The sequence below is a fragment of the Pararge aegeria genome, chromosome Z (assembly GCF_905163445.1).
Source record: "Pararge aegeria chromosome Z, ilParAegt1.1, whole genome shotgun sequence".
Lineage (NCBI taxonomy): Eukaryota > Metazoa > Arthropoda > Insecta > Lepidoptera > Nymphalidae > Pararge > Pararge aegeria.
The window spans coordinates 25087067-25159155 of NC_053208.1; the positions used below are offsets into that span (position 1 = coordinate 25087067).

Genomic DNA, 72089 nt, shown 5'->3' on the forward strand with positions numbered 1-72089 from the left:
TATGTAGCCTAGTAAACTGTACATTTTCTTTTTAAATTTTGTTATATTTTTATGGGCATAAATTAAATTTTTAAAATACTATGCACCGTCATTATTTTAGCTTCTTTAAATGTAAACCTTTAAATGTTTTATATATGGCACGAAAAGCCCAAAACAAGCCAGGACGAAAATAGAATCTATATCTGCAGCATTTCCCCATAATAAAATGGCGTAGGACATAATGCTGCGATCACTTACAGGAGTCTTATGTGATACTCGTATGCCTATGCAAACCAAAGGAAAGAACGAAACTGACGAAACTCTACAGACAGATTTTCCTGGCGCCAGAAAATTAGGAGACCCGTCCCCATCCGGCGGGTCTATCCGTTTTTTTTGTGGTTATGGCGAATCCGAAGGCTTCTACTCTATTTATGTAATTAAATTACTCATGTATTATACAATACAAATTATATTTTAATATTAGATGGAACTAAAAATTAAGTTTGCTCAGGAAAACAAAAACCCCTGTGTAATGTATACAAAAAGGTAAAATTTTTAGCCGTAATATGTCAAAGTTTTCTTGTTGTCAGGCCTTGAAGACCGAAGAATACACAGCCGTATAATAAAGTAAACGTTTAAAAAAATTTTGTTGAAGGTAGTAGTCTCTTTGTAATGTAAATAGGTATTTATATCAGACTAAAGACATGGCTTTACACCGTACAATGAGATTGAATGTGAATATTAAACATAAAGACATGAATTTATGCCTTCATCATCATCATCATCATCATCATCATCTCAACCAATTGACGTCCACTGCTGGATATAGGTCTTTTGTAGGGAGTTCCACAATGCACGGTCCTGGGCCGCTTGCCTCCAGCGGCTCCCAGCTACTCGCCTGATGTCATCTTTCCACCTCGTTGGGGGCCGACCTACGCTGCGTTTACCGGTGCGGGGTCGCCATTCCAGCACTTTAAGACCCCAACGTCCATCGGTTCTCCGAGCTATGTGCCCCGCCCACTGCCACTTCAGCTTCGCGACTCACTGAGCTATTTCGGTAACTCTAGTTCTTCTACGGATCTCCTCATTTCTGATTTGATCACGTAGCATCTCTACGTGATCAAATAAGACTACTCTCCTAACAAAGCTCTCTCCATAGTGACCCTGAGCCTTCTTATGAGGCCCATAGTTAGCGACCATGTCTCTGATCCGTAAGTCATCACTGGCAACACGCACTGTTCGAAGACTTTAGTCTTCAGCCACTGGGGGATTTTGGACGAGAAGATGTCACGAAGTTTCCCGAACGCTGCCCATCCAAGTTGGATTCGGCGGTTTACCTCTTTCTCGAAATTGACCCTACCTAACTGGATCGTGTGTCCTAGGTATATATACTCGTCTACAATTTCGAGTGTAGAGCTCCCAACAATTATTGGGTGGAGCGATACATGAGCGTTAGACATAATTTTCGTCTTGCTCATGTTCATACGAAGGCCCACATGTTGAGAAACTCTGCTGAGGTCATTGAGCATCGCATTAAGGTCTTCCAGAGTCTCTGCCATTATGACTACATCGTCGGCAAACCGAAATTGAGTGATGTACTCGCTGTTAATATTGAAGCCAAGCCCGTTTCAATCAAGAAGCTTAAAAACGTCCTTAAACAGTAGACCTGTCGCACTCCTCGCTGCAGTTGGATTGGTTTCGTAGTCTGGTCCTGTATACGGACTGACATAGTGGCGTTTTTGTACAAACACTTATAAACTTCGATGAACCGAAGTCAATTCGGCATCTCTGCAGTGACCTTCACACAGCGCAGGTTTTCACCGAATCAAAGGCTTTATCATAATCCACAAACGCTAAGCAAAGTGGCCGGTTATACTTTTGAGTCTTCTGTATAACCTGCCGGAAACAGGCTTGTTCGGGAGGCTGGAAGTCGTCGAACCTATTCGCGAGACGATTCGTAATGACTCTCGAGAACAACTTGTAGACATGGCACAACAGCGAGATAGATCTGTAGTTCTTCAGCAAGGTATTGACACCTTTTTTGAAGAACAGAACCACCACGCTCCTGTGCCATGCCTCTGGCGTTGTGCATTGGTGAATGACGGAATTGAACAACCGCTGAAGGACTTTAAGTATCGGTTTTCCACTCGCTTTCAAGAGTTCTGCTGTGATTCCTTTATCACCCGGTGCCTTGCTGTTCTTAAGCCTGTTGAATTTATGCCTCACAATAAAATAAAATATGAATATTAAAACACTGTAGACGTGGCTGTACGGTGATATACCTTTGCATATAAATAATTAAAAAAAACTACCTTAGGTAATGAAAATGACAGTACATAATTGTTTAGTTTCTCAATAGTTTCTCAGTTTACTTTAAGTACAGTGTTGCTGTAGATTGAATGGGAATTTCAATCTCTTTGTTTAATTTAAAGGCATATCATTTCCTCGCAGATTTCAATTCATTGCAATTCCAATATTATAATCTTCGAACGTTGTTTTAAACAGCAGTTAAAGGAAATAAAATAACAAGTAAGTATGTAAAATGCTTACTTTATTATATTTAAGATAGAATTACACGTAGGTACTTACACGTATTGAAATGATGAAGAAAGCCCTTTTTTCTTTTTAAACTATACTATGTTACTATCTTTTTACTTACTAACTGTTTACATAGGTATGCACTGGCAAAAACAAAAGAACGAGTTCAACGACCGTCTTGAACATTTTCATTTGAAAGTACGTACGTAGTTGTCAAAAAATGAAATGATTTTTATTGTTTTAATTCCCAATAATTCTTAATAATGCATTTATTGTTACATGAATTTCCAGCAAACTGAAAATGTGTAAAACAAATTCTTCATTAATACCTATATCATTTACATACCTCAGTTACTTATTCAATGTGCTCAGTAAATTCTTGAAATACAAGAAACAGTTGAAGCTTTGTTGACCTTTATAAGGCATCACCCATGCACCATTCTATTTTTTTTTTAATATTTACAAAATTATTAAGTAGTGAATGATGATGATTTATCCGTCCATAGTGTAAAACAAAATCACTCTTGCTGTTTGTAAGCTTATATTGTTTATGAAACAGATATTAATTTAGTTGTCTGCAATACTTAAGGGTGATTCATGAGGCAGGGTTAAAGGTAGTTAACATGCATATTATAGTAGAGAAAAGGGCTTAGTTAAATAATCAAAATTCCTCACTTCCATATTTACATAGTTAGCCCACCGGGAGGGCTTGCTACTCATAACTATTAATGTTGCTATTCAACACTAATAAATAAAGAAATAAAAAAACTACAACAACACACATCACAATCTAGCTCCAAAAGTAAGTGTAGCTTGTGTTATGGGTACTAAAATAACTGACAAATATTTTCATTAATAAGATACATAAATAGTTATACCAATAAAGATAAATACCCATATACCAAATATGGTCATCATATATATTCCACCTTGGAAACTGACTCAGAAAGCAGTGTAGCTGCCTTTTGCACCAATTGGCTGTCAAATTGATGTCAATTATATTTGTATTCTTATCTATGTTTAACAAAAGAGTTTTACATGTCACACAAACCACGCACAAACCATCACCACCAAACAGCATTTAAAGCATGGGTTTAGAGAAAGAAGAAGCATAAATATAACAATAACAATATATTTTTTTAATAAGGTCTCTAACTTCTTTTGTACTTTACATTTAGAATGGCGTGGACAAAGTACCAAAAGTTCCTGGCACTCATGATGGTGGTGACAGGTTCCATCAACTCACTTAGTACAAAATGGGCTGATAAAATGGAGTCAAAAAACTCAGTTGGTGAAGTAAAAAAGTTTGTACATCCATTCTTGCAGGTAAGATCCAATTATTATATTATAAAAGAAAACTTAGCTAGATGAATAATTTAATTTTTTAAGAGGCAGCTTTCATACTATTTCTCTAATGTGCAGCTAGTTTTAGGTTAAAAACCTAAAAGAAACCATTCCATGCAATGAATCCAGGATAGAGGCAAATTTAGTCAAGATTGATTTAGCTGCTAACAAAGGATAAATCAAAAGGATTATTCTATGTTACCCTGTGTGCTTTTCAGCAATATTAGGTATGCTCAAAGATACACGCTTATCGTGAGATTGGTGCTGTATTTGTCTCAAGCATCAGAAACAAATTAATAAACAGACACACTCTCATTAGTGTTAGATTTGAGTTTTTTTTAGCAGTAGTGGAGCTTGTTGTTATTGTTGCCTTCTCCGGGGAAGTACTGTCACCATGCTTTCTACTGCTAAGCAGCATTGTTGCAATGTTATGTTCCAGTTTGAAGGACATGGTTGCCGGTGTAATTACAGGCACATGAGGATTAACACCGTCTTGAAACGGACAAGGAGAGCCGACCCCAGATGATGGGAAAAGGCGCAGACAGATGATGAGGCTTAACACCTAGATCTCAATTTGAAGGACACATGGTGGCATATTAGAGGATGTGCAGTGTTTCTCTGTTTATAGGCAGTCATTTTCTACTTACAATCAGGTGGGCCATCTGTTTGGTCCAACAATTATTACTATAAAGAAAATTAAATTGTATTCTCATCTCTTATCATAATTTAATATAGTCAGTATGTAAATTCACTCTTATTAGTTGTAACCATAGAAATTGGCCCACGTTTTTCAGGCATCCGCTATGTTCCTTGGTGAGATGCTATGTCTGCTGACATTCAAAATAGTCTACTGGATAAATCGGAATGAAGATAACCCACAGAACACGCTGATCCAAGGAAACCAGAACTTCAACCCTTTTATACTAATGCCAGCGGCCATGTTTGATTTGGTATGCATTTTTTGTTACTCATTTAGTTACTAGCTCTTGCCATGCCTGTTATTTATCCATGTTACTGTAGGCAGTGAAGCCACTTAGATGCTAAAAGGATGTAACATAAAAGCTTCATAGAAATACTACATTGTTGTAAAAATTTTAATGCTATCCATCTTCTAGTTTACATACTAGACAAGTTAAAAAAGGGATACTAAGCCAATGTATCCCTTTAATAACTCGTTGTGGGTGTTATAGATTTTATTGTAACAAGATCTTTTCCAGAGTTCAATACTTTTAGAGAACTGCACAACTCATAACATAGTACAACCATTGCATTACATTTCTTTATGCTCAAAGTCAAATGGTGTCACAGAATTACTATGGTAACGGCTATTATGCTATGGTTGTCAATGTTATTAAAACAATTCATATATACACTTCATTTGACGACCTGATTGGTCCTAGGTTTAATTCCAATTTGGCGATTTATATTGGGCTAGTTACCACCCTACCTTAGTGTAGATACCTATTGAAGGTATGGGTTTAATATAACTGTCCGTATCCCCTAATAGGGTTAGCACGGGCCGGAGATAAAAATTATATCCCCCGATTACATCCCATAACGAGGGATATAATTAACATATCCACCTCCTCCAGCCTCCTCCTCCACCTCCACCAGTTTACCTCCGGTTATTATTACACATTATTAAAGTTAGAGTCCACTTTAGAATGCCAAAAGTGTATATGAGTAAGGGCATGACCCAGCTATTAAAGGCACGTACCTTATTACCACCTGATAAAAGACTCTTTAGTACTTTTTTCAGGCGGCTAAAGAAGCGTTCCTGCACTACCCGTTTCATGTGCTTCTGACATTCCAAGATATTTATAGGTTTATACTTCACAAAGTGATTTGAGAATAATAGTTTCTGAAAGAACTACATTCTCAGAGCTCACAACTCTACCTCGCTCTACATTGATTACCGCACAGTTGTCTACACCAAATTCCATCCCTATGTCAATGCTAAAGCTCTGAGTTATCTTTAACAATGCCATAAGGTCTGATCGTTTTGATGCATACAGCTTGAGGTCATCCATATACAGTAAGTGAGATATGAGCTAACCACCCCTGCGAAGGCGAAATCCTAGTCCTGAGTCCATCAGCAAGGTACTGAGAGGATTAAGGGCTAGGCAAAACCATAGAGGACTCAAACTATCGCCCTGGAAAATACGAAAAACGAGAATCTACACACATTATTATTAGGATATTATTTCGACTTGTTCACCAGTGCTCAAAGATTTGATAAAGCTGTGGGAGATTCCCCGGGGATATAATTGTCCCCTGCACATGCTAGCCGAGCCGGGCGAACTTGTAGTTGAATGAGAAATAAAAATAAACACGTGTTCACATGCACGCAGATGCAATTTCAATTCACTACAATTAAATAGATGTAGTGTGAAATAATGAATGTTCTGTCCACAGGTTGCAACATCAATAATGTACATTGGGCTTAACTTGACATACGTGAGCAGTTTCCAAATGTTTCGCGGCTCCGTCATAGTATTTGTTGCATTGCTCTCTTCAACTGTCCTCGGTAGAATTATCTCAAGGCGACAAGTACTTGGAATTGGTAAGCTATCCATTTCTTGCATCGATTATAATGTAATTTTAATATTATATATATTACACTAGCGTACAATAAACTTACATCATTAAATTTTTAGTTTAAGTCTCATAATATAATGTCATTTATTTCTCTCCGTATTCATTCTCTTCTATTCTCTTCTCGAGAGGGTGAAGATCATTATCTACACCCATGTACTCCCAACAATATAATATCATCATAGTAAATAAAAGCTGTATTTGACAGTTTGACAGTTCAAAAATAGGAGTGCTCCGATCGTCACCAAACTTTACAGGATTACTCGCCAGGTCAATCCGGAGATTCCCTGAAAGTCCAGCAGTTTCGGAGCCTATACGTAACATAGCCACACACTTTCTCTTTTGTATATATAAATATATATAGAAGATGGATACAGTTGCCCGCGGCCGCGGTGTTTTGGTTTTCATGAATCCTGCGGGTACCATAAGTTAAGTTAAGATACGTTGTATACACGTTGGCCTCCTAATAAATAAATAATAAAATAATAATAAATAAATATTACATCTGATTTCTAAAAGCGACGTTTTAAAAAATATTGTCAAAAACTCTACATATAAAAAAGGATATCAGTAGTGTGAACCTCGGGGTGTAAGCGGATTCCCGCGACTCCGTCTGTGCAACTGCTACCATCTATTGCAATCACCAACCTGCAGTGGCGTGCACTTCATACATGCACAAAAACACTGCTTACCCTATAATTTATATGTAGCTCGTATAGGAGGAGGATTTTTGCCGTTTTATGCAATTTTCCTGCTGTGTGCATACCCTGGTATGAAACCTAGTGCACGCCACTGCTAACCTGTCCTGCAAATCTGCCTCTTCGAAGCTAGTAGTGAACTATTACAGGCTATCGATTAAACACATTTGTATATATTATATACAACGTGTAAATGAAAACCGAAATAATACTTCAGTCTTTTTGGAGGTACATTATATACTGTATCTGAGACTTATCTGTGAAACCGAGACGCTGATAGTTTCCCGAGTAAACCATTGCCATAGTTTTTACTGAAAGAAATCAGATACAGACCTAACATCGTTTTTGTGATTACCTATATCTCTTGAGTAAATATAAAAGAGTTTCTCCTTCCCACGCCCTTTTTGCCTGGTATCATTAACTTATCACCAGGTGAGATTGCGACCAAGGACTAACTATTAGTGGAATAAAAAAAAGATTACAGCTATAAATTAATGTAAAACAGTGATAACATTAATGTGGACAATTACACGGGCTAGCGCAACCTTAATATGCAAAGCGTGCAAAATGTGATCCGCTCCCAGAGGCAGCGTAAACATGATACTTGTTATGATAACATTGAGTGGTAGAATGCGAGACAAATCTATTCATCGTTGCGCTAAGCAACTACTAAACATATCCCGTGACTTTGTTTGCATACCCAACCACGATACATAGCATAAAACGTGTAGCGGAATTATAAAATACTGTGAAAGCATAAGTATATTTCATAAGGACCCTGTAAAGATTTATATTTATTTTTCCATACAAACTAATTCAAAAAATTCTTAGTGTTTACTTATAACAACTATACTATCCACTTGTCAGGCTTTTATTTTCAATAGCTGAAGTTAAAATACCGACACGCGCATAGCACCCACTCTACGCGACGCGTACCTACATAATTAAGTGACAGGAGTCATTTGATTTTTCACAAATAAGTCACAAAGACAGTAAATAATGTACCTACCTCTAATGCTTCAACTACAGCACAATACAATATAATGTTACGTTTATAATACAATATTTAAAATAAATTTATTTATATAATGTAACGTACCTATGTACAGTGGAGTGCATAGAGGATATGCACAGGATATGCAGATGATATAGAATGAAGAAAATCTCCAGTAAGAGTTTAAAAAAACTTAAGGATATGCATTGGAAGTGTTATGAAAAGCAATTATAACTCGTACTGGTGATTTTCTTCAATTTATATCATCGGAATACCCTGTGCATACCCTCTATGCACGCCACTGCGTATGTAAACCCTATTCGACGCAACCATTAAACATAAGTAAGACATCGTATAGTAACAGTAAGGAAACCGATTTTATTGGAGACGCTCAAAATGAAAAAAAAACATTTACGGAATAAAAGCATTGCTCTCTGAGGTATTTTTTTAAATATTTAAAATTTTAAAATCTTTTAAAATCTGAAGTATTATTTCGTTTCCGGAGCACCCTCAGGAGATGTTGTCAATGAATAATTGTTAACAACACATTTTAATGTGTTCTTATTATATCGGAGCGAAACTTGCGTAGAGGGTGCATTGGTGTGGAATAAAATAATTGAAGAAATCATGAATAGCACCATACAGATTCTCCTGCTTTTCGCGGAGTATGGCAAATTAAGCTAAATTTTAATAATGCAAAGAATTAATTCGGCAACGCCCTAAGTCGACGGTAATGCCTTGACATTATAAAAATGCTTTATCGAAGAAGCCAAAGTCCTATACCAAGTTTACGCACATAGTTTGATCAGACGATGACGTCATTTCCCTCGCCACATGTACTTGCATAACCCAGGCGGAGATATTTAGGTATAATCAAACAGTGTAATAAATAATCAGCATGTTGACATGACTCATGGTTCAAATAGTTTGTTGGCTCCGATTTCATTATACAATGTATTGGCTTTGATAAGTGATTTGAACCAGCGGGTTCACAGATTACTTACCTATTATGCAACTGTGCTATTGAAATTATGGCATCGAAATGTGTTAGCTAACGATGGGTCTCATATGAAAGTTCAGAGAAACTTAGCGAGCTATAGAAAGAACTATGCTCGGAGTATATCTCAGTGATCAAATAAGGAATGTTCACTTCCCTGAGCTTTGTTTTTGTAAGTAGGAGGCACCGGATTTGATCTGGGTCGGATTTCATGAAATCAACCGATTGACGTCCCCTGTCGGCCATAGGTCATTTGTAGGGCGTTCAAAACTCCACGATTCTGGGCCGCTTTGTATCCAGCGGTTCCCCGTGACTCGCTTGATGTCGTCTGTCGACTTGGTTGGGGGTCGTCCAACGCTGCGTTTCCCGGTGCGGGGTTTCCACTCCAACACCTTGGAACCCCAACGTCCATCGGTTCTCCGAGCTATGTGCCCCGCCCATTGCCATTTCAGCTTCGCGACCCCTTGAGTTATGTCTGTAACTTTCTTCAACGGATCTCCTCATTTCTGATTTGTTCACGTAGAGATACTCCTAACATACCTCTTTCCATCGCTTGCTGAGTGATTCTGAGCCTGCTTATGAGGCAATTTAGGAATTTATAATTTCTGAAAATTGTCTGATTTCGTGGGAGCTTAGGAGGTTACCAACTTACTGACAAAGACGTGCCGCTAAGCGATCTAGCGTTCCGGTATGATGACGCGTCAAACCGATTAGGAGTATAGAGTTAGCCCGCTACCATCTTAGGCTGCCTTATTACACATCAGGTGAGTTTGCAGTCAAGGGCTAACTTGTAGTTGAATAAAAAATAAAATAATTCTAAAATAGAAACTATACATTCATGGCAACTAAAATAGGAAATAAGTAAATTTGATTCCAAGTTATTTAAATATCTCGTGAATACCGCATCAATTTCACTTATATATTTTTATATTGCAATACTGTTTTTTATTATTTTGTTATTTAATTTATCTTTTTATATTTTAATAACTGGGTTCATACCTTACCTTTCAATAAATATTATACAATTCGTTGTGCTAATATTGCGTTGAATGGACATAGTAAAATCAAATTCTCTATTCAAAAATTAGCTGCCTGCGTGTTGTAAAGATGTTCTCACTTAAAAAAAAACAAACTGTTTTTCAGTTAACGTGATCATCGGCCTCGCGATTGTTGGCGTGACGGACGCCCTCTACCAGTCGGACGAGGCGAAAGGCAGAAATAGTCTCATCACGGGAGACCTCCTCATCATACTCGCCCAGGTCATCACCGCTTGCCAGATGGTCTACGAAGAGAAATATGTCTCCGGTAACTATATTTGTATCTATCTATATTTGACGCCTGATTAGTATCTGGGTCCAAGGCTGTGGGTTTGAGTCCCACAACAAGTTTATTAAGTTTAAGTTAAATTGTATTTATTACTTTTAAGACATCAATATTAATTATTTTAATCCGATTTAATTCATTTTTGTTTTGTCTCCTAATAATTGATTAAGTTATATTTTTTATTATAATTTAGCTTTAAATATTTATACTTTTAAAGGTTTATATTAACTGACTAATAATTAATTGTAAATAATTTATAAGAATGACTTTTTTACATTTTAATGCTGTGATAACCAAAAACAAAAAAAAAGCAAGTTTTAATGTATCTGCTGTTGGTTGTCCTTTATAAATAAATAAATAAATAACTGTAGTTATGTATATATATAAAATATTCAGCAGTCATCTTAGTACCCATAGCTAAAGCTACGCTTACTTTGGGGCTAGACGGCGATGTGTATTATTTATATTGTTAAACATATTGGGTTAGGCTCACATAAATAAAATACAGTGCACACAATACTTTGTACCTCGAGATTTATTTGAGTTACCTACTAGGTAAACATTTTCATACGAATACTTTACTTTCGATTTATTTAAAGCAGGTACTTATAATTTATCATAATACCTGCCGACTTAATAGGTTTGAATAGTTTTACAAAGTTTAATTATCATGTCTCAACTTTAACCGTTCTTATTGTTTGGTCAGAATGGTGCTTCTAGCAACTAGGTTTAATGTAATTGTAATACATAAAACCATCTTCAATGTCATTTGCAACTTCTGGTTTGTAAGAAAGTACTTATCAACGACTCCCGTCAATAAAACTGGTTGTTCGTTTTACTTTTCTTTATAGACAATTACTTCTTCCCATAATTAGGTGTAATAGTACAGCATCACCTTTTAACCTTCTACCAACTGTACTTTTTAGTTCACTATTCTCCGTTTTCCCACCATCACCGGTTAATTCCCCTTTTCCCCTTATTCTTCCCACTGACATTTACATTCCTCCTACCAAGACCTACAGTCTTCGTTCAGAAATCGGGACTACTCAACAACTGCTGTCGTATCGATATAATTTCCTTGATCCTAACTGATTATTAGTTCTGTTTATTACAATTTGTTTGTTTGGATACTTTATTTATTTATTTTTATTCCAAATGTAAGACCATATTATATTAATTTGTTTATTTAATGCTGCTTCGCGGCAGAAGTAAGCATGGTACTATTCCGGACGAGGTCCGTCACAAAAAGGTTCTACTTCTAAAACACTTTTCCGTAGCCGCAGGTTTTGCCCGAATAACAGATAGGACCGTATCTGTACATTTGCTCACGGAAGTCTTTATTTGCAGGGTTGAACATTCCGGCTTTACAAGCTGTGGGGTGGGAAGGGGTGTTTGGGTTCTCAGTTCTATCGTCGCTGCTGGTCGTGTTCTACTGGATACCCGCGCCTCCCCACTTCGACTCTAACCCGAGGGGCACGGTGGAAGACGTCATAGACGGCCTTGTTCAGATCGGTACGTATACCTATTTAGTGTTACAGTTGCGGTTATAGATTATAGATGAATGAATGAATGATCACACTTTTATTGTACACAACATAAACATATAGAATAATTGAAAATAAAAACATAACAGAACGTATACAATTTGGCATATTATGTATTCCAATTAATACCTCATACGGGGTCCATGCAAGAAGTAATCTAGAATTAGATTCGTTTAATGTTCACACGGTAGTAGGTACACACAGAAGTCAGTTTTCAGTTAGAAGAAGATAAACTATATCTAGTAAAGAAGCAGAAAGAGTATTGAGAGACAGTGACAAACGTATGGCAGAGCGATAATGACAAGCGTCAAGCGACACATGGTTGCGTGCGTGCGTGTGCGTGTGCGTATGAGAAACGAGTTAAAGAGTTGGCCGCGCGTTTTTAATGCTGTAAAATATGGATGACGTTATGACGGATACGACTATCGTGTTTATTATTTGTAATGATAATTAGTTTAATGTTTAATTTTTATTTAAATGTTGAGTCGACCGTTGTTGTTCCGATCGTCGTTTCAGTCAATGGTCTTCTCGCGAAAAGCTTCGACCAACATCTAAAGAAGCTTTCGCTTGGTTGTTGGATCAAGGGTCGGATACAGAAGGCAGTAGTCCTTGAAACGGCGCGTATTGTGAGGAGGTTCCTCACTCTGGAGCCCTGACCACCGGTTGCTTGGGCATTCAAAAGCCCCGCAAGCGGAGGGTGGAAGTTTTTTTTTTATAAATTTTTAATAGTGTTTTTTAATTTATTCTTAAGCATTGTTAATAATTTATAAAAAAAGAAAAATAATAAATGATAGTTAAATAATAGTAGTAAAAATTAGTTTAATATATTTATAAAATAAATAATAGAAAATAATTAATATCACATATAAGTGTTGTTTGTGTGTATTTGTATATATTTTAGTGTGAGGATGTAGGCTAAAGTATTGACGTCCTCCTTTTGCTTAGCGGTTTGGGGTTTTAAGAGGTCTCTGGTACGCTCGTCGGCAGGGTCAATTTAGAATTTTATGATATCTGAATTTTCGTACGTATTGCGTATTTTCTATTGACGAATTTTCAACACCAGCTCCAAGCAGTTAGGAAATTGGCGGTGTAAACCTCCGGGCCTCGGAGAGCACTAGCCGCCGTCACTAGCGACCATGTTTCGGAGCAATAGGTCATCACTGAACCTGAACATTATGAACGTTGTGATCCTAGTAATAAGGTACTTTGTAACAATACTGAAACAGGTACTCCGTATGTATTTCCAGGTAACAACCCTCTGTTGCTGGTCGCCATACTAGGAACTGTAGTATCGATCGCGTTCTTCAACTTCGCCGGCATCAGTGTCACTAAGGAGATGTCTGCTACCACCAGAATGGTTCTGGATTCCGTCAGGTAATTTTTGGGCTGGCCTCACACAGCCGGAATGTCTCTCTAAATTTATAATCTTAAATATCCGCACTTTGCCTCCACACATATCTTAAAAATTCTGATTGATCAGTATTGTGATGACCGACACATTTTTTTCCTTTCATAAATTTCCAGGTACTAAAAATTACAATATAACCTTAAGACTAATTAATAACATGTTAACATCAGTGGCGGTACTACCATACAAGCCGAAAAGCCGGGCTTGCGTTACAATAAATATCTCTTTTAAATTTTTCTCGACTATTCCGAAATCATCATCACATCAACCGATAGACGTCCACTGCTGGACATAGGTCTTTTGTAGGGAGTTCCAAGTTCCACGATTCTGAGCCGCTTGGATCCAACGGCTACCTGCGACGCGCTTAATGTCGTCTGTCCACCTCGTTGGGGGTCGACCAACGCTGCGCTTACCAGTACGGGGCTGCCATTCCAGCACCTTGGGACCCCAACGTCCATCCTTTCTCCGAACTATGTGCCCGGCCCATTGCCACTTAAGCTTCGCGACTCGTTGAGCTATGTCGGTAACTTTGGTTCTTCTACGAATCTCCACATTTCTGATTCGATCGCGTAGAGATACTCCGAGCATAGCTCTCTCCATCGCCCGCTGAGTGACTCTAAGCCTTCTTATGAGGCCCACAGTTAACGACCATGTTTCAGAGCCATAGGTCATCACTGGCAACACGCACTGTTCGAAGACTTTCGTCTTCAGGCACTGAGGGATTTTTGACGAAAAGATGGCACGAAGTTTCCCGAACGCTGCCCATCCGAGTTGGATTCGGCGGTTCACCTCCTTCTCGAAATTGGACCTACCTAACTGGATCGTGTGTCCTAGGTATACTTATTCGTCAACAATTTCGAGTGCAGTGTTCTCAACGATTACTGGTTGAAGCGGAACATGAGCATTAGACATAATCTTCGTCTTGCTCATGTTCATTCGTAGGCCAACCTGTTGAGAAGCTCTGCTGAGGCCATTGAGCATCGTATTTAGGTCTCCCAGAGTCTCTGCCATTATGACCACATCGTCGGCAAACCAAAGTTGAGTGATGTACTCGCCGTTAATGTTGATGCCAAGTCCGTTCCAATCCAGAAGCTTAAAGACGTCCTCCAACGCAGCGGTAAATAACTCCCTGTCGCACGCCTCGCTGCAATTGGATTGGTCTCGTAGTCTGATCCTGTATACGAACTGACATAGTGGCGTTTTTGTACAAACACTGCAACACTTGGATATACCGGTAGTCAATTCGGCATCTCTGCAGTGACCTAAACACAGCCCAAGTTTCCACCGAATCAAAGGCTTTTTCATAGTCCACACACGCTAAGCAAAGTGGCCGGTTATACTCTTCAGTCTTCTGTATAACCTGCCGCAGCGTATGAATGTGGTCTATGGTACTAAAGCCCTTACGGAAACCGGCTTGTTCGGGAGGCTGGAAGTCATCAAACCTACGAGCGAGACGATTCGTAACGACTCTCGAAAACAGCTTGTAGATATGACTCAGCAGCGAGATGGGTCTGTAATTCTTCAACAAGGTATTATCACCTTTTTTGAAGAACAGAACCACCACACTCCTGTGCCATGCCTCTGGCGTTGTGCCTTGGTGAATAACGGAATCAAACAATCGCTGAAGGACTTTCAGTATCGGTTTTCCACCTGCCTTCAGGAGTTCTGCCGTTATTCCGTCATCACCCGGCGCCTTGCCATTTTTAAGCTGCTTGAGAGCCACACTAATCTCGTATAGGCTGACGTCTGGGATATCTTCGGTATAGTGTCGAGTTAATTTGGCTCTAGGATCCTTAGCCAAATCTTCAACAGGCGTCTGTACTGTGGTGTACAACTGTCCATAAAAGTTCTCAACCTCACCCAAGATCTCAGGTTTGGAAGAGACAAGACTACCATTATTGGTCTTCAGTCGCATCAACTGGCTCTGACCGATAGACAGATCTCTAGCGAACACTTTAGAGCCTCTGTTTTGCTCGATGGCATTTTTAATACGCTCTGTATTGAAGTGCCGCATATCACGAGTCTGTGATTTAGAGATCTGCCTATTAATCCGCCGGTAAGCGGACGCGTCTGCTATAGACTGTAGTCTCATCTCTTGCCTCTCCGTCATAAGCTTGAGTGTATTGGTTGAGAACCTATTGGCCTTGTTTCTACGGTGGGTCTTGTAGAATTTGGACCCGACTGTTTGGACAGTTTCCACCAGCCTGTTGTTCAAATCGTTCACAGTGTCGCAATCTGCTAGGCAACCGAACCGGTTCTGTAGTTCTAGTTGAAAGCTCTCGGGGTTTTGAATATGGGCACGAGTAGGCCGGAGTGTAGACTTCACCAGTCTGACTCTTTCAAGTTGAACGTTTATACTCAATGTGCCTCTTACCATACGGTGATCGCTTCCGGTTTTAACCCTGTTGATCACAGAGACATCATTGAATACATGCCGTTTGGTCGACATGATGAAGTCGATTTCGTTTCTCGTGGAACCATCGGGGCTTATCCAGGTCCATTTCCTGTGTGGCCGCTTCTTGAAGAAGGAGTTCATCATATAAAGGCCCTCCTTCTCCATGAAGTCAGCCAACATTTGACCCCTGTGGTTCCGTTGCCCATACCCAAATTGCCCCACCCTCAACTCTGAACCAGTTCGCTCGCCAAGCTTCGCGTTGAAATCCCCCATCACAATATTGTAGTAGGTGTTCGAGGCATGTATGGCTTTTGAAATGTCCTCATACAAAACCTCTACATCCTCGTCTGGGTCCGAAGTCGGCGCGTATACCTGTATGACCTTCAACGAATACCGTTTGGTAATTCTGAGTATAAGGTATGCTACCCTGCTCGACACACTTTCGACTTTTACAACATTGTTGACGAGAGACTTGTGGACGATAAACCCGACACCACCCTGTGACTGTTGGTCACCCTCCCGGTAGTAAAACAAGTTGCCGGATTCCAAGATTATCGAGTCCTCCCCCTCTCGCCGGACTTCAGACAATCCTATAATATCCCAGCGCAACTTGCTCACCACTTCTTCCAGCTCAATCACCTTTCCATCGGTCCTCAACGTGCGTGCGTTGTATGTTGCCAGGTCAAGTCGTCGGGGTTGGCAGCAGAATCTCTGCCGGAGATTCTTAACACCCCTTGCCCCGCCGTTACCATAACCGCTGCCAGAGCCAGGAATAGCGGGGCCGCCGGGAACTAGGGGCTGTGGTTTTTTCCTCCTTCCCATTAAAGATATGCCCGATAATGACCACGCTGGGCAGGCGGGTTGGTCATCGCAGGGCTAGACTGATCGCCCCGGCGTCGCTGCTGCCCGACACCGGTCTGTGCCATTTGTTCAGCCTAGCCAATTCGAAGTGGTTATACCGCCACTTGTCGGTCGCCAGAGCCTCGTCGGTTAAACGGCAGGGTGCACCACGTGCAGGTGAGGTTGGCAATCTGGGAGGCTGACTGGTACTAGCCACGCCCACTTACACCCATTCCGAAATGAAATTAACAAAATAATTAAAACTTGATAGCAATGATGATATAAATACATTTTTTAACTTTTGCTCACTAATGTATATACTCTTTGTCTACTTTACTTGTCTCGCTCACACTCATTTGCTTTTATGGAGCTTTTATTTTACTGCTCTCTCTCATAGAAATTTCAATGTATTTAGCAGAGACAATCTAGATTATTGAATAATTTAGTATGGAGATCAAATGCCTGATTGCGAGTTGAAGTTAGTGAAGATGACCAGCGAGCGAATTGAAACAACTTCACGCGTGTTATTATTTGCGTTACAACTAGTTGACACTTGACAGATTCATTATTATTGATTAGTAACTAGTTAGGAGTTTATTATTGTTCTTTTTTGAGTTGAATAGTGGTTTTTACTGGTTTGTTTTCTTACAAATTATAGTAAATATTGTTAAATATGAGCTCCAATTGTGTGCAAATTATTTCTGTGGCGAAATCAAAAAATAATTGGCGAACAACAGGTAAATTTTTGCATATTTTGTTTCTAATGAAAAGAATGGTTGGAACGCGGCTGGTTACGACATAAATTACCAGGCATCATAAGAATTAAAGAGAGCAGAACTCAAAGAAACACTTTTTAATTTTGGCAAACAATGCATAGAAACTTCTTTATCATAATTCGCGTGCTGACCCTAACCGTAGTGTTTTTCAAAGATTTGTTGATATGGTTTGTCATTTAGCACAACAAGAATGGTGACTTAGAGATCATGACGAGTTAAATTTGTCCTTTAGGTAACTGGGCTTGCTCAAACTCAAAACCCTAGGCACGCCACTGGTTAACATTAGTTTATATCTAAGAACTAGGTCTAATGACTTATCTCAGAAAGGCTATCATGGACAGGAGACAATTACCTCCCGGGCGAAAGGATAAAAATGTATCTTCTCCCATAGCTGTAACAACTCTCAGAGCAATGGCGGACAATTGGAAACAATATCCTAATAATACATGTGTTATAACAAACGAGGGTGAACTTCTCCTATTCCACGAGGCCGTGCTTTAGCAGTTGGTCACGTTAATAATTATATTCCCCGTCAGGGGATATAATTGTTGGATCCTACCTGTGCTAGCCAGCAGGTGTTCATAATATGGGAGACACTTTGTTATTGTAATCTTTAAATTGCACTAGCACTCTACACTAGCTCAAAAGGCTTAGTCCTTTTGAGTCTTCTCACTATGTCGAGGAGGTGGATGGTCTTGACATATGCATGATGATGAAGCCTTTGTTCATGGGCGTCAGCATATTTTTTAATAAATTTGTCTATAAAGTCCATTTCCTACATACCAGAGAGCATCAACGATTCGCCACGCTGGTTAATTAATTTATTAGTTTGTAAACTAATATAATATGGACTAACATTTGGAATAAATATAAATAAATAAAACATCCAAACAAACAAATTGTAATAAACAGCACTAAGAATCAGTTAGGATTCTCGATTCCTGAACGAAAGCTGTAGGTCTTGGTAGGCGGAATGTCAATGTCAGTAGGAAAAAAGGGGGAATTAACCGGTGATGGTGGAAAAACAAGCATGGTTAAAACTAAAAAGTACAGTTGATAGAAGTTTAAAAGGTCATTCTGCTCTCTTACACCTAATTATGAGAAGAAGTAATTGTTAATAAAGGAAAGTAAAATGAACAACCACTTTAATTGCGAGTCATTGAAACGTACTTTCTTACAAACCACAAGTTGCTGACGAGATTGGAGATGAGTATTAACACATTTACATTAAACTTAGTTGCTAGAATCCGTTATAAGCACCATTGTGACAAAATAATAATCGGTTATAGTTTAGGCATGATAATTAAACTTTATAAAACTATTCAAACCTATCATTTTTCATACTAATACTTTGCTTTCGCTTTAAATAAAGCAAAAGCAAAGTATTAGTATGAAAAATGTTTACCTAGTAGGTAACTAAAATAAATCTCGAAGTACAAAGTAAATAAATAACTGTATTTTATTTATGAGAGCCTAACCCAATATTTCTAACAATATATAACTAATGTATTAATAATCCACTGTTTTCAAAATAAAGTACTCAGAGGAATGTATGAGGTTGTACCAAAGTACAAACCCCATAGCTGTATGTCATAGGTCCATACTGGCGTCAAGACTTGTTTGTATAAGAGCATCTAATTTTCAGTTGAAAACCTTTCTACTAATGAGACATTTTTTTGTATCTAATTTCTAACTTCTTCTCTCTTTTTGTTGACATGCGCTAGGTTTGTCAAGCGTCATTCCAAGATATTTTGTCGTATTGGCATGAGGTATTTTTGTGTCTTTGTCTTGTTTAGCTTTATTCGCCATTTTTCATCCATTTGATAAGTTGATATCTGCTATGATGGCGGTGTCGTCGGCCAAAGTGGCGATAGTATTGTGTTCGAGTACTTGATCATCACAAGTATATAAAAGGTGTAAGAGAGGTCCTAAGACACTTCCTTGTGGAACTCCAGCTTATTTTTCTTAAAGTTCAGAGTAAGCTTTATCTTGCCTTATCCTAAATGCTCTGTTAGATAAATACGATTCTACGTCCGAGTATTATTGTGGCAGTAATGCTTTGAATTGGTATAGAAGACCCTCAAGGCTGACCCATTTTCGCATTTATAATATTAATATGGATTCATATCCCACTGCTGCATCTTAAGAGTATAGACCTACAACTACAAGGAAGGATTTCTAGTATCCTTTTCCTCCTCTACCATCAGCAGTGATCAGACGTACGGCGATAGGTATTAGCCATTAGCGTACTATTGTTTAAATCATATCTTCTACTTGAGAAGAATGATTTTCCAAAAAAAAACTTTTTACAATAAATAAATATACGACCTCCAGCTTGAACACGCTATATAAGGGTTTCTAGAGAACCAAACGATAGCGCGATATACTTCTGCACGATATACTTGTGCCGCCATCTATCGCCGCCTCCAGCAACTCATACGTGCGAATGTAAAAATTTTAAACAAAATGGTTTAAACAGTAGGTTTAAAAATGTTTTCCGAGTACCTAGCTTATTTAAAAAAATTTAGCTGATCCACTTTTTATATATTAAGATATATGGTAGCTTAGCGAACAATACTCTGCATGACAAATTAGTACAGCTTTAAACAGTTCTATATATATGTGACGCGTGCCCACTTCACTGGGAGTTTAACATTTATATGTGTCCGTGTTCGTTTAATACTGAGTGCTACAATTTATTTCCCGACTTCCTGGCTGATATTTTTACTACATATGTGCGTATGTAAACACGTGCCAATCTGGCTATATTATCAGTAGTTACAAATGAGTGAATGAAATGATAATGATTGAATAAATGTTAATTTTTATTGTTCAAAATTTATCTGTATACTGTATTAGATGATATGATATTTGGGTAGTTCTACTCACGGTAGAATTTAATAACATTAAGTGACCCTCCATTTTTTGTAACTAATTTGTATAAAAAGTGAGAGACCGAGAATTCACTACATTATATCTAATATTAGTGCTGCTACATCTAGTAGTGCTGTTAGGCAATTTTTTTTCTTCTAACGTTTTTATAAATATAGCTGTTATTCTATGCACCTGATCTATTGTAGAATGCATCTCTCTAAAACCGAACTGACATAAAATTCTTTTTATTTAAAAAAGGAGCAATAGTTTTTAAAAAAGGTTTGATATAATCGTATCAGAGAGATTGGTCTATATGACGCAACATAATTTGGTGTCTTTCCTGGTTTGGCAATCATAATTACCACTACAACTTTCCACATTTTAATCTAAATTCCGCATTTATCAGAGTTGTGAATATTATGATTTCTTTACTTTGGACCGATTGGCGCAGTGGGCAGCGACCCTGCTTTTCGAGTCCAAGGCCGTGGCTTCGATTCTCACAACTGGAAAATGTTTCTGTGATGAACATGACTGTTTATCAGTGTCTGGGTGTTTATATGTCTATTATAAGTATTTATGTATATATTATTCATTAAAAATATTCATCAGTGATCTTAGTACCCATAACACAAGCTACGCTTACTTTTTTTGGGGCGATGTGTGTATTGTCGTATTATATTTATTTATTATTATTATATCCAGGTGATTTATTGAGACTTAGTTTATTTATTTCTCTAATTATTTCTTTCGGTGTTACTTGATAGATGGGCGTGTTTTCTTGATTTATTTCTACTCTAGTAAGTTCAATATTAAATGATCATTAGGTTGAAATATCTGTTGCCATTGCCATGCCATTTCCCCCTTGTTTCCTCTTCTCGGTGTATTCTTGAATATATTTTGGGTAGACTGGAAATAGTTCCTTTGGGTTTTTTTAGTTCCGGGGTATTGTTTCAGACTTATTGTTTAATATTAACTAAAAACTAGAATTTTCTATAGTATCCTTATATACTCGATATACGAGTATATAAGGATACTATAGAAAATTCGTATGTTGTAGTCCTTACCTTTACTGCCACAGCTTGAATTTTCTGCACTTCCTATTTTATATCTTGATAGCGATACAAGTTTTCTTCGATTTCTATATTCGTTAAATTTTATATATTGTATAGCTTTGTAAAATGTATGCCGAATATTACACATTTGTCACCTTTTTGAGTATCTAGGACTAGTTGTAGTTCATGTTTATTCCACTCAGTAAGCACTTATTTGCAATTATGAAATGCAAATGGATAAATATTTGAATTATTATTAATTATGTTGTCGAGTTAAGCAGATTTTCTGGTAAATTATTGGGAAGCGAATTTAGTTTGACAATGACGATGAGAAGGGCTTAGTCCACTACGCTGGCCCACTATGCAGAACTCTCAGACATGCAGGTTTCCTGACCGTGTTTCCCTTCTAAGTTAAAGCAAGTTACAAGTCGACGGCCGATTTGCGCAGTGGGCAGCGACCCTGCTTTCCGAGTTCAAGGCCGTGGGCTCGATTTCCACAACTGGACAATATTTGTGTGATGAACATGAATGTTTTCCAGTGTCTGGGTGTTTATCTATATATTATAAGTATTTATGTATATTATTCATAAAAATTATTCATCAGTTACCTTAGTACCCATAACACAAGCTACGCTTACTTTGGGACTAGATGGCGATGTGTGTATTGTCGTAGTGTATTTATTTATTTATAGTCCACCAAGGCCAGCCAATTCTAATAGACTGTAGTAAGAGGCTATAATCGGCTTATCTATTTCTAGGACCATAGTGATTTGGTCGGTGTCGCTCGCGGTGGCGTGGCAGGCCTTCCACTGGCAACACCTCATCGGGTTCGCGATACTGATATGCGGACTGTGCGCTTACAACGGTATACTGCCGAGACCGTGTTGGCGCAAGACACAAACCGCCGAGGATGAAGACAGAATTATCGACACCGAAGCGGTTGGACACGAGGAGCTCGCATAGACCGTATCATATTTTTCACTTTTAATAGTCTTTTTAATAGTTACGATCGTTTTTTATCATAATTCTTATCGGTTTGTACTGATTTTAGGATTGTGCGCGTAAAATTGTATACCGCAAAGATCGATCGCGGTAAGACACAACCTGTCAGGCTTGTCGACACCGAAGTGGTTGGACATGAACTCGCATCGAACGTATAATATTTCTCACAGAGTCCGTTTTGTCACTTTTAATAGTTACGTTCCTTTTTGTCATACTTCTCATCGGTTTTTTTTTTATTTTAAGATTGTGCGCGTAAAATTGTATACCGCAAAGATCGTGCTTCGGTAAGACACAACCTGTCAGGCTTGTCGACACCGAAGTGGTTGGACATGAACTCGCATCGAACGTATAATATTTCTCACACAGTCCGTTTTGTCACTTTTAATAGTTACGTTCCTTTTTGTAATACATCGGTTTTTTTTTTATTTTAAGATTGTGCGCGTAAAATTGTATACCGCAAAGATCGTGCTTCGGTAAGACACAACCTGTCAGGCTTGTCGACACCGAAGTGGTTGGACATGAACTCGCATCGAACGTATAATATTTCTCACACAGTCCGTTTTGTCACTTTTAATAGTTACGTTCCTTTTTGTCATACTTCTCATCGGTTTTTTTTTTATTTTAAGATTGTGCGCGTAAAATTGTATACCGCAAAGATCGTGCTTCGGTAAGACACAACCTGTCAGGCTTGTCGACACCGAAGTGGTTGGACATGAACTCGCATCGAACGTATAATATTTCTCACACAGTCCGTTTTGTCACTTTTAAAAGTTCCGTTACTTTTTTTTTTATATTTCTTCGTCGGCTTTTTACTGATTTGAGGATTGTGTGCGAGCAACGATATTTTGAAAAAACTGTGCTTCGGTAAGACACTACCTGTAAGGATTCTCGACACAGAATCCGTTGGACACGAGGATCTCGCATAGACCGTATCATATTACTCACAAGTCTTAAAATTAAAAGTCATTGTTTTTACCTAATTAGTCTTGGGAATGAAATTACCATGTCGATTGGTCGCGGACTTTACTTCGCTCGAATATCACATTTGCAAAATGTGTCGCAACTGAGGCGAGTGGACTCAATTTATCCGTCATTACTGTCACGCAACAAATGGGTGTTTTGTCTAAATGCGTCACAGAAATTACGGATAAATGATGACACGAGTTCTATTTTTCTTCAAAAAGCCGAACTATTCATACGCTTCTAGCGGATTACGCACGTGGCTTTATTGTACCTGTGAAGTGTCACGTTTTACGTAATTTTATGTATTTTGCGGGTAGTTCAATCTTATTAATTTATAATCTTGATATGGGTTGGAACAGACTTATCAGGACCATAAAACTAGCAATATTAACCAAACGGTGCCTTAGACTGTAGTTGTTTTCCATGTACTAACGGACTGACTAAATAGACGGACAGAAACCCACTAAGGGTAGCAGTCAAATAAACTGCACGTCTCTCAGTGATCAGGTGAAATAGAAGTCAAGCGTAAGTTAGCCTCTGAATTAGAAAAGTTGTTTAAACTTATCATATTATATAACTTCCATTCATTATAATGACCAACCGTTTAATTTGACGAGTATTTCTCCTTTGACAATGCTGTTTCGGCTGTACACAGATCTAGTTTTGTGAACACAACGTTACATTTTTTTACTTTATTCCCACGCATGAGACAAATTTAATAATACGCTTTGAAATTTGTATTCCTACCCATTTAAACTGTATCCAAATAGTGGAGGAAACTAAGGGTTGAAAATATTTATTATCGTTTCGTTTTCGTTCATATAAATTTATTTGAAAACGGTATGTCAAATCTTTCACTGGTTTTTGGATGAACGCACGGGTTGAGAGTTCGCTACCTGGCAAGTATCGAAATGGAATAAATGAGGTCAATCAACCCAGTTAACTGGCACACAAGGAAACTGGTTGCATTAACCAGTTTCCTTGTGTGCCTTGCATGATCTCAATTATTAGCAGGTCAAAACAACCTTATTTTCCAAACTCAATCCGCTAATATGAATTGCTATATTTAGCTGAAGAGTTTGTTTTTGGTTAGAATAAGCTAATTTCTAGAAATAGGCCTAATTAGAAAACATGTTTTGCATTTTATAACCCTATTCTTGAGGGAAAATATAAGATTTTAAAACAGTGGGATGGATTGGCGACGCGGCGCGTTCTGTCGGGGTTATTGTGTTAAATTACGTGTGAAAGTTTGTATGGTAAAAAAATTACTTATTAGAAACTGTAAAACTTAGAACAGTCTTTCAAGAGATTTCTGTACGACCGAAATAGCACCACTAAGTTGGGTCATTATTTATTATAAGACAAATTATTGTGATATTTAAATGAATTTCTATTAATAAATAAATATATGTACCAATATAATTAAATTTCGATTTAAGTGATTGAAAAGATAACGATTAATGAACATTCTTATTTTAATAAATGGATTATAATATGTAAGTTTTTTTTTTTGATTCGTAGTACATTCCCAAAAAAGCCTTGTGTATAAGCACTTTTGTTCTAGAGAATCCGGAGTGGAGAAACTGAGTAGTTGCTCTTTTTCAACATCTTATGAGACATGAAAGTGGAGTTGCCTGCTACCTGCCTTGTGAACCTTGTCCATGTAACCCTTTATCCAAGGATAATAATAAAAAAATAAACTTTTTAAGACTGTTAAATAAGGAATACCAACTAATGTAAACGTAGGCTTCCAAAGGTATTTGGTTTAAAAGTTTTCTGTCATTGATTTAGATGGCGCTGTACGATTTACGTTACTACTTTACGTTCTCTAGTACTTAAAAAATGGCCTTACCAGGTTCTTGTGGAAAATAATTAGCCAAACCTAGAGAACTTTATGTAACTTAAATATAGCCTTAACGCCTTTGACGTAAGTGTCGGTAGTTTCAAAGTTCGCGCGATACCCGATGAACAGATCGTGCGTTTTAAATATTTAGGCAAAACTATTGGGTTATAAAATGAAATCTCCAGTATGAGTTGTAAAAAACCTAAATATAGACATTGTAAGAGCTATAAAAAGCCTACCCTTAAGTATTTATAACTCTTACTGGATATTTTATTCATTTTATATCATCTGCATACCCTGTGCATACCCTATATGCACGCCACTGTGCTTTATCATGAATAAAAACCTACTTAAAAGATAGAATTCAATGTGTTGAAATATCAAGTATAAAAAGGAATTTTATAGCCAGACACTTTAGATCATCTAATAGACGTAACGAATATGGAATACCACAGGGTAGCATTCTTGGACCACTATTATTCATATTGTCTATTAATGATCTCCCTGATGCAAGTACCTGACAAATGTATCCTTTACGCCGATGACATGTCTATTATTAAAACGTGTACTGAAAACATAAATAATAAAAAAAAAATACAATTAAATTGACAGTACAATGGCTTCTTGACAATAATCTAAACGTAAATTTGACTAAAACAAACACACACACAAACAAACAAACACATACACAAACACATACACTCACACTCACACACAAAAGACATCCTACATACATCCATCCTCAGAAACTTATAATATAAGTAGGATGGTACGAATGCATTCGATCGTTGCCCCATTGCGACTTTCTGGTATGTGTGAAGAGTTATGCATCTCCGACAATATTTATCAGATCTTGATTAAAATTAGACAATACATTTTTGTTTTTTTTTTATTTTTTATTATGAGTCGGTATTGTGTAATGTTACAAAATACAGACTCATAATACTCATAATAATCAATCATTCAAAGGTCATTGAATTAACCTAGCTAGAAATGGTTACCTGTGTTTTTTATAATACAAAAAATTTCATCAATAATACAATCATCATTATTTTAGAAGATGTGATAGCCTTACTTTTCGGACTTAACTGTGTTATTCATTTTAGCAATATAACTTCATCAACTTGCCCTAACAGTGAAGTAAGTAAAGCAAGTAATCGTGAGAAAACCTGAGAGACGCTTTCTAACGTTCTCAAAATGCTTGTGAAGTCTTAAATATCCGCACTAAGCCTTGTAATGGGCCGTTTATATTTGTTTTTTTTTATCGAAACTATTATTTTACTTTTTCATTGGTTCTTTTAATTGCAAATGCTAATATGATCTAATTTTTGTCACTTCTGCCAAGCTTCTTGGCATGTCTTTATGAAGTTACTAGCTGTTGCCCGCGACTTCGTCTGCGTTTGGTTTTTTTTTGATGTGGCATTAAAATTAGTTGTAGATCTAAAAAAAATTAAAGTATTCAGTATCGCTAAGCCGAGGGGTTTGCTGCTGTCCGCTGAGGAGTCCTGTCCTCTATCTCCAACCACAGTTTGGGCAAAATTAAACACATAACCTCTATAGTACAAAAATAATTATTTAAATCGGTTATGATTTGTCAGAGTAATGGTTTAAAATCGTCAAACACCCATCCCCTCTCCCAAAGGAACCTAGCTTAATGTAGAGATAAAAAGTATCCTATATTACTTCTAACACTTCCAAGAATATGTGTACAGTTTCACGAGGATCGGTTAAGTAGTTTTTGCATGAAAGCGTAACAAACTTACATTGACATTTATAATATTAGTAGGGAATAGGGATTTTTTCCATTTCGTTCTATGTAATTGTAAAAGGGAAAATTGCAATAAATTTAAAGGAAAATACGGAAACAACTGTTACATCTAGTTTAATGATGTACTTATTTATAATTATGTCTTCTGTTTATCAATCATCTTTGGCTTTTCGCCGGCAGCTGAAAAAAAATAATGAATATAAGAACTATAAGAAGTTATCGGTTCCTCGGATTTTTTGTATTGGCTTATTTTGTGGTACTACCTAACTACTCTTGCTCGAATTAAAAATAAATAAATAAATAGGATTTCTACATCTCAGCGCTCACCAGAGAGGTTAAATTATGATGTACCTATATTATCGCGAAGTATCGGTCTCAGAGGTATAGGACAAACTTGGCATAAGAGATAAGAGATATACTCTCAACTCTTATCTAATAGCAAAATAAAAATAAATAAATTTATGGTACAAATTTTTAAAGCTTCTCATAATACCTACAGCTGGTATTCTTACAGGATGTATTATAAAACTAAGCTTAACTTACTATGAACCGCGAAAAGCAAAATCTGTATGGTGTAGTTTCGAATTCCGCAATTAACGCCTGTTTCTATCCAATATTCTTACAGGAAATATATGAAACTTAATAAATATCAAGAATTGGGTGAAATATTCTCCTACGGAGTCCCATTACTATAAATCGTAGAGGCATAGTGCCACAAATTAATATGTTCAACACCTTGGGGCCTTGGAAGAGCCGTTAAATAAAAAGCCAGCGAAAATAATAATTATACACGAGCTGTCCTGGAGCTGGACATAATTTTATAAGTAGAACTGTTTTTATAGCTTAGCAATAAAAGCTATTCCAGATAATTACCCCACTTGGGTTTAAACATTTATTACATACAGCGAGGTTAATAAACAATTGATGAATTTCTTAATGACAAAGTTGCTTGGAAACATCCGGCTCCGCTTTCATCTCTCACAAGAAAAAATAATGAATGTTAAAATGTAAAAAAATTATGTTGGAAAAGAGCAACTGCTGAGTTTCTTGCCGGCTTCTTCTGGGTAGAAGCTGCCTTCCGAACCGGTGGCAGAGTCACTACAAACAGACAGACTTAACGTTTCAAAAGCGGTTATATTATATTATTGAAATAAATGAATTTTGAATTTTATACTAATGCTGCAATAGCTTACTTTATCAAGATATAAGTAATAATTACTTTTAAAATCATCTTAAAAAAACAGATCCGCCGGCCACTTTTGTTGTCCGCGCCGTTGTACTGCTACTGTATACTTAGTAATCCGGGTGGCAGCAAAATTTACCTTAACCACAGCTTATGTGGTTGTCTTTGCGTAAGTATTTATAACATTTTGTGCATTTATTTCCCTAAAAGTATTTTACTCAGATAATTGTCAACGAACAAAATTTCTCTATTAAATATTATAAACACTATAATGATCCATTATACTAAGTACCTGTCACGTTTAAAACAAGTCATGTAGATTGTGAAATTATTTCACAAATAGGTACAAGAAAAATAAGATTGCCTCAATAGTTAGCAAAATTTTTCTAACAAAGAATAACGTTGGTATTGTTTTTTTTCCAAGGGTAAAAGTTTTATTGACTTGTCGAGGTTTCACCTCGCGTTCCTTTGTGTTACTTTGAAATTTCAAACTGTTTCCAAGTAAACAAAGAAACGTCCACTGAAACCCCGAAAAGTCCATAAAACTTTTACCCTTCAAACGAAATAATTATTTAAATTAAAAATTTCAAACTGTTCCCAAGTAAACAAAAGAACTGCCAATGAAACCCCTAAAAGGTCATAAAACTAACGAAATAAATATTGCAATTAAATCGGGAGGAACGTTTCACAGCGCGTGAGAGGGCGATTTCGACATCGGATTTTTATTTTGAAGTACCTACAAACGCAATGTAACAAAAACAAAAGAGTACTAAGAACACTACCGTTGGCAAATTATTTCAGAAGTTTTATTTTTGTATAGTAATAAGATGCGGTGATAGCAATGGGTAGGAGCTCGAATTCGCTTCCGGGGTAAAGAGTTCGAATCGCAGCTCGCAGCTCTTTTTTAAGTGTGCGATTGTGCGTTTTAAGTGATTGAAATGTCACTTGCTGTTTTCCTTCACCTCAACGGTTAAGGAGTGAGGAAACGTGAGGAAACCTGCATGCCGGGGTGTTCAACATAATGTTCTCAAAGGTGTGTTGCGTTCACTAAGCCGCACCGCGCCGGCGTGGTGGACTGCGGCCTTAACCCCTTCTCGTTGTACGAGGAGACCCGTGCTCTGTACTGGGTAATGTTGATGTGATGAACAGAGCAACACTTCGCATGGGATACGAGGAACACGTCCTACGTTCTCGTGCCGCCATAACGCGTAGGTGTTGGGCCGCAGCCTGTTTCGAAACGATACATTGTTTTTTTTTTAATATAGCGGGCAAACGAGCAAGTGGGTCACCTGATGATAAGTGATCACCGCCGCCCATAAACATCTGCAGCACCAGAGGAGCCACCGGCTTTTAAGGAATTTGTTTATCCGCCCCTTGAATAACCCTAGATTGTATTTTTGAGGAAACACATCAGATGGGAGGATGGGATCCATAATTTGCGAGTGCGCAGTAGAAATAATCTGGTATTTCGAACAGTAGAAGAATACCAGGCATCCAGATGATGAGGGTGGAATTTATTTCTACGGCGTGAGGTGCGGTTCGAGAACAGGGAAGAAGGTATCAACGCAAACAACTCTTCGGAACATGCATCTGTTATAGCTTGTAACAGTCCACTGCTGGACTGGAGAGTTTGCCATTGTCGGATTAACCACGTAGCAAGAGTAGCAATTGATACAGGCCCCGCGCGAAAGGGGGCCCCGCATATTTAATACCGCTCATCTCTGCCTGACTGACTGACAGACTGACGCACACGCACACAGACATCGCCTATAGTAATTTACTACACTATTAATTACCCACAAAATTGGAACCTATAGATAGCAAATACGTATTGTATTTAAGATTGAAATTACGTGAGGTGTTTTGTTAAATTTTCTGTCCCTCCCTCCCACTCTTGGAGGGATGTCGTGAGATTACATTCAACCCAACCACCAATCTTACAAAATCAACAATTTCAAAATGTGGGTTTCTTACGTTAACGCGTCGGTAATTGTAAAAAGACCATGGACCAAAATAGCATAATTGTTTTTTGTTTCAATCAGGAAAAAAAATTGCGTGATATTTGCCGAGACCGCCCCCCTCTCTCCAACGTAAGATTATATGAGATTTGACTCGACCCCCTCCCCCTTAAACATCTCACGTTTTTTATGAACGCCCACGAAGAACCCGTAGCAGATCAAGGGCGCCTTTAATGAATTAGCTACGGGCCTCGCGCTTGCTTAATCAGGCACTGGAGTTTGCCCTTAATTACCACGCTGGGCAAACAATTTGGTGATCTCAGTAGACGGTAGTAGAAGCCCAAAGGACGCTGCCCGCTCTCCGTTGTACTCCCTTTGTCGTCTTATACAAAAAACGGCCGCGAGAAGAGTGGGGATGTTTAATAAACTCACCGAAAATTGATTCAAATAACTTAGATTTTTTTATTTATGCTAATTTATTTTACGTTTCAAGGTACCTTCAGTGCGCGTGTATATTGGCTTGGCATTAGCAAGGCTTCATACTTTGAAAGTACGTTGCGAAAGTGCCAGGCCGGGGATAGTTTTTTTGCGTGAGTTATTGTGAAACCGCTTTGTCAAGTTTGAATAGCTTTTCGTTTGACGCAAAAGCTCACATTTGGCAGCCATAAAAATTAACTAAACTTTGCTGAAAGCATTGAGCAACGTTTTATTTACCTTCAACTTATTTATTTGATTACATTCTATATATCTTTATGTAAGGTATACTAGTATTTTTCACAACATAAATTTTCTGTAAGTGTACAGCACTAGCGATGTGGTGGGAAAGCAACATATGCGAGAGTTGGAGGTGGAGGCGAGGCGGAGAGCGACATCGTGGGAAGTTTTCTTACTGGAAACGATTCGAACTATTGTATTTTTTTCGATTATTTACTAAATCATCAAAACATCACAATCACAATCAGAAAGTATCTTTGTATGACGTAGGTAAGCGTGAGCACCATGTTTATGAGGATAGTTTTTTAAATTCCATTTCAAATTCCGATTTTATAAAAACAGTTGCATAAACAAATATCCAGTAGGGCTAGCATGCATGCCAGAACAAAATTATGTCTACCCATTATCGCGTCTATCTCTATAGATAAAATACGAGTAACGGCCAGAGATAATTATCTCGTGGCACACTTGCTAGACCTACAGGCCAGCTATAAAAGAAAACAGGATTTTTTTACATGAAGCCATTTTTTTGTTATATGGTCTTTTTTGATGGTTTATCAAAGGCCGTCACGGAGTGTTGAATATCCAAAAAAAACTGACAAGTTAGTAATCAGGCTTGTTTTTTTTATCAAAGATTTTAGTATGGAAAAAAAATACTTTGGGAGTTCCGGAATGTACGGAACTCGACCGGAAATCAATTTGATGCTTACCAAGCTGGATTCCATTGGCCCAATAAAAGTATTTTATAAAGGATTGATCCCTACGCGACGCCTCGTCCTTTAATTTGGATTTGAGAGATTTTCTTAAAGTTCTCGCGGCTATGTTGGAGTAATTAACGTAACTAGAAAGTAAGAATAATACAAATTAATTTAATAGAACAGAGTTTAAGAACCTGGAAATAATGTTGATAAGATTTTTTTTAAATAAAGCTGTACCATGCGGTTTTATATGTACATTTAACGTTCACTATTGTGTTGATGCCTTTATAGCGTCTAAGATGGTAGCGGGAACCCATCCGGGAGTGTGGTAGTCATACTCCCGAACGGTCCCGAATCCCTACCAGACATCGCACCGCAACACAATAGTGCTTTGCCGTATTGCCGTATTTGTCGGCTCCTATTGGAGAACACCTCTGTCAGTTATTGTTAAAATATTTTGAAATAATTACTTTAATCCAGCCATTCTCCACGAGCTCATGTTTTCTAGGTTTCACCGCAGACACCAATCCTCCGTCTAAAATCGAAAGATAAACTTAAATCACCTTTTCTCAGAACTCTATCGACCGATCAAACCCTTGTTGAAGTTTACATTCAATGGTACCAATGTCAATCAAAAAGTTTTTTTTTGTTTATGAAGATAATGAGGTCCTAATCGTATTATCCTTATATTGCCTGACAGGTGATACAATTAACGTGCCCACCTGCTAAAACTACACAAATATTATTTGGATATTATTACCACTTGTGTGCCAGTGCTCTGAGAGTTGATAAAGGTGTGGGAGAAGATACATTTTTATCCTTTCCCCGGGGTTATGATTGTCTCCTGTCCATGCTAACCGTGCTGAAGTTGGAAATGGGGTAATATTCATCCCGGAAAATCTATTTGTGCGCTTGTAACAATAGTGAGATTTTCCTCACAACGAATGTTCGCCATCAGGGACCGAGGTCTGACCATTCATCTTTGGAAGATGTATTTATTGACATTATTTTTGAAAAGATTATGTGAAGATGGTGGGCTAACCTTAATGGGTTTCTACGCGACATCGTACCGGAACGCTAAATCGGCGGCCGCTATCCAACTAATTTAGTAAAAGTAGGTTTCCTAACGATTTATTTCACTGGTCTGTTAACGTAAGTGATCATGCAGTCGAAGATGGTAGCGGCCAGCGGGCTAGCCCTAATCGGTTTCTACGTGTCATCGTACCGGAACGCTAAATCGGCGGCCGCTATCCAACTAATTTAGAAAAAATTTGGAAAATCCAAAAGTGCACGCCTCATAATCTCATTTTTTTCACAATAAAATTGAATTTTTTTTAACTGAAACTTTCAATGCTCATTACAATTTTTTTGTAAACAAGACACGGGAATGTCATAATGCACATTGAAAGTTACAATTAATATTAGCTAGAATAATTACATGGAAATTTAACGACAGTGAATTGAACTCTCATATTAACTAAGAAATTATGTCGTGTTTTCTTAGTTGTTGTCTTTAGATAATTAAAAAAAATTATTCCGATACGATCATTTTTTCGACCAATTTTGATGCCACATACACCCGTCCATACACCGACGTCCAGAAAAGATTATGTTTAATGTTATTATTTACTATGTTAAACAAAAAAAAATTTATTGAAATGTATTTTATGTGCCTGACAAATTATTTGACTTGATATTAGTGTACTCAAATTAACCTGTAAGTGCAATATAAATAACAAAAAATCAATTTCAGTTTCGAGAAAACTGCTTTTTTTGAAATGTCGAGAGTAGAGCACAGCCTCAACGCTTCGCTTATGAGGCGTGCAATAAGTTACCAACCGCTTTATTTCACTGATCTGCTAACGTAAGTGATCATGCAGTTGAAGATGGTAGGCTAACCCTAATCGGTTTCTACGCGACATCGTACCGTAACGCTACATCAGCGGCCGCTCTCCAGCTAATTTAGAAAAAGTAGTTTACATACAGCTTTATTTCACTGGTCTGAAAATTCAGATATAATAAATTCCCAAATAACCCCTGTTCGATGAATCGAACCCACGGGACCTCCAACTTAAAACCACAGCGAGTTCCATTGCGCACGCGACTTTGTAAACACGCATGGCAAGGCATACGTGATGGTGACTGCATAGGTACAATGCCCGCGTAACCAGTTTCGCGTGCATTCATTTCTCAGTAACAACTAACAGTAGTCTGTCAGTACATGAGTCATTCATTTCACAACCTGACGTCACAAACGTCACTGTCCGAGGCGCGTGCAGTTTTACACATAGGTAAGTAAATGTTACATCATCATTTCATATTCTCATATTGACTTTCCTTTCTATAGGCCTAAATTCATCATCACGTTTTACACGCTTTATATTAGCTTCGCCAGTATGTATGTTTGTGACCGACTCCTTTGGAATTGATTTTGACCGGACCAAACAGTCTGATTTCGTTCAAACTTTGTAGATACTCGTATATTGAGAACCGATGACAATACACTAATTTCATAAGATTATTCAATTTTTCAACTTGCAAAATAAGATTTTTACTAATTAATATAAATTTACATATAAAGTCGATGAGGCAGGAATGATGTTAATTTTAATTCCCAGCCATTATCTTTAGCCGATTTCACTAATTTGTTAACACAAATTTGTTAGTGAAAGGTTGTTAAGTTTTGCTATAATAAAATAGTTTAAGAAAAACTATAAATCACGCATTTATAAGTAAACTTAACTCAAAGGTAGAAATTAGTTTGGTTTTTTATACCAAGCGTTTTTTTTTAGTTATTTTGATTTATTAATTTTTAAGTGTGCTGTTTCTTTTTTGCTTTTCAACCGCCTAAAACAAAAGGAGGATTCTCAATTGTCTGACTGTTAACTAGTTTTAGTTCCCTTATTGAACCTGGGTCCTCGTACATAAATTCATAGCACTCGCCGTTGCGCCAGGGAGATCGTCAAAAGAACGTACAGAAACAGTGTACAAGACTAATATTGGAGCATCAAAAACCACTCTACTTTAGAAGAGTTCCTCGATCTGGCGGCTAGCTACTTCCCATTTAGTAGTTGACATTAATTATGTGTGTTCTTGGACACAATGCACTACATGCATTTATGAGGGTTCTGTATGCTCTCAATTCTATGGCCCCATAGCTTATCAAGCTAGGTTAGGTTTCACCTGCTAGAGGTGCTGCACCCTCTACCGACACATTAGTCCTGTATTTTTCAGCAAATCTAAACCTTAAGTACATATAAATAAGGAACATAATCCCTAATTCCGATTAAACATGGATAAAGACTTATCGGGGATAGTCCATATCAGATTAAACATCAACGATTTGATACCATTGTGCTAATATCCGAACACTGACAGTAAAGTATCCATAGACGTGCCGACGAGTCCGCTTATACGACCATCCATTTAGTATTCTTTTAAATTCCATTACGACGGCCAATTAACGCAGTGGGCAGCGACCCTGCTTTCTAAGTCTAAGGCCGTGGGTTCGATTCCCAATACTGGAAAATGTGTGTGTGATGAACATGCTTTTCAGTGTCTGGGTGTTTATCTGTATATTTTAAGTATTTTAGTAGCCATAACACAAGCTTTGCTTACTTTGGGGCTAGGTGACAATACACAAGATGACACGATGTGTACACACGATGTGTGTATTGTCGTAGCATATTTATTTATTTATTTATTACAAGTGAGCCCTAGACAGCAATTTTGTTTATTTATTTATTTAGTACCAGAAATTTTAAAATTAACATAAAAAGGCCAGGACTTGCACAAGGACACCTTATTTCAAAAGAGGTTTCTTCCAGAAGCCCTCGAATGTAAGAAAAATTTAATAGTAGAGCTGAGTAGATAAAGAAATACTGATACGAAGAAATACAATACAGACATGTATAAATACCAAATGACAACTATAATGTATAAATACATACAATAATATGTGAAATACAGAAAGAAAGATATATCATCGTCATTATCATATCAACCCTTTTCTGGCCCACTACAGGGCACGAGAGAAGAGGTTAAGGCCTTAGTCCACCACGCTGGCCTAGTGCGGATTGGTGGACTCACACACACCTTTAGAACTTTATGGAGAACTCGCAGGCTTGTACGTTTCCTCACGATATTTTCATGCACCGTTGAGGCAAATAATATTTTAATTACTTAAAATAACTTGTAATAGTTTGAGGTGCGTGCTGGGATTCGAACTCGGCACCCAAAAACGAAATCGACCTCCTATCCACTGGGCATCACCATCATTTCCACTATAATAATGGACTGTGACGGACGGACAAGGTCGCACAATGGGGGATCTATTCTAACCACTTTGGTACTACGTAACGAAATTCCCTGTTTGTTATCAATTCAGTAAGTATATTAGGAAATACCCTATAGCGCGTGTGAGCGGACCTGAAGAGTGATTGATAAATCTTCCGGTCATTAAATCTAACCATATTATATTGTTTTCTAAAAGTGTTATTTTTTCTTGTGCAATAAATTTAACATATTTTTAGATAATTGAACAATATGTACGACGTTAAAAAAGGTACTTACGCAAGTAAAGTAAGTGTACTTAGCTAAATAGTAAAGTATTTCTGTATTCCGAGAGTCTCAAATAGTTGGAAAGCACACTTTTTATCTGTGCAAAATAAAACAAAATTTGTACATATTTTATGTGTTATGTTTAAGTACTTTTGATTCGGTTTTGTTTTCCTTTATGACAATAAACCATTTTTTCATTTTCATTTTTATATTTTTATAGCAGTCATGGATGTAATATGGGAGTTGGAATGTGTGAAGCGCTTGATAATACATGGGAGACTTTCGATATGCACTTTGTTACACACATTCCTACTTATCTATTCATACACTATAAAATATTATGAATTAACATGTGCCGTTTTCATTATCCTGTATCAAATTTGTGCGCTTCGTGCGAATAGGAACGTTAAATAAGTGAGTTTGGGTGTATTTTTGTGTGTTCCGGTTGAGGCATGCGCGATGGCGTGGCTTCTAAAACGAATTGCTGAAGGTCACCTTCGCTGAGCGCGCTCTCTGGGTCCATTAAACCATCACTCGTCGGCCCTACGTGACCGGTGGCACGAAAAGCGCGAACTACACACGAAATTCCCGATTTACATGTGAGTTCCAAGTTTTTTTTTATACGCACCGGGATTAAACTTGCGCCCAAATTAAAAATGAAGTCGGCAGTTCTAATTAAAGTAAAAAAAAAGTTATGATACGCGATTTAAAAAAATATACGAGTAGTTTTCAATTAACAGTATTTAAATCTGGAATTTGATTGATTTAAAAATCACTCGTGAATTTCGGGATGTAAATAAAATTCATCATGCAAATATTGTGTAATAAAATGTTACTTTATTGTGACTTTCACACTATTTGCTCGAGCTTACCCGGGAATGAATTTAAATAGTTTTTGTGAGCTTAAATTTTTTAACAAGAACAGCTGATTATTTTTTTAAATTACGTTTCCCGTAAAATTGTTTCTAGTAATTTTACTAATATAAACTTTTAACCGCTGTTCAACAATCTAATCGCGCGTCTATGCCGGCTCTGTATACCGTTTGGTTTTACGTTCTTTCTGACGTTTTTTCTTATTTCTCGGCTGCTAAGGGTCAAAGCGTGATATTACCTAGCTTGATATACCTCAGCAGCTCCCCGCGAATTTGTGCGTACAACTTCTGGTTAGAGTTACCCATACAAACTTTTATCCGCTGCAACATTCTCACCGCGTCGCGTTGCTTCGCCCGGCCGTATTTACAGTTTTATTTTGCTTTCTTTTCGACATTTTTATTTTTGTCGGGCTACTAAGGATCCAAACGTAACATTACCAAGCCTTATATTTTAATTTTCCTGTCCTGAAACATATTTTACCTGAAATTTCACAATTGAATTTGTCAACTGGAATACAATTTTCGTCGATATAACTCGACGAATTACGATCTTACATCGCATTTCGTTAATAAAACTTCCCCCCTAAGGTCGTTACCTTAGGGGGGAAGTTTTAAAAAGGCATGTACAGGCTAAAGCGTTCTTCAGGTGGTTAAAAAAACACATTTCGTAGTTTTAGTTGCGGAGATTATCGCTTTCAAAGAATAAAATACACACAGCACAATGATCCAATATATAGTAGCTTCCTACTGTTTGAGAACACCCCTCAAACAGTAGGTAGCTTAAGTCTTAAATACCGTGGAAGTGGTCTTCACCCTTCTAAAAATCTTTAACCATCAGCTCGCTCGAATTTTTGCCTTCCATACGAAAATATGAGGGAAAACACATTGTACCTATTCTTAAAAAACAAAATTACTCGCGATTGTATTGATGCCAGTGTGAGAGTTATTAGACATTTGCAGCTATTAAAAAGTCTGTCTAATGGCCTAAACATTAATCGGTCCTTCTAAAAAAAAGTTAGAGGACTTATTCATGGCTCTCTCCATATAGATATAGTTCAAAATATTAGGTCTAGAATACTAAAGAGACAGAAAAGTATTAGTTGACGAATTGTGGTGTTAGAACTATTAGTGTTACAAACTTAATATAGAAAAAAAAACATGGCCACGTAACAAAAAACAATTGCTTATTCGGAAAATAAAACTTTATTTTTCGAACTAGAACTAATTTTTTAAATGATTGAATTCCAAATTCAGAGCTGCTAAATCAAATTGACCAAAGAGATTAGGACTCTAGGTTATCGTTGAAAACTACATTATTCGATCAGCAGGTATGGAAAATGATATCTTCCTGACCTAGGTACTGATCGAACAATAGGCAGTATAATTTTTATTGTTATTGTAGTAGGTATGCAAAAATTATGTTGCAAAGTTAAAATGGTTTTATATGAGGTGCAATAATTATTATGTAACTGCCTCGCTGGTCTAGAAGTTAGAATGCTCAAGCATGAAAAAAACGGTTCGAAGTTCGATTCTGGGTAGGTAGGTAGTAGGTAGGGTTAATTTTCGGTCAAGGAACCCTCAGTTTTAGTTTTTAGACTAGGGCGCATTTGGAACCCAAGATTTTTTTATTTAAAATTTCAAGATTTTTTTTATTCCTCTACAAGAGAGCCCTTGACTGCAATCTTACCTGGTGGTTAGTCATGATGCAGTCTAAGATGATAGCGGGATAACCAGTTAGGGAGTATGGTAGTCATACCTGTAATCGGTTTCTACGCGACATCGCACCGGAACACAAAATCGCTTAGCGGCACGTCTTTGTCGGTAGGGTGGTGACTAGCCACAACCGAAGCCTCCAAACAGATAAAAGTTTTTACACAGTAAATTCGTGTTGTTTCCACCATGGTTAGATAGCACGCGAAGCTCTCGGACATTATTACTAAATATCATAAGACATAGAAATGAAATTGATCTTAAGGGTGCCTTCACATAATTCATCTTTCTTCCACCGATCTTTCACTGTTCAGGCTGTTAAGCTTTGGAATGCCTTGCCTCTTGAAATCCGAGAGGCACAGTCTATTACCATTTTTAAAAAACTTGTCAAAGATCATTTTTTGTCTGCATCTGCGGATCTTTAACTTGCCTATTCCCTTCTGTTTTATTTGTGGTTTGACAATATTGTATATATTTATTTATTATTGATATTAATTATATAGGTATATATTAATTATTATCACTATCTATATATTTTATTGTAAGTTTGTTATATGTACATATTACATTTGTATATATAGGTTTATGCATGTTTATTTGCAACACAGTACAGTTAAATGCACCACCTACCTCTCTTCTTGAGCTGTTTTTAACGCCTTTGGTTGCCTGGAAGAGATCGCTATGTAGCGATAAGGCCGCCAAATTGTATACCTTTTGTTAAATTTTTACTGTTAATTTGTTATGTTTATGTGGTGTACAATAAAAGTGTATTCATTCATTCATTCATTCATTCATTCATAAGACTATGAATGTGAATAGATTGAAAGCCCACAAATCATAGAAACAGGGAGGGGGTACGTTATGAACGTCAGACCCCACCGCTGGGCAAAGAGATCTGTGCCCAGCCATGGGGCAATAGTAAACTAAGGATGATTATATTTTATAGATTTTAATAGTATGCTATCCGAAGTAAGAATGGAAATAGGTAGTTTTGTTTCTATAGAATGTTTAAAAACACATTTAATACATCGAGGTACTATACTATTGATGAAATTCTTAATGACTGCCTGTAAGCCGCACCGCTTTCATCTCACACAAGATAGAACAATGATTGTTAAATTGTAAACTGACGTTTGAAAAGAGCAACAGCTGAGTTTCTTGCTTGCTTCTTTTCGGTAGAATGTACCTTACGAACCGGTGGTAGAGTCACTACAAGCAGACATACTTGACGTTTCAAAAGTGCTTATATTAGGCCTACTTGAAATAAATGAATTTTGAATTTTAAGTTTGCTAGATTAAGTTATAGAGAATTGGACTTTGGCTTCCCGATTGTTACTTGAGGCAGCCGTGACGTGGCATAATATGACCGAAAAACAACAATGTCAATGAAATTGTCCTTTAAATATTCTGGTGTACATACGGTTATATCTAATATCTTAAACAAAATACATATAAATAATACAAAAGTATCGAAGTTTACAACAAAAGTCCTCAATTTGTAGATTCCGAAAATAACTATACGATCTTTGACGACTTTCTGGCGCAATTGTGAGCGCTGTGGTCTTGTTAGAGGGAGGTCCCGAGTTTGATTCTCGATAGAGGCAATTTGGGAATTTATAATTTCTGAGCTTTTCTACTCTAGTAGTTACCACCCAACGAAAGAAAAGTAGAAACCAATTAGGGGTATGTGTTTAATATAACTTCCATACCCCAAATCACTTACCCTGGTGACATAGCAGTCAAGGTTTACCTTGTACTGATATAAAAGTACGCTGTTATAGTTGTTAGAATGTACAACTACAAATGCAGATTCAGAACAGAGCTTCGATTTCTGGGTGACGCAAGGTACCTATTGGGCTTTTGCTGTTAAAAATTCTTCGTTGTCAGGCCAGTCTGGGGTTAAAAAGACACGCTTTGAAAAGCACGTCCCGATTATTATAATCGTTAAAGCCCACCAACCCGCGTTGAAGTTGTGTGGTGGGTCTCAAAAATTAATACTGTTTAATATTACACATTTGAACTAATCATTTGATTGATCTATAAATTTGCAAATAATTTGTAACGGAAAGCATTGGCAGTAAATCTGAGGCAATTGACCCGCAGAATTTATTTGACCCCAGCGTTTTGAATCAGGTCCCGGATTTTAAATCCGTTTAAAAATAAGGAATTGATCATTCAATAGCCTATAAAAGTCCACTGCTGGACTAAAGGCCTCGGGAGGGTTTGCCCAAAATCACATGTTTGTGATCGCAGTTTATATTCTAGTGGCGGTGATAGCCCCGTGGGTCAGTACCCCGACATCACTTTCGGGGTGCCGAGTTCGAATCACAGCACCTCTAACTTTTCAAAGTTATGTGCGTTAAAAGAAATTAAAATATCACTTGCTTAAACGGTGAAGGAAAACATGATGAGAAAACCCGCATTCCCGAGAGTTCTCCAAGGTGTGTGGAGTCCACCAACCCGCACTGAGCGAGCGTGGTGGACTACGGCTTTAACCCCTTCTTATTGTGGGAGGAAACCGGTGCTCAGTAGTGGGTTGATATGATGACGATGATTACCTATATTTATCGTGAAGCGTATTGGTATCGTGACATGATTACAGTCATTGTGTGGGCTCTAACCAGAAGTTATTTGACTGCAACAAATTGAACTGGGGTCTACTACTATCGAACAAAACAATGCTGTTTAATATAATTGACGCTTTTGTTTGTGAATTATAAACCTTATTTGTGGGGAGATAAGGTATAACTTAAACAGAGGTGTTTTAAAAATGATACCGCTTTAAGCAAGGATAGTGAGCACACAGGTCACGGATTTAGAGTGCGTTTAAAAATAAACCTAATGCAGCTGTAGGAATAAATTTTACTCGAAGACAACGAGCACAATGTTTGCTTTTAATTGAACGTTCTAAAATTGCTGATAACAAAAATAGGAGACCGGAGCTTTCGTAGCGGCTCACAGAGGTCATTGCCAAGGGCACTACTAGTGGGTGCGGTCAAGAGCGATCAACCCATATGACATAGGTACCCATTGGTATATTAAAAATAGTGTACTTTGTCTCGTACCGTCCTTGTGTTTCCGTTATTTAATTATATGTTTTAAGTTATATTTTTTTTTGTATATTTATTCCATACATTTATTTTAGTAAAGAAATATTTTTCTACGCGTCTATGTATATATGCACCTTACACCTATTTTCTGTAATTGTTCGTATTCCCCATTGGTTGCCTGGAAGAATTTCAAATGAAGCGATAAGCCTGCCAAATTGTATACGCTCTTTTGTTATAGCCGTATGACATATCTTGGTCCTTAACAGGTTAGCCCGCTACAAGAATTAACTTGTAGTGGAATACAACAATTCCAAATAATATTATAAATTCGAAAGTGATTTTGTTTGATTCTTAGCCCTTCCTTTAGGAACTAACTTAACAAGTTCCACATATAACTAAACCTTACAAAAATGATTTGTGTAAATTTTGTAAATGTCACTAGTTTCGCTACAAATTAAATGAAATTATTTATTCGTATGAATATGTGATAAAATGTTCTTGGCAAAATAAAAAGTCGCAACAAATCCAGTCAGGCAACCCGACATACAAAATTAGGTCAATTATATATAAACAATCTAGTTCTGAGGCTTAAAATGCAGAAATTCATCAATTGAATAAAATTCATTGCTAAATAGCCAATTTTTCAATGTTTTCTTAAATTTTTGATACGTTAATACGGCTATTGACTTTGGGATTGCATTGAATATTTTACGCACATGGCACTACAGGTTTTCAAATACATGGCTGTCCTAGGGCACTTATTGAATATTAATCTGACTATATATAAAGTGTGCCTTGAAAATAAACAACAAAACAAAACAATTTTAACACACTATTAGGTATACTGAATAGACAAAAAATTATCAAAGCAACTGTGGGAATAGGTACCTGACCCACTTTTCTGTTATCAGAGTCAGTTAAATTTTTTTATTTAATGATTGTGAGTGTGACATTTTGAATGTCAAAAGAAGTAGGGCCCAGATTTAAACTGTCAGCTGTTGCCAAATTGCAAACGTGCACTGCAGCATGTGCCCACCGCGTAACAACAATCAAAACCGGCGTGCGGATTTAAATTTGGATCATACGGATGTTGAACCTACTAACGCGATCCCCACCACGAAATACGAAAGCTCCATACGAAACTACACTGTATTTTAATCAGACTGCGCTCATACATCCCTATGTTTTAGTTAGACTGCGCTTACTTGAAACACTCATTCAGTTGTCATTCGTTATTCAGTGCCCAACGTGCCTTGACATGGGTTTATTGTTCGTTCGAAAATTAACTTTACGAGTGTCATAAATATTTTTTTATAGTAATATATTAATTAAATCGATAATTTTTATCGTTAAATAATTCTTATAATCTCGAATTAATGATATAAGTTTTATAGACAATATAACAGTGCGTTTTGAATTGTTGTTATAATTGAATAATTTTTTATTTAAATATCTCACTATGCCCGCGAACGGTTCTAGCGATTCTAACGGTCTTTGGGGATTTAAGGATAAGAGTGAGTATTTTAAGTTTATATACGCTTGTAATACGATTTATATGTTCAATCTCACCTGGTGGAAACTGATAATACAGTCTAATTTTATTTGATTTATTTATTTGGTATCTATGACCCCTTACTATACACTACACTATAACATAAATCGAATAATTAAAAACTAAACTAAATCAGAAAAACTTACATTGAATATTAATGTGCAATATAAAAAAAAAAGTTACAAATTATAATTTCTAAGATGGAAGCTATAAAAAAAACTTTAACACCAAAGACATATAACTTAAATTATTACAGTGTAGGTTTACTTGTCAGTTTTATTCGTTCCATTTCATGTTTTTTCAATCAGTATTCTATTATAGACCTTGTTATCTGTGACATTAAAATCTGAAATGCACCCGATATGCATTTTGTGACGCAATCTTTAACAACTCTTGTGACTACTGTAAATTTTTAAATATGTAGAAAATGTAATATAGAATCAGTTTCTAGTTTTTTTACATTTTCTATGACATTAAAATCTTACATGCACCCAATATGCATTTATTGACGCATACTTTAAAAATTCTACTACTACTGTACATTTTTAAATATGTAGAGAAAGAAATACACAATCAGTGTCTAGTTTAACAACAATTTTTATGACATTAAAATCTTAAATGCACCCGATATGCATTTCATGACGCAACCTCTAATAGCTCTTGTGACTACTATAACATTTAAAAAATGTAAAGAATGTAATGTAGAATTAGTGCCTTGTTTATTATAAATCACTGCTTCGCGTCTGTTGTTTTCTAACTCTATCCAAACTGATTTGCAAAATCAATTAAGGTAACGCTTTTCCTCTTTGTCAAAATAGGCAGGTATTTATTGCGAAAATATTAGATTTTGTATTTGCGAAAATATTTTTCCTTGTGTTTTTTTTAACTAAGTTGTGTCACTTTCACCGCCATCGCATATTTAGAAAAAATAGCTCTATTTTTCAGGTTTTTTAGAGTTTTGACATATCAGTCTTTGTGAATGTAACTTTTATAGTGAGGATGGAAAGTGAACAGCAAAATCACCTTTTACCGTGATTCTTATATTCTTATAAACTGCGCTCTACAATAACTCCAAAATCGGATTTAATAATAATAATAATTTTTATTTTTATGTGTTAACTATGACCCATCTACACTATTACATAACAGAATAATTAAATACTAAACTAAATCATGAAATATTAATATTCAATATACAAAAATTTGACGGCCGATTGGCGTAGTTTGCAGCGATCCTGCTTTCTGAGTCCAAGGACGTGGGTTCGATTCCCACAACTGGAAAATGTTCGTGTGATGAGCATAAATGTTTTTCAGTGTCTGGGTGCTTATATGTATATTCTAAGTATTTATGTATATTATTTATAAAAATATTCAACAGTCATCTTAGTACCCATAAAACAAACTACGCTTACTTTGGGGCTAGATGGCGCTGTGTGTATTGTCGTAATATATTTATTTTAATTTTAGTTACAAATTAGAATTTCTGCGTCCAGGCAGCCCTACATGGAGTTTAATATGAAGCTAGATTCATTACCTCTTTTAATATTAGGCACCTCTATTTCTGATTCACCATGACGAGTTATTTTTTAATCAAGTAAACTAAAATCCATAGTTGGGATTAGGTACTTTGTGCGGTTTAGTAACTATCCTCTTGCTTAGTGAATGGGGAATTCCGAGAAATGTTTGTACAGTTAATTTCTTGTAGCTTTGTATTAGGAACTAAGCAAGATAAGGGATGTTTCAATTGTACTCAGACAAACGGTCAGGGCTGCGGACGTCCGGACCCGTCAGCGAAAAATGTAACAATAAACTGAGTACCTGAGTGTCTATGAAACACGTCCAACGTGATCTTGGAATTTAGTCTAGAATAGAAGAGTACGTGAATATGAAAATAAACCAAAGAAGTTTTGTTTGCGTGCACTCAGACACGTACTCGCAAGCTTTTCTTGACGGTTGATTAGCGCAGTGAGCAGTGACCCTACTTTCTAAGTCCAAGGCCGTGGGTTCGATTCGCACAACTAGAAAATGTTTGTGTGATGAACACTGATCTTTTTCAGTGTCTGGGTTTATGTGGATATTTTAAGTATTTACATATATTTTTCATGAAAAAATATTCATCAGTCATTTTAGTATACATACTTTGGAGCTAGATGGCGATGCGTATATTGTCGTAGTACATTTATAGTTATTTATGTATTCAATTTTTTACGCTACCCATGGCCTTTGTTTCTTAAAAAGAATTAACGATTGCGTGCAGGTTATTTCATAATGTTGCTTAACCACAAGTGACTAGTGAGTAGGAGCTAGTAAGAACAATTCATACTCACGTTATTAAATCTGAAAGTGTGTCTGTTTATTTCTTTGTTACCTATATTCGGATTATCAAATCAAATGATATATGGTACAAAGATAGCTCGTATCCCGGAGAAGGGCATTTATTGTACTTTTGTCCTCCACAGGATTCTGATTCTAATTAACACATGATTCTATAATGAATTCTTATTAATGAATGTAGTCACTTTTTTTTATTCAAAGTGTATTTGTTGCAAAAGTTGCAAAAGTAATATTTCACTTTGACTTTGACCTAACGCCTAGACCGTATACTTGTAGTAAAATGATGTGCCAAATGAAATAATTTTACCTCGTTGTAAAGGTTTATTTCACAATGATTACATTTGTTACTATTGCAGTGACTAATATTGGTTATACATTACCTATTACGTAGGAGAACCATTTCATTTCTCGGGTCCGGAGAGACCTGGATGTGAACGTAACCAAACCGCATGCGTGCGGACCTAATCAGACATACACTAAACCGCAGTGGGCAAGCGTCGTGGACTATTTTAATGGGTTGATATGATGATGAAGACCTGCCAAATATAAGGTGCAGGTTAACCATGCTGTCCGGGTGCAGAGTGGTGGACTTCACGATGTTTTTTTCGCCGTTAAAACATTAGACATTTTATACGCACATAGCTCTGAAAGAACAGAGCATCGAACTCTGAACCCCATAACGGAGGCTAAAGTCGTATCTACTACTGTATATATATGGCTATCATTATAAGAACCAAGTATAATTACAGGAAAATAATTTACGGAAATTAATCATTTTTCCTCCTTGCATACTGTTTCATAATAACATTTGTCACTAGTGAATATCTGAACGTGCAATAGGTATCATATAATGTTCAATAGGGAAATTGAATCGACTACTTCGAAAAACTTAACGAGTGTGTGCTCTTTAGTTTATGGTGCGCGCGAATGAAGTGAATTATAAACCTTAGTGCAAATTTATAAGTGTTGTACACAAAATGATTTGCGTATTGCGTCATTCGATATTACGTCAGACAGAATTAGGAAAAGCACTATGTCGATCTTATAAGGTTACAGGTAATCTTTTTGGGTTAAGCCAGTCATATTCATTTTTTTTTATTTTTGTTCATCACTTTATTGATTATTAAAAAAAAAAGGGCTTACAAAAGGCGGACTTAATACTAAAGTATTTTCTACCAGCGAACCAAAATATATACAAAATATATAAAAAATATATGCACATGTAAAAGAAATGAATAATCCCTACTAATATTATAAATATCAATGTAAGTTTGTTTGATACGCTTTCACGCAAAAACTACTTAACCGATCCTCATGAAACTTTGTACACATATTTTTGGAAGTGCCAGAAGTAATGTAGGATACTTTTTATCTCGCCATTAAGCTCGGTTCCCTTGGGAGAGGTGATGAGAGTTTGACGATTTTACACCATAACTCCGACAAATAATAACCGATTTAAATAATTATTTTTGTACTATAGAGGTTATAACATGTGTTTAATTTTGCTCAAACTGTGGAGATAGAAGACAGAACTACAACGCGGACAGCGGCAACCCCTCATTTAAGGCTTAGCCCCCTCATCAAAGGCAGACGAAGTCGCGGGCAACAGCTAGTGGTATATAATTATAATAAAACTATCTAAAGTATAAAAGCATCATCAATCCATTACCATCTCTCCACATAGCACGAGTTTCTTCTCAGCATTATAAAGGTTTAGGCTGTAGTCCACCACGCTGGCCAATTGCGGATTGGTGGACTTCACACTCCCTTGAGAGTTGAGAATGTCATGAAAAACTCACAGGCAAAAGTTTAAAACTCTCAGGCAAAAGTTAAAACTCTCCGGAAAAAGTTAAAAACTCTCCGGCAAACGTTAAAAACTCTCAGGCAAATCTTTTTAACATCTCAACGAATTATAAAGATACATGCTCGCGTAGAACGCTGGCGGGAATGAATAGTTGAACCAAATAGCTTATTGTATTAATTGAATTATGCGTTTCTATTTCCAGCTAAAATGGCGACTTTACAACAACTCATACAGCCAGTGCAGCCCAAGACTGACGATACGAACAACAAGGTCACTGTGGTGGGCACGGGTCAGGTGGGCATGGCTGCCGTCTTCGCTATGCTTACACAGGTAACATTTACCTCAAAAGTAAAGCTTTTTGTGAAACAGCTCGTTACTACATGTGTGTATTGTCGTAGTATATTTATTTATTTATTTACTAGCGTACCCAGCCCGCTTCGCCGGGCTAGATTTTGCTTTATTTTATTTAAACAATTAATTAATTTAAGTCTCATAATATATTAAATCATTTATTTTTCTCCGTATTCATTCTCTTCTCGAGCGGTTGAAGATCATTATCTACACCCATGTACACCCAACAATAGAATATCATCATAGTAAATAAAAGCTGTATTTGACAGTTTGACAGTTCAAAAATAGGAGTGCTCCGATCGTCACCAAACTTTACAGGATTACTCGCCAGGTCAATCCGTAGATTCCCTGAAAGTTTCATTGAAATCGGTCCAGCCGTTTCGGAGTCTATAAGGAACATACCCACACACTTTCCCTTTTTATACATACATTTATACTTATTTGCCGCTTAGCAGCATGCTGTGTTCCGGTCTCAAGGGCACACTTGAGGCTTTAAACCGCAGGTAGTTGGTAACAGTGCGGAACGTTTCAGGACGTGTTATTTACATGCCCTGCGAAGTGTTGCAGGTTGGCCATCCGCTTGGTGCGTCAATTATTACGATTAGCATCGCTCTCTCCATACCCCGCTGTGTTACTTTGAGCGTTCTTATAATTACCAAAATTGTAAAAATTAAACCTCCCGGATAGAACGTGAAAATATTGTGTACTATGTATGTGTGTCGATTCATTAGGACGATCGGTGAATGAGCATATTTCTTATGATATTGCATAATTTTATACAATATTGCATGATAATGTCGTGTTTACAATCCCTATCCCTACTAATATTATAAATGTGAATGTAAGTTTGTTTGTTACGCTTTCATGCAAAAACTACTGAACCGATCATCACGAAACTTTGTACACATATTACTGAAGGTATTAGAAGTAATATAGGATACTTTTAATCCCGAAATAAAGCTCAGTTCTCTTGGGAGAAGGGACGAAAAAATTTGACGATTTTACACCAGGTTAGCTATCCTAAATACATGAAGTGCTGCCACATTTATGAGGCACATGTCTTTCGAAAAACAAAAACAAAAGCGGACGAAGAAATCGCGGGTAACAGCTATTTTTTCAATAATGATGAGCGGTTTCTTGTATCATGTAGTTAATATTAAGAGTGTTTTTATCTTATATTACCCGCCCACTGCAGGACACGAGTATCCTCTCTAAATGAGATGGGTGTAGGCAGGCCAAGTGCTATTGGGTACTTCACATGCCGTTGAGAACATCATGGAGAACTCTCAGGCATGCAGGTTTCCTCACGATGTTTTCTTTCACTGTTTAAATCAAGTGAATTTTAAATTGCTTAAATAAAAGTTCTGTGTATATTGAGTACGAAACAATTGTGTTTACTCGTCAGTATAGTCTTTTTTCTTTTTGTAAATCTTCAGAAGCCAAGTACACGCTTGTAATTATGTCCTTTTTTTATTCAGCTTGTAATGGGTCTATCTCGAAATACATTAAGGTTTTTTAGATTGGAGATTTGTGAGATTGAAGAAGTTCCAAGCAAGTTAATTATAATCTAACACAATCATAAGCTGAGTAACAGAAGAAGTAGAAGAAAAATCTAATGAAGTTGATATTAATTTCAGGGCGTGACCAACAACATCGCGCTCGTAGACGTTATGGAGAACAAGCTGAAGGGAGAAATGATGGACTTGCAGCATGGCTCCGCGTTCATGAAGAACGCCAAGATCCAGGCAAGCACGGGTATGGCACTATCTTCTATATCCTCAATATCTTATAAGACGCAATTTAGCATAATGTGGTATTGAAGGAATCGGTGATAGCCCAGTGGTTATGACTACAACTTTATTATGAAAATTAAGCTTATCGTGAGGAGATATTGACTTTACAAAGTAAAAACAATTATTCATTGTAAAGTCAACATCTCCTGTGGATGCACCGGTTCCGGAGCGAATCGTGCGTAGAGGGCACGTTTCCGAAGATCTGTTTGGTGTGGAGTATAAGGATTTAAGAAATTATAAATAACACCATACAGTTCTCCTGCTTTTCGCGGAGAATTGCAAATTAAGCTTTATTTTCATAGTTACGGAATTCCGCAAAATAACGCCTGCTTCTATCTAATACTTGGGCTTCATTTTCACGGGGCCGAGTTCGAATCCCAGCCTCTGACTTTTTATTAATTAATTTATTTATTCAAACTCTTTATTTGTACGTCACTACACAGTTAAGAAAATAAAGGACGAATAGAGAGACACACAAAGACTGGAGTAGAATACAAAATGCGGCATTATCTCTGCCACATCGTACCGGCACGTCTTTTTCGGTAGAGTGGTAACTAGTCACCGAAGCCTCCAGACCAGACCCCTGCTGATTGCTGATAAATTCCCGAATTGCCCTTGCCGGTTATCGAACCTGGAACTTCCCCCTTAAAACCACAGCGCCCATCGCTGCGCTACTCCGACAGCCGGTCGGTGCACTGGGCAGCGACACTGCTTTCTGAGTCCAATGACGTGGCTCGATTAACACAACTGAAAAAAAATTATGTTATGATAAATATGTATGTCATTGCCAGTGTCAGTGTCTGGGTATATCCCTACTAATATTATAAATAAGAATGTAAGTTTGTTTGTTACGCTTTCACGCAAAAACTACTTAACCGATCCTCATGAAGTTTTGTAAACATATTCTTGGAAGTGTTAGAAGTAATATAGGATGCTTTTTATACCGGCATTAAGCTCGGTTCCTTTGGGACAGGGGATGAGTGTTTGACGATTTTACACCATAACTCCGACAAATTATAACCGATTTAAATAATTATTTTTTTACCTTATAGCGGTTATAATATGAGTTTTATTTTGCCCAAACTGTGTTTGCAGATAGCGGACAGAACTCCTCAGCTGACAGCCCCCTAATTTAAGGCTTAGCGATACTGAATACTTTAGATCTACAACTAAATTTAATGCTACATCAAAAAAGACAATCAAACGCCGACGAAGTCGCGGGCAACAGCTAGTGTTTATATAAAAAAGTATTTAGGAGTATATTATATACCTATTCATATTAATATTCATCAGTTATCTAAGTACCCATAACACAAATGACGCTTACTTTAGGACTAGATGGCAATATGAGTATTGTTGTAGTATATTTATTAAAATCCATAAGTAGAATTCAAAACAGGTGTTAATAGACTTTTTTTTTTTCAGATTATGCTATTACTGCTTTCTCTAAGATCTGTGTGGTGACAGCGGGCGTGCGACAGCGCGAAGGAGAGTCGCGCCTCGCCCTTGTGCAGAGAAACACTGATGTGCTGAAGCGCATCATCCCAAAGGTATCCTACCTTACCTCTATCAATAATCATTGAGGGTGTAGGCCGTAGTTCACCACGCTGGCCAAGTACAAATTGGTATGAAAGTTGAGCTTAATTTGCTATACTCGGCGAAAAGCGGGAGTTTCTGTATGGTGTAATTTATAATTACTTCAATCGCTATACTCCACACTAAACAGATCTTCGACATGTTTACTCCGAGACCGGAGCATCCTCCAAAGATGTTGCCTTTACAATGAATGAGTAAATGAATTAATTTTTAACAATCATTCATTGTAAATACAACATAATGAAGTCGAAATCACAACCACTGGGCTATCACCGATTTCTTCAACACCACATAATGATAAATTGATTTTTATAAGTAATTGAGGATATAGAAGATGGTGGTGAATAAAAAAATTATTAATTGTAAAGTCAACATCTCCTGAGGATGCTCCGGCCGGCGCCGTTGACGCATTTGCACCATATGTTGATGCGTTGACGCATTGATATCAGATGTTGACGCGTGCACACATTATATAGCACTTAGCGGACAACATCATATCCACCCATTATCACAGAGCACGGGTCTCATCCCATAATGAGAAGGTGTAAGGTCGTAGTCCACCACGCTGGCCTGTCTAGTGCGGATTAGTGGATTGGTGGGCTTGGTAGACAGTTGATATACTAAAATGGAGAGAATCACCAGCACAATTTATATGAAACAAGGCATTCTAGGAGTTATTAAAAGTCTACCCTTCACCCCGGCCCCGACCCCACCGGCCCACTACAGAGCACGGGTCTCCTTCCACAATGAGAAAGGGTTAAGGCTGTAGTTAGTCCACCACGCTGGCCCAGTGCGGATTGGTGGACTCCACACACCTTTGAGAACATAATGTAGATCTCTCAGGCATGCAGGTTACCTCACGATGTTTTCCTTCACCGTTAAAGCAATTGATATTTTAATTACTTTACGTGCGTTTGCACGTAACTTATACGTGCGTTTGCACGTAACTTAGAAAAGATAGAGGTGCGTGCTAGGATTCGAACTCGGTGCCTTGAAAGTGAAGTCAAGTACGCTTAATTTGATATAACTCGTATTGGAGATCTCGCAATCGACGGTTATAGTTGGTCCACGAGCCAACGAGCCGCCCCTGTGAAGAAACCCTTAAAAATAAAGTTTGATGGTGGATTATGACGATTCTATTAATTTTTTCAGCTGGTACAATACAGCCCAGATACGATCTTAATCATCGCAAGCAACCCGGTGGACATCCTCACCTATGTCTCTTGGAAGCTTAGCGGCTTGCCTAAGCACCGCGTGATCGGGTCCGGGACTAACCTAGACTCCGCTAGGTTCAGATATCTGCTGTCTGAGAAGCTCTCAGTAGCTGCTACATCCTGCCATGGATACATTATTGGGGAGCATGGTGATAGCAGTGGTGAGTATATAATTTTCCTCAGAATTAAGAACGTACAGAACCCTCATTCAGTCAGTATTGCATGCAGTGCGTTGTGTCCAAAAACAGTGAAAACGCCACGCACACATTCAACTTCAAATCCGCGGAATATTGCTAGCTCACAAACTTTTACACATGTTATTTATAGTTTGATTTCATTTGTAAACTATAAGGTTTTGTGTTATTTTATCTCCTTTACTCCGGACTCCAAGGTCGTGGGTTCGATTCCAGCAACTGGATAATGTTTCTGTGATGAACAATTAATGTTTTTCAGTGTATGGGTGTTTATCTGTATTTTATAAGTATTTATGTATTTTAATAATAAAATTATTCATCAGTCATCTTAGTACCCATAACACAGGCTACGCTTACTTTGGGGCTAGATGGCGATGTGTGTATTGTCGTAGTATATTTATTTATTTATTCTACGATATGTTTGTTTAGGAATATTATAGTTACTTACTTGTAAAACTTGGAAGCAGCCATCCTCGCTCTCATCTTCCGCAAGATATAAAAATGATTGTAAATGTTGATGATGGAAAAGAGCAATTACTGAGTTTCTTGCTGGCTCTTCTCGGTATAATCTGCTTTCCGAACCGGTGGTAGAGTCACTACAAACATACATACTTGACGTTTTAAAAGTGCTTATAAAGTAGGTCTTCTTGAAATAAATGAATTTTGAATTTGAATTTTGAATTTTGTCAAAAGTCTCTCTGAGGACCACTCTTTGTTATCCTTTAAAAACAATTGATATTTGTTGCGTACATTGAAGATGTAGTGAAAAGCAACCACGTAATAATAATAGGTATTTGCGCAAAGTACAGAAAATAGATTCTACAGGCATTATTTTGGCTTAAACAGCTTTTTATTTCCAGTGCCTATCTGGTCCGGCGTCAACGTGGCCGGTGTCCGCTTCTGCGACCTCAACCAGAGAATTGGTACTGAGACTGACCCCGAGAACTGGAACGAACTCCACGAAATGGTGGTGAGGAGTGCCTACGAAGTGATTCGCCTGAAGGGCTATACTTCTTGGGCTATCGGCCTCTCGCTCTCGCAACTCGCAAGGGCTATACTGACTAATGCTAACAGTGTTCATCCTGTATCCACTTACGTGATGGTAAGAAGATTTCGTCTTTTAAAGTTAGAAGTAGTAGTACAGCTTTTTGTGGCAGAGCTCGTCCAGGGTAGTTTTACCGACATGCTTGTTTCCGCCGCAAAGCGGAATTTTTTTTTTTTTTTCGCCCCCAGTTATCCTCTGACATGGTGTCAGAGACCTTCTTCATGCGACTTTTGCTCTGAATAAGTGCCAGCTCATGATTGTCGTGATATGGTTATGCTACATTGCTTTTTTTTTTTTACCGCCTTTTAACTTTCCTTCTACTTTCTACTTATGCGTGAGTGGCGCTGTCTTCAGTAGCCCTGAGCTTTGTGAAATGTTACAGTCAAATGAGGCTTAACACCACGATACGAACGGCCGATTGGCGCAGTGGGCAGCGACCCTGCTCTCTGAGTCCAAGGCCGTGGATTTGATGACCCCTACTGGAAAATGTTTGTGTGATGAACATGAATGTTTTTCAGTGAGTGGGTGCTTATATGTATATTCTAAGTATTTATCTATATTATTCATAAAAATATTCATCAGTCATCTTGGTACCCATAACACAAGCTACGCTTACTTTATGGCTAGATGGCGATGTGTGTATTGTCATAATATATTTATTTATTTTGATATCGTTATTATAGTTAATTAAGTTTTGCTACTAGTATCCGTAAGAATACTCCGGGAGAATACTAAATATTTAATAAATTTGAAGGTTGTTATTTTGTAATGTTTTTCGAAGTCCTTACGGTAGAATCTGTTTTAGTAAGCTTAGTTGTTTTTTTCAATTTGTTTGACGTATGTTTTGAATGTTTTAAATTATCCAAAGATGATGATGGTGGAGATGATAATGATTTTATTTCTTTCAGGGCGAGCATGGCATAGATGAAGAAGTTTTCCTGTCTCTGCCCTGCGTGTTGGGACAGAACGGCGTCAGTGACGTAATCCGCCAGCCCCTCACTGAAATTGAGCTTGCTCTGCTCCAAAAGTCCGCGCTAGTCATGTCCGCAGTGCAAATCGGCATCATATTCTAAGTCATTTGCATTTGTTTTTTATTTAACTTAGGTACAGTGTAGTGACCAATTTTTAGAGCACGATAAAACGTAACTTTAAAAGTATACGTGTTGAGTAAATCACATGTACCATGTTTTTTTTAGAATGTAATCTATATTTATTTTGTTATTTTAGACCTCAATTTGAAAACAACGTTTTATCTTCTCAGTAGGGCAGAATTGCTTTGTAGCAAAACTGCGGGCAACAACTTTTATATTGAAGATCTTGGATACAGTACACTGTACACAATAGGTACAACAGTACAGTATTAGGTATTTTATCTTTCCACACAATATGGCGAGATATTGAGGTACACAAATTATATAACTAATTCTGTTTACTCTCATAGTAACTAATGCATGATTAGTAATTATTATGTAAGAGCAATAATTGCTCTTACGTAATTATATACAGAATTGCTCAGAAATAGGTCACTCGCGTACCTGTTGTCCGGGTAAAGCCCTTTTTTCCTTTCTTTGATTATTCTATTTAAAAGTATGCCACACAGGGTGTTCATTCAATTTTTGATTAGACGAAAGTATTCGCTAATCTATTTCGTATTCATTTTAAAGGTGTGTCATTTGCGTTCATAAATAAAAAAGATAAAAGGTTAAAAAAAATGTCTATTTGATAATCACTTTTTCATATTCGGAGTTTTCTATTTCATATTCAGTTTAGTCGTGTTTCTGAGATCGTAAAAAAAAAAATTAAAAAAAAATTAGGTGTCTATTGATATTCCCTTTTTAATATTACAAGTTTTCTATTTCATAGTCACATTAGTCGTGTGTTTTAGATCGTAAAAAAAATTATAAATGCGAAAAAAATATACGTGTCTATTGATATTCCCTTTTTCATATTATAAATTTTCTATTTCATAGTCACTTTAGTCGTGTGTTTGAGATCGTAAAAAAAAAAGAAAAAAAAAATTGGTGTCTATTGATATTCCCTTTTTCATATTATAAATTTTCTATTTCATAGTCATTTTAGTCGTGTGTTTGAGATCGTAAAAAAATAACAAAAAAAATATTGGTGTCTATTGATATTTCCTTTTTCATATTACAAGTTTTCTATTTCAGTCACGTGTTCGTAAATAAAAAAGAAAAAAAGTAAAAAAAAGTTTAAGTGTGTATTAGATATTAGCTTTAGTCTTGCGCATTTGCCCTTAAGACCGCAACGTGACCGGATTTACTTTTGCACTTTTGCATTTCTATTTTTCCTTCACTTGCTCAACCAATTTATTGTTTAATTTTTTTCTCCTCGATTAAATTAAACGCAATTTTATTTATGCAACGTAAATATTATTCTTCATACTTACATGTATAGTATTTTTTTATATTATCCCAGTGTTTGATAAATATTTACAGAAATCTTACGAGAATATTCTGTCGAGAATGACATATATTTTTTTCGCTGCGAAGATCATCATAGATTTAACAATATTGTATGTTGTTTGAACCTCATATTGCAATACTCAGCATCTTTAGTTTTGATGTCAAGGTCAATGTTTCCAGTACACAGAAAATATTTCGAAAAATAACTGTATTTTAGTTTTTTTATACTTAAACAAAACATCGTGTGGTGTGGTCGGCTTAAAAGAATAGTCAATTGAATTTATCTTTTATATTTTTATAACACAATATGCAATTTTCTGTGCCGAATAATGTATTAAGTTATGTTAAGTATTTATATTATAGTTATAAGTTCGCAAGTCGCAATTACATAAACCTAGTAACTGTGAAGTGGCCTGATATCATTAAATCATATTAATCTCTTTTTTATAATTTGCCCTAAGTTTATGATTAAAAAAAAGTTCAGATGATTTTAATTTTTTAAGGGTCATCATGGACCGTTAAGCCAGCATACATGGATAAAACATACTGTTTCTCTTTCTGGCTCAATTTACACATACCATTATTTTAAGCTGGCATCTTGTTATTCCTGATGTAAATAGTCTATGCTACGTCTGTATAACTTAGAATTGTAATAGTGAAATAATTACTCGAATCGGTCCAGTAACTTTAAATTTATTGAATCCAAACAAACAAACCAAATATAAAAACAGTCAAACTTTTCCACTTTCATATATTAGTATAATAGTACAATAAAGATTAGCCTATTAGGTTTTAAATTTTTTAGCCCACAAAATACGTTCGGAAATTGTTATATAGTATAGTTTGTCGCTTACTTTTTTCATAACCGGCTGGATTATCGCCGTGTGGCGACTAAGGTAACATAACGGTGCTACCATACACTGCGATCTCCAACACGACCAGCGTTGCAGACTATCCCGTTGGGAGAGGCCTTTAGTTCAGAAGTGAACTGGTATATATCGATCGATTGACAACTGTCAGGAACGCATTTTCGTTTCGTTTCGATTATTCGTTTCGTTCGTTTGTTCGTTGGCCAGGATATAGTTATGTTATATTTTAATATTAATAATTTAATATAATTAGTTTTAATTAAACTTTTAAGTATTTTGTGTTACTTATACCTACGTATAATTCAAGAGCATTTGGAAATTTACATCGATATAACATTTTTCGTATTTCGTTATATAAATTTCGCATTTATATTTCTGCAAATCTATTCATCTCTTATAATTTTGTAGCGAAGTAAGAAGGGTAATAGTCCGATTTTATTTAAAAATTTAATATTCAAACTTTTCTTATCTCACATTATCATCGGATGCCATCTTTTTTAAATTGAAGTTTGGCGGTCAACAATAAAAAAGCCTCCCTATTAAGTGCCGGTTTCTTTAGATCTCAATAACAAAGTCCAGTCCACCCCCTTATATCGTCCGACCATTTGCTTCTCTGACGTCCTGGAGATCTCTTCCCAATAATTTTCCCTTCTAGTACAAGTCTTGGGAAGGAAAACTGGTCTCCTCTTTGTAGGTGGCCAAAGAAAGCTACTTTTCTGCGCATAATGGCGGACATCATTCTCGGTTTTTTCCTAGTAGTTTTAATACTTTCTTATTAGATGTGAAAATGTTCCATCTGGTTTTGAGACTTTTTTGTTATACCCACATTTCGAGTGCTTGAAGTCGGTTGCTCGCTTCCTTTTTTATACCCACTTTTCACATCCATATAAGAGGCATTTAAGTAATCGACATCTTAAATCAATTTTTAATTCTGGCTTGCAGAGTGTATTGGACATTTTAAGAAACATTACTTTGGCTTGGCAGATTCGACTCTTTATTTCATGTAAATGACCCAGATCCGACGTAAAATAACGCGCAGGTACTTCAGTTTCTACGGTACTTTTCTTATACTTTTAATAAACTCGTCTCTTGGGACCTAGCCCCTTTTCACATCTAGTGACCACTTCAATGGTTGATACCAGTCCGAGCAGGCCCAGAGGCGCTAATATGAACACATCTTGGGGAAAAGACTTTGGAACCGAATAGCTTATAAAGATTCAAGAAAAATTATAAAGTTTTATCGACAATGTCTAGTATCCTAGAGCTGGCAGTTGCCTGGAAATTTTAAACTATATTTCGTTGGTATCGTTGATGTTTTAGATTTAATTTGGTTTTATTTTAGTACGTAGTTATTTTCTGTTTACTGTAATAGGCATGATGACGAGTTTTAAAAAATTGCCCTTTAATGATCGGAAGAATCTACTATATCCAATTAAAATATTATTTTTGTAGAGATAAAATAATATTAAAAAAAAATATTTTCGTGAAAACGCTCGCCAGGTGTCATGGCCGCAGTCGTGACAACATAGGCAAATTATGCATAATAATAATATTGATAAAGCTCTTTATTAATGGAAAAAAAACTTAATTGTTAAAAACAGAAATTTTCAAACATATATTTTTAAATTTCCTTGTGGAAATGGAAAGTTCAGAGCTTTAGTAATTCATTGTTCCATAGCTAAAGACTATTTATTATGGTTTTCATAGCGAAAACTTAGCAGTTTTTAGTTCGGAATCACAGTAATAGTTGGGAGCTCTGCACTCGAAGTTGTAGACAAGTGCATATACCTAGGACACACAATCCAGTTACGTAGGTCCAATTTTGAGAAAGAGGTAAACCGCCATCTTTTTTGTCCAAAATCCCTCAGTGTCTGAATACCAAAGTCTTCAAACAGTGCGTGTGGCCAGTAATGACTTAGGGATCTGAAACGTGGTCGCTTACTATGGGCCTCAAAAGAAGGTTCAGAGTCACTCAGCGGGCGATGGAGAGAGAGCAATATTGGGAGTATCTTTAAAAAGACCTATGTTCAGCAGTGGACTTCAATCGGTTGAAGTTATGACGATGATGAGGTTAATACAATCCTTTAGCGATTCTTTGTTAGCGTCATCATGCCTATTTTTAGTATAATTAAAGTTGGATTATAAATACGTGTAATAAATAATATTTACTATATGTCGCTACGGTGCTTTATTTATCTAAATGTCTCCAAATAAAAAATAAAAAACAAAACTGTATATGTAACCAACCTTAAATAAATATTAAAATAATTAAAAAATAAATAAAAATGTTTTCTGAAAAATATAAGTGAAATAAAGCTTTATATGTGAACTAGACAAAATAAAGCCCAACTGTATAATTCCACCACACCGGAGATTGTAGAAATAAGCACTAAGGCGACATATAGTTGAAAAGAAATATTAATATGTTTTTTTTTTATTTAAATATTGTTGTAATAGCTTCCTATTTAAGATTTTATAAGTGCCAATTTTTATTTATAAATTAATAAATAAATGTTGCAATGCGAATATTGAGGTTTTATTTTAATACTTGCCCTTAAATTTATTTTTTTATTTGAATTAGAATTAAAATAAACCAACCAATATAAATGTATTAAACTTTTCTCAATGCGGATGATTTGCATGATTATATATTGATTAAAGTATAAGTAAACATTAAATTTGGTGGGGATCCAATCCCACCCATAATGGATAAACTGATTTGAATTATTATTTTATTTGATTTTCAGATTTTTTCATACCAATTATCAGAATACAGTTGTCACTTAGCCGCACCTTCCCGTGGGTGTCGTACGAGGCGACTTAGGGAATAAATTCAAATTCAAAAATGTTTTGTTCATTTAGACCTATCACAGGCACATATGAAGCGTTCATACATATAACATGATAGTTGATAGTGATAACTGTATTCGTTAACTTAAAACTAAAGCTAGGAGGGCTCCAAACGCGCCCTAGTCTAAGAAGAACCCACAACTTATTTACTCAGGTTTTTTTTTGTTATCACCATCTCACAGTTGAATTAATATGAAGCTAGAGCAATTCACACCCAAGCTTTTTTATCATACATTTAATCCTTAATATTATTACGATTTTTCTATAAACATACGTTTTATATAACTTTGAACTTATTGAGAGACATCTCAAGGTTTTCATCTGGTAATTTGTTATAAAATGTAATTACAAATTTTTATGCAGCCTAGTAAACTGCACTACAAGTTTATTTTTATTTCTAATGTTAATATTGTAACAGTCCACTTTCTTTTTATATTTTGTTATATTTTTATGTACATAAATGATAATTTCAAAAATGTATGGATTATGCACCGTCATAATATTAGCTTCTTTAAATTTTTCTTTAAAAGAATCTCTTGGGTCCATTTTATATACTACACGAACAGTCCTCTTTTGCAAAAATAAAAATAGAACGGAATAGAGACGGGCAATAGCGAACGCCGTGTTGTTACTACCATCTACTGGGCAAACTCTCTCGTTATATAGGCCGTTATTTTAGTTAGGCCCGGCCATTTTTATTTTTTTGTTTTAAGCCCGATTAGTAGTTTCCGAGATTAGCTTTAGATAATAACAAACGGAAAACTCAACAATTAAACAATAAACAAAGTTTCGGAGGTTACTTAAGGGTGTATTTCGGATGTGAAGTGCATTTAAAGAGTGCAACTAAGAAGTTTCTATAGAACGAAGTACTAGGCGAGCATAGATTGATAAGAGTGCGCATTGCACCCGAAGCCCCGCCTACAACCTAGGTTCTCTAGGTAGATTGTATCCAGGAAGAGGAATCAATACAATGAAAGCGAAAGTATTGTACTACATTCTGAGCATACGCGATGCCAATGATATCGAAAAGTTATAGCTTTGTATCGTTTCAGAGCGTAAAACCAGGTTTTTTGATTTTTTTTACTAGCCCCTGACTTTCACCTGGTGGTAAGTGATGATGCAGTCTAACATGGTAGCGGGCTAACCTGTAGTCATACTAATCGGTTTCTACGCGATATCGCACCGGAACGCTAAATCGCTTAGCGGCATGTCTTTGTCGGTAGGGTATTAGCTCCCACCAGACTAGATCAGAGACATTACGGTAATAATAATTTCCCAAATTGCTCCTATCGAGAATCGAACCCGGGACCTCCAACTTAAATAAAACGCGCGTCGCGCGTCGCGGGCAACATCTAGTTGTTTAAATAAAGTTAAATAAGATAAAGTTTAACAAAAGACTTTCATTATCATAGACATGAATACAAATAATAAAATTATTTCAGTTTACCCTATTACTACTAAGATTATTACAGCATTTCATTATTTGTAATACATTTAATACTACCATTGTTATCGTTATTATATATTTTTGTTATTAATGGCTCATGGTAAGTGAAATATGAAACATATTGTTAACATTCCACAAAATTTAGTAACCGAGTAAAAACTCCATCAATCGTAGTGCCGGATCTTGTTGTTGACGTTTGAGGACTGTTTTTCACGGATAAATTAATTTATCTTTCAAAACTAGCTTCAAAGATTTTTCTGATGTAAAATTGACATTAAATCTCCTCTTAAAATCATCGGTGTTTTATCATTATTGTTACCGAGTAAAGAGGCATCAATTGTGTATGACAACAATTAATGGTGAAGAAAATTAATAATATCAAGAAAAAGATGGCGCGTAACGAAAAAATGTGACGCGTAACCGAAAAATACGTCGGTCAATTTTATTCCAACGCCGATAAAGAAGTTTCACATCAAATATAACAAAAAAAGGGTATTATGCAGCCTAGTAAACTGTACAACAAGTTTTTATTTTTCGTTTGTTTACATATTATATTCTGTGTTCTTGTCCCTTTTTATGATTGTTTCGTTATTGTTTAGTCGCAAGGATTCAGCGACGACGAAGTTAAGAAGGCTGGCTGGAAACCAGTGCTGCGTTTTTAAGTATGCAGGAATACTGAGTCGTTACTCACACATTTTTACTTTAAACATATTTATGACACAAATGTAACATTTTACACAAATGTGTGATACAGACTATTTTAGTTTCTTGCTTTAAATAGCTAAGGATGAGGATATTGCTATGTTCAGTATGATATTGTAATTAAAGTGTAATTGAGAATCAGAGCTGCTGAACACTAAATGATATAAATCGAAAATATCTGCATTATTTTTGATCATGGGACCAGGGCCTAATGTCAATGGTCAATGTCAAAGGTGGTTGACGAGGTCAGTAGGTCACAATGTTAGTGTAGTATGCAAGCTCCGCCTAAAAGCTGACCTATAATCCAATACAGCCTACCAGTATTCGACACCTATCCCGCTTTAACGTTAGCAATTACATGCCTCTAGAGAGAGATGGTGATTGAAATAAAAACTGCACTATATCCTCGCAAAAACTTATGCCAATATCCAGTGGCGTGCATAGAAGGTATGCAGAGGATACAAAATGAAGAATATCTCCAGTACGAGTAAAATAAAACTTAAGGATAGGCATTGTAAGAGTTATAACAAGTCTACCCTTCAGTATTTGTAACTCGTACTGGAGATTTTCTTAATTTTATATCATCTGTATACCCTGTGCATACCCTCTATGCACGTCACTGCCAATATCGGAAGTTAAACGGTCGTAATGTCTTAAGTTAGCGAACTGCATACCTACAGAGTGAGCGATAATAATTGCATCTAAATCTTCAGAATACTCTAGAAAGATCAGCTCCGTTATCAGAAGTGGGAAAGCTATCTTACTGGATATTTTGGCTTTGCAGTGAGAGGGAAGAGCGACTTCCAAGGTTTTTTGGTTAACAATGTATTATGAAACATCCAAATACTTACGAATATTATATAGAACTCGCAGCCATGCAGGTTTTTTCACGATGTTTTCTTACACCGGTGAAGCAAGTGATATTTTTATTACTTAAAACGCACATGACTGGAAATTAGAGGTGCGTGCTAGGATGCGAACTCGGCCTCCCAAAAGTATTAACTCAATAACGATTAAATACATTAATGTAAAATTTTAAATAACATATATGGTATACATATAATAATTAAAATAGGAATCAAAATGTATCATTCTCCCGCACATATGTGTTTCTTTCTTTACCTTTCTAAATCTATAGAAGATTATCTGCAATTTTTTTTTTTTAATTTTTAACATCTTGATAAATATACTTAATAAATATCCACAATGTAGGGGTAAAAGAGATAGATATTACCTATTACGAGGATATTTCATATGTGGATGATGAAGATAGGTGTACATGTGTTTATTCTACTTACAACGCAATGCATCACATTAAAATAAAACAACACAACAACACAACCTTTTCTATTTCACCCACACTACTCCTTGCTACTACTAGTTAGAAAAGGACAGGTACAAATAGTAAGGCTATCTCATATGTGGATGCAGGCAGATATATATAAAGATATCAGCTGATAGCGAGATGACAGAAAATTACGATGCTCCAACACCAGAAGTCCATAAACAGGAGGAGGTGTACAAATTGCCGCGAACTCCGTTAAAGGCTATTTTTACAGTAAGACATATCGGATCCGGTGTCGGATCCAGTATTCGATATTTGTGGCCTGGACACAACCACATATCACTCATCATCATCACCATATCAACCCATAACCGTCCCATTACAGAGCAAGTATCTCCTCCCACAACGAGAAGGGGTTAAGGCCGTAGTCCAACACGTTGGCCTAGAGCGGATTGGTGGACTCCACACACCTTTAATATTTTAATTACTTACAACGCACATTACTTTATTATTATTTATTTAATGAAAAATATACATTTTATGTTAACATAATGATAACATCTGTTACGGCGTAAAATGAAAAACCCAATCGGGTTTATTCATACACGGGTATTCATCGTTCAGCGCTCGGAATTATAAGTAGGTAAGTATTTTTAAAGCTACATACAAAATATGATGGGTAGTTCTTAAAAAAATAAAAATAATGATTGCGTTTCAACTAGTGCTATTCATCAAACCAGTTCCACATATCGCTCTTTATCGTTTGAGTAAACTTTACACAGGATGTTCCAGCTATTTATTATTCTATTTTTTACTTTGATTCGAAATCGGCCCCCCGAAAGTGAAGTCCCTCCTACCGTCTGGGCTAAGCGAACTATGAGTTGTTACTCATTACAAATAACTTTTTAAACGAGGACCAAATTAAATAATAGTGGTCCTAAATGGAAGTATTAGACGGCCGATTGGCGCAGTGGAAGCGAGCCTGCTTTCTGAGTCCAAGGCCAAAGGTTCGATTCCCACAACTGGAAAATGTTTGTGTGATGAAAATGAATATTTTTTAGTGTTTATCTGCATATTATAAGTATTTATATGTATATTATTGTAAATATGTTCATTAGTCATCTTACTAACATAACACAAGCTAGGCTAACTTTAGGGCTAGATGGCGATGTGTGTATTGTATATAGTTTATTTATTTATTTATATATATGTGTTTTTTTTATTCGACTACACGTTAGTTCTTGACCACATTTTCACCTGGTCTAAAATGGTAAATTCAAATTAAAAAAAAAAAACGAAATTCAAAATTCATTTATTTCAAGTAGGCCTAATGAAGCACTTATGAAACGTCAAGTATGTTTGTAGTGACTCTACCACCTGTTCGGAAGGCAGATTCCTCTGAGGAGAGCCGGCAAGAAACTCAGCAGATTGCTCTTTCCCAACATCATTATAAAGCTTAACAATCTTTAGAATTTTTCTGTTTGTGAAAGATGAGAGCGGAGTGGCCTGCTTCCAAGCAGCCTTGTCGTTTAGGAATTTATCAATCGAGTAGTAACCACGATTTATTAAATGTGTTTTAATATATTCTTTAAACTTTGGTAAAGGTAGAACTAATATTACCTTCGGTATCATGTTATAAAAGCATATACCCATCCCCACAAAGGATTTCTGTACTTTTCTCAGATGATATGCAGTTATGCAGTTAGTCGACTGTTTATATCGTCTTTTTGTTTATAATTACTTATGTTTTGTTTAATAAAGATAATATTATTATAAATATATTGCGAGGTTAACCTGTTTGGGCTATAGCTGTTATATTATAAAACCATACCCCTAATAGCTTTTTACGTGACATCGTAACGGAACGCTTAATTACTTGGAGCCAAATCTTGTCAACTAACGTAGAAACCTCCAACCAAAACAGAGAAAATTCAGAAATTATATATGACGAATTGCTGCTGTCGGGGTTCGAACCTGGGCCCTGTCACATATTAGACCGCTCACCGCTGTGCCAGAAAGGTCGTCAAACCTTGCACGTTTAGCTTGTGCTAAACCGTGTCGGATCGTACAGTGTAAAGCGCTTAAAATAAAATATGTATAGGTATAGACTATATATATGTAAATATTGTACGTGTAGATTCTACAGTTTCTGTAGGCTAGCAATACGCATTGCTACCAGGGCTTTATAAAAGCGTGGAGATTTCAAATACCGCTGGACTATGCAAACTTTATATTTGTATTAAGAGTCGAAGAACTTTCCGTGACAGTGCTCGTCCGGGGAAGTACTACAACCACACTTCTTTTTGCCGCTAAGCTGCTCTGCTGTCTTCTGGTTTGGAGGGCGTGTTTGCCGCTGGAATTAAAGGTAAACGAGGTGCCTTAGATGGATATACACAGGGCGGCATTTTGCAGGACGTGTCCCTTGCATACTCTGCGAAGTTTTTCGATAAGTTTCCCACTTACCATCCATTGACCATCCATCATGACCGTCATGACCAGGTGGACCATCCATTTCCACGAGTTTGGTCCATCAATTAATACTGTGAAATAAAAACTAGATTTTGCAACCTTGCCTGTGTGAAATAACTGAAAGGAATTAAAAAAACATACTTTTAGGTTATTCGCTTTTTATTACTATTGTTAGGTGTAGGTAAGTAAGTATACATTAAAACTTTATGAACCAATTTTTTCTATATTTTTTTCAACCAGGGAGTCAAATTTGCATGGAAATACGTTTGACGTGCAATTGACAGAGTAAGTGTACTAATAAAAAAAACCTCTCCACCCGCAACATGGAGAGGTTTTTTTTTTGATTGCTCACGCTTTAGTTGCTTCTTTTTATTGTTATTCAAATTAAATTGTAACAAACATTTTCCAATAACATAAGCCATCCACTTAGAAACTTTGCGTTCATGGTGAGAATGGCAAGTTCGCAAGTATATATCTGATTTAATGAATATTTAACAACTTACTCTAAATGTTTACATTTAGACATTACTTATCAAACAGTGGGAGTTTTTGAACTGTCGGCTAAAAAATGTCTTTTTCATTTCCTTAAAAATACATGTTTTTTTTTCACTGAAACATTGCAAAATGGGTGGGAGATCTTGGATAATATGTGTTTATATTCTATATACACATTATGTGTTTTCGGTAGAATACAATTTTTATAACCAGGTAGTTTCCGAAATGTACCAATATGCTTATAGGTAGTTGTGTGGCTAATGTTAAATTAAGTAAACCGAATCCGATAAACCGAGGTTTTTATTTCAATATATCCCACTCGATGTATATATATATTTTCTAATATCTTTACTGTTAAGAACTTCCGAATAAAGTAATTTATTGAAATTTTATAAAGCAAAATGTTTATTAATATTTTACAAGAAAGCCCTATCAAGTGAGCCTACTTCAAGTAAAAGATGAAAATTTTACTATCGATGTTATTTTCAAGCTTTGGCTAGAAGTATTCACATCCTCTTGTAAAGTACGTAATTGGCGAACGAATCTGTTTAAATAGCCCTCTATGAATTTATGAAACCCTGGTGATTTCGCAGCGCTGAGGCGTGGGCGTCGAGCCCGGCACATGGAGGTACTTACGTCCTATGTGAAGTGTTTGTTACTTACAGACGTATCTACAACCACTGAAGGCTGCCTGAATTTCAGCAGTGGGCAGCGACCCTGCTTACTGAATCTAAGGCCGTGGGTTCAATTCCCACAACTAAAATGTTTGTGTGATGAACATGGATGTTTTTCAGTGTGGGTGTTTATCTGTAAATATTATAAGTATTTATGTATATAATTCATAATAAATATTTACTAGTCATTTTAGTATCCATAACACAAGTTAACTACGCTTACGGTGGGGCTCAGATGGCGATGTGCGTATTATCTTAGAAAAAAAAAAAAAGAGTTTGTTTGTGCGTACAATACACATGTATGTGTCTTGCACATAAAAATATAACTGAATTTGAAAAGAAAGGGGCCTGTAACTTTAATATCAGAAGTTATAATAAACTTGTAGTGCAGTTTACTAATTTACATAAAATTAGTAATTCATTCAAGGGAAAGTGTATATTATTTTATAACCAATTACCAGAATAAATCTTAGAGATGTTTCTCAATAACTTTAAAGTTAATATAAAACACCTTACGTTTTATATTAACTTAAAACTATAAAAAAGCTTTGGTCTGAATTGCTCTGATCTCGTAACTAATTATGACTGTGTGATGGTGATAACAAAAAAAAATACCCGGCTAAGTTTGTTGTGGGCTTTTCTTAGACTAGTGCCCGTTTGATTCGGTCTAGGTTTAAGTTGGTGAACGTAGTTGTCAACATGTTCACACATATGTAAATATATATATATATATATATATATATATATATATATATGAACAATTAAAAAGTGCCTGTGATAGGCCTAGATGAATAAAGGATATTGTAATTTTGAATTTTTATACTAAATCATTTCACAAAATCTTTTTTTGTGCGTATATTGGTCTGACATATCCACCATATTAGATTTATCGTGACGTCACATAGCTTATGCCACGAAGAACTCTAGAACGTAACCAACAACATTTTAATTATTCGACCAATATCAAAACAAACATCTATAAGTACATACATGTACTGTCGGTAATACTCTCCGGTCCGGTGAAATATAAATGTATACTTTTAAAGTATTATTCTGAACGCACTAATAATAATCATTTGCTATCTGATGGTGGCAAGGTCTAGTGTCTGAGACTTCAACCAATTTGGACTCCCATGCTGTTTCTTAAGGATATAAGAGATTTTTTTTATAAGATACCTTTGTCAAGCAGTCTGTAATTGGTTAGACTGATGATGATAATATTGATGTTTCTAGGAAGCACGTCGAGGTTAGACATATAAAGGTTTGTTCCCTACGATCACGCTACGCGGGCCAACATGCAGGGACACGATGCAATTCCACCAGGGTCGCATAAATGCAAAGCAGTTAAAATGCATTCTCTGACTGACGTGGGAACCTCACCTGTAGGGTGAAAGTGGGATGAGGTTTGAAACGTATTGAACGTGAGAGTTCAACAATGTTGGTGTGAGTACTGTTTGAATAGGTATTTAAACAAGGCCTGGTAAAAAGGCATCCAATGAGCGAATGGGAAGAGTTGGGAGAGAAGCAGAGGTGGGGGTGGTGAGGTGAATATGAATGGACAAATAGAAGCAACCTAGAATTACGATGCCCTAACACTAAAAGTGCATAAGATAAGAAGAGGTGTAAACGAATTGGTCGCATCGGATAAGGTTCTTTATGTAGTTTCGTCATGTAACGGATATTCGATACGACACAAAATTATACTAAATAAAATAAAATAAAATTTAAAAAACCCGGACACCTAGTCGAATTTCATTTGATACGCCCTTCAAAACCGTCCCCATTAGGAAAAGCGCAATGATTTTTGTGCCTTCTTATTTTAATTGGTATTGTTATGCCCCATTTAAAGCCAACGTTAATACTCAGAGTTTAAGTTTTGCTTGAGTATTTTTATTTTATTACTTAAATAGTAACTATTTATAGTGTAACACCGTTTACAGAGGAAACAAGCAATGCTTGTTTCTTTTTTCATTTGTATGCAAATAAAAAGTTTGCTAGCAAGCTAAAGCTAAATTGAGTATTTTACTTTCAAATGGTTTTCTTAAACTAAGGTGGCTTTAGATTGCAAGCTTCATGTATCCGTCGCTTTTATTCCGCGTATTTCTTAATCCTGATATAAATATCATATTCAGTACTGCAGATAGAGGCAGGGAGTAGCCTTTATGTATATACATATAGAGACGGGAGTTGTGTAACTAAGCTAAAGGAGTTGTTATCATTACTATGTATACGTGATAAAAGGAGAAACGCTGCGGTTGGTTTGTGCTCTAAAACCGTCTTTCCTAACAGAGAGGTATGTGCCCAACAATGAGACGTTAATAGACTGTCATCATCACCAGCATTTCAACCAATGGACGTCCACTGCTGGACATACGTATTTTGTAGGGAGCTCCACAATCCACGGTCCTGGGCCGTTTACCTCCAGCGGCTCCCGGTGCGGGGTCGCCATTCTAGCAACTTAGGACCCCAACGTTCATCGGTTCTCCGAGCTTTAAGGTGTGCCCTGCCCTGGACTAATAGGCTGTACAGATGAGGAAATATTGTACAATTGCATAATTGTACAATATTTCCTCATCTGTTCATACAATATTTTATAACGGAGTAATAAATGTAAATAAATGGTTGGACCATTTTTTTTTTTTTTACGTATAATTTTTTTCTTTTTTTCTTCTGACTTTACACAGATTAGCCAATGTCAGGTGTCTATATCTATCTATATATATAAAAGAGAAAGTGTGTGGGTATCTATCTACTTATATATCAAAGTGGGGTATGTTCCGTATAGCCTCCGAAACGGCTGGACCGATTTCAATGAAACTTTCAGATTCGTGTTATATTTTCCTGTATCTGTACTATTCTAAACTTGTAACAAAACTTAAAGTAAGGGGTATGTTTTATGTTCAGTTGCGATTTCATGTTAGTCAATTACTTTCAACAGGGGTTGCCTGTGAGAGATTGCTTTTGCAATAAGACTGCCTTTGCACACAAATGTGTATATACAACTGTATATTTTTCTTCTTGTGTGTTTCTTGTATTGTGCCAATGCATATTGTAACGAAACTGCTATTACATGCTAAATAAACATTAATTTTAAATCGAGAGAATACGTTTGAGAGATAAATTAAGTAATACTAGTAATTTGAACTTTTAAAGAAGTGGGTTACAAAAATAACGATTAAAGAGTAAAACATTTTTCTCTTTACGTAGTGTTTTGAACGTAGTGTTATTTAAAATAATGTAACGAAGCGGTAGTATAATTAAATGATTTGGAGTGTTGCTCGAATAACTTAATTCGTGCATAATAACTTGGTAAACTAAATATGATTTTATAACGTGGTAAATCTAATATGATTCACAATTGACCTTGTTTCTAGTCCGAGCTCGGGTAAAAGTCCACCGTTGCGCTGCCATTTAAGGAAATCTGGTTATGTGCACTCATTGCTTATGACGCTTTAAAAGTCTTGAGTTATTATGGGACAACAAGTTTAGGGTCTTAACCTCTGGATAATCATGAGAAAGGGTTATTTCAGAAATTACGAAACATTAGAAAGAGTTCTTTAATAGGAACATTTTAGTTAGTCACAATGTGCAATAAAGATTTCTAAATACATTTAAAAAGAAATATGTTAAACACGTTATTATGTTCTTGAATAAATAAACGTATAAAATAAACGTATAAACTTATTTTTTGGTAATCAATTATGAAGTATAACTTTAAACAGCTAGTGTGGATTTAATAATCGTAGAATTATTGGTTCGGTGTCGATGAGAACTCAATCATATTTAAAGAAACAATTACTATAAATAGATTCCGATTTGATGGATATAGGAAGTAAAATGGACACGATAATTTATGATATTATGTCATTTATTACGGAAGGCGATAGAAAAGTATCGGGAAAAAATGATTCTTATTTTTATTAGTGCCTTGAAGCAGAATACGAAGATCATTTTCTCGTTACACATTTACAGCAGGATTACTCTGTAAAGACGGCTTTGTTGAACTTCTGAAAATTTACGCAAACTCTGGGCTTAAAGTAAGGATAACTCCAAAGATCTCTTTTGCATCTCTAACGTAGCTATGAACTCTTGGTAAGGACATTGCAAATTGGCGTATCAAAAATCAATACTCAGGCAGAGTATTGTTTGATGTTTCACTTTAACGTAACGTACTCTACGTCACTGCCCTACCTCTCTCCCCACTCACCCCGCCCACTACCCGTTCACTCCTGTTCACTCGTATGATACATTTTTTCATAACAATGCCAGATTTTACTAAACCTAGGAATATCCCTGAATCGTATGACGAGTAATGCAAGTGATTCCTAGAAAAATACGTTTCACCAACTCTTATATGATGACTAAGAGAAACTGAGTCCCCTATACCTTACGATGAAACTTCGATCACTTCCAGGAAGAAAAAAAAATTTTTTTCATAACTTTAAATCCTTTAAAATTATATCTGAAATCGAAAATGAAAAATATAATAATATAAACACAAAATATCACCTTCTAGCAAGAACCATGGACCAGTTATAGAAATGTTGTTACAGAATCGCATTGGTTACTAGAAGAAAAGAGTATAATAAAAATAAAATTTAAGGTGTTCGATGCTGAGACAATCATGTCCTGGAGACTTCCATTTGCTCATATTTCTAATAATCTCTATCACTCACTTAGCTCAAAAACTTAAAACATCTTCTAGACGATTGGACTCACCTCTACTTGACGATCCTAAGGAGTCAAAACACCAAAAGGGTTTTTAAACATGTTCGTTATCTCTGTAGGATTTCCACGGCCTGCAACCGTATCAGGTAGGCTAAGTCTATCGTTTTATTTTTTTTGAAATCTTGAGTTTTTCTTTGTGATGCCATAATATTCATCTTTATTTGGCTCTTATTTTTCTGGCACCATTTTAATCTACTTCTGCAATGTTGTAGTTCGAAGCGTAGCACCAACTGTAAATCGTAAATTCTGTAGAATGACGTCGTTTTAACTTTCACTTTCAACACTCGACGTAGGTAGTACAGTACAGACCTAGTGAGACTACGTTGGAGGCGGGGCTACGAATGCAATTCTCACCCTCATCAAGTTATGCTCTCCTAGTCCTACAAACTGTAAGTAGTTTCAGGATTCACTTTAAAACTATGCTACCTACAAGATGTTACCCACTACTTCATTCAAGTTCGATTTTATTATAAAAATATTCTGTGGGGTCCGTTTTCCGGGTATTTTCTGCCAACTCCATGTTAAATTTTGAGGTTTAGTTTTCGGTTGTTTTTCTGGGATAAACATATTTTCTGGTCCATTTTGA

General features: G+C 36.4%; 2 protein-coding genes across 4 annotated transcripts; both read left to right on the top strand.

Annotated features, from left to right (window-relative positions):
- The first annotated feature begins 2346 nt into the window (after positions 1-2346).
- Positions 2347-24822, top strand: LOC120636132 (solute carrier family 35 member F6). 2 transcript variants are annotated; one of them, XM_039907439.1, is made up of 8 exons: positions 2347-2512; positions 3696-3843; positions 4656-4811; positions 6277-6424; positions 10289-10450; positions 11816-11980; positions 13260-13386; positions 22116-24822. In XM_039907439.1, exons 2-8 carry the CDS (start codon positions 3697-3699, stop codon positions 22318-22320), a joined length of 1110 nt encoding a protein of 369 aa, XP_039763373.1. In that variant the 5' UTR covers positions 2347-2512; position 3696; the 3' UTR covers positions 22321-24822. The 2 variants fall into 2 exon arrangements, with proteins under 2 accessions (XP_039763373.1, XP_039763372.1); XM_039907438.1 differs by having other exon boundaries at positions 2347-2508.
- Positions 24823-36505: 11683 nt separating this feature from the next.
- LOC120636167 (L-lactate dehydrogenase) lies at positions 36506-55298 on the top strand. Of its 2 annotated transcripts, none has more exons than XM_039907504.1 (7): positions 36506-36645; positions 47571-47698; positions 49357-49474; positions 50938-51062; positions 52261-52483; positions 53377-53618; positions 54470-55298. In XM_039907504.1, exons 2-7 carry the CDS (start codon positions 47576-47578, stop codon positions 54632-54634), a joined length of 996 nt encoding a protein of 331 aa, XP_039763438.1. In that variant the 5' UTR covers positions 36506-36645; positions 47571-47575; the 3' UTR covers positions 54635-55298. The 2 variants fall into 2 exon arrangements, with proteins under 2 accessions (XP_039763438.1, XP_039763437.1); XM_039907503.1 differs by lacking the exon at positions 36506-36645 and adding an exon at positions 43079-43192.
- Positions 55299-72089: the final 16791 nt, after the last annotated feature.

Excerpts from the sequence above, each read along its gene's own strand:
- LOC120636132 (XM_039907439.1), top strand. The coding sequence starts at position 3,697 with ATGGCGTGGACAAAGTACCAAAAGTTCCTGGCACTCATGATGGTGGTG. Across the intron at positions 10,451-11,815 it reads CGAAGAGAAATATGTCTCCG|GGTTGAACATTCCGGCTTTA; the intron begins GTAACTATATTT and ends CTTTATTTGCAG. Across the intron at positions 13,387-22,115 it reads ATGGTTCTGGATTCCGTCAG|GACCATAGTGATTTGGTCGG; the intron begins GTAATTTTTGGG and ends ATCTATTTCTAG.
- LOC120636167 (XM_039907503.1), top strand. The coding sequence starts at position 43,138 with ATGCCCGCGAACGGTTCTAGCGATTCTAACGGTCTTTGGGGATTTAAG. Across the intron at positions 49,475-50,937 it reads CAAGATCCAGGCAAGCACGG|ATTATGCTATTACTGCTTTC; the intron begins GTATGGCACTAT and ends TTTTTTTTTCAG. Across the intron at positions 51,063-52,260 it reads TGAAGCGCATCATCCCAAAG|CTGGTACAATACAGCCCAGA; the intron begins GTATCCTACCTT and ends TAATTTTTTCAG.